Source organism: Pristiophorus japonicus, chromosome 5 (genome assembly GCF_044704955.1).
Source record: "Pristiophorus japonicus isolate sPriJap1 chromosome 5, sPriJap1.hap1, whole genome shotgun sequence".
In the NCBI taxonomy this organism is placed as follows: Eukaryota; Metazoa; Chordata; class Chondrichthyes; family Pristiophoridae; genus Pristiophorus; species Pristiophorus japonicus.
Genome location: NC_091981.1, coordinates 58,212,819 through 58,281,437, shown reverse-complemented (window position 1 = coordinate 58,281,437; position 68,619 = coordinate 58,212,819). Strand labels below are relative to the sequence as shown.

At 45.1% G+C, this 68,619-nt stretch overlaps 1 protein-coding gene across 1 annotated transcript; it reads right to left on the bottom strand.

The window, feature by feature from the left end:
* Window positions 1-13,479: 13,479 nt before the first annotated feature.
* LOC139263810 (nuclear transport factor 2-like) lies at window positions 13,480-57,421 on the bottom strand. The gene is made up of 5 exons (XM_070879864.1): window positions 57,235-57,421; window positions 53,569-53,697; window positions 28,148-28,219; window positions 22,319-22,417; window positions 13,480-14,060 (listed from the first exon to the last, which is right to left on the bottom strand). Exons 2-5 carry the CDS (start codon window positions 53,665-53,667, stop codon window positions 13,947-13,949), a joined length of 384 nt encoding a protein of 127 aa, XP_070735965.1. The 5' UTR covers window positions 53,668-53,697; window positions 57,235-57,421; the 3' UTR covers window positions 13,480-13,946.
* Between the last annotated feature and the right edge of the window lie 11,198 nt (window positions 57,422-68,619).

The window sequence follows — 68,619 nt, the reverse complement described above, 5'->3', positions numbered from 1 at the left end:
ACATCATTCTGTAGTCTTCTGTGAGATTGGCGGTGTTAATCAAAGATTGCATTATGGTGGTGCAAAAGCTGAATCTATATGGTTAGAGTTGAGGAATATGAAGGGAACTGTTACTTTGTTGAGAGTATATTATAGACTGTTAGAAGGTGGAAAAGAAATAGAGTAAGAGATCTGTAGACAAATTAGAGAAATGTGCAGAAACAACAAGTTCATAATGGGCGGCTTTAATTATGCAAAGATAGACAAGGGTATGAGTAATGTAAATTGCAAATAAGGAGAGGGGATTATACATTGGGGGTAAAAGTCAACTTCGACGAGGACACAAAACGCGCAATAGCAGATCGGCTGCCTTTTTATAAAATGTGTCCAATTTTCCCTTCCATTGAAGTCAAAATCGGACAAGATATATAACAGGCAGCCAGTACTCAACTGCTGGTTTTGTGCCCCTGCTGAAGTTGACTTTTGCCCCCAATGTGTCCAAGGATGCCTCCTAGATCAGTATGCTTTTAGCCCAACAGGAAGAGGTAGTGCTGGATTTAGTTCTAGGAAATTAAGTGAACAAGTAGGTATTATAAGGATTACAGAACATCTAGGAAACAGTGATTATAACCTAATTAGGTTTGATATAAAAACTGAGAAGGAGTGGGAACTGTTATGTCACAAATAAAGCAATATGACTGAGTACTGTAGACTAGAGTAAGTGTGACCTTAGTCTCTTTCTTCTGGCTCCAGAGTGCTGGCACAGCATGGGAGGCCTGCTTATATGCAGTGCTCCCAAGGGATGCTGGGATCCCTTGGGACTCCAACAGATGTGCACTCTGGTGGCGGTCTGCTGGGGATGATGAGTTCAGCTTCATGGTCGGTTGCCATTTGTTTGTGTGTATCGGAGGGTCGAAGTCTGTGGTGTCCCCTTCAGGTTGCTGAGTGTGAATCGCAGTTTGGTTTGGTCCAAATGCTTTCTGCAAGTTAGTCCATTTGTAAGTTTGACCTCAAACACCCTACTCCCTTCTTTGGCTACGACATTGCCAGCAAGCCGTTTGGGACCACGTCCATAGTTGAGTACAAATACAGGGTTATTGACTTCAATATCGCGTGACAAATTTGCGCGATCATGGCACATGCTTTGTTAATGCCGCCTGCCCTCGACATGATCATCGAGATCGGGGTGGACTAGAGAGAGCCTTGTTTTGAGTGCCCTTTTCATGAGTAGTTCAGCAGGGGGAACCACGGTGAGCGAGTGAGGTCTTGTGCAGTAGCTGAGCAGGACTCGGGACAGGCGAGTCTGCCGGGAGCCTTCCGATATGCATTTCAAGCTTTGCTTGATGGTTTGGACTGCCCGTTCTGCCTGGCCATTAGATGCGGGCTTGAACGGGGCAGATGTGACGTGCTTGATCCCATTGCGGGTCATGAATTCCTTGAATTCAGCGCTGGTGAAGCACCGCCCATTGTCGCTGACAAGGACATCAGGCAGGCCGTGCGTGGCAAACATGGCTCATATGCTTTCGATGGTGGCAGTGGACGTGCTTACAGATATTATCACACACTAAATCTATTTTGAATAAGTATCCACAACAACCAAAAACATTTTGCCTAGAAACAGGCCAACAAGTCAACGTGGATCCTAGACCACGGTTTGGAGGCCCATCACCATAAACTGAGTGGTGCCTCTATGGGTGCATTGCTCAGTCGAGAGCAAGTGTTGCATTGGCGCATGCAAGACTCCAGATCTGAGTCGATGCCGGGTCACCACACATGGAATCTGGCGATAGCTTTCATCGTTACTATGCCTGGGTGGGTACTGTATAGGTCGCATATGAACATTTCCCTGCCTTTCTTAGGCAAAACCACACCTTTACCCCACAAAAGACAGTCCGCCTTTATGGACATTTTGTCTTTGCGCTGCTGGAATGGCTTGATCTCTTCTTGCATCGCCGCTGGGACATTGGACTAGCTCCCATGGAGGACACAGTTTTTTACAAGGGACAGTAAAGGATCCTGGCTGGTCCAGGTCCTGATCTGGCGGGCCGTAACAGGTGACACTTCGTTTTCAAATGTATCCATCACCAAGAGCAAGTCTGCAGGCGGTGCCATTTCCACCTCGGTGGTGGCAATGATAGCCGACTGAGAGCATCATCGCAGTTCTCTGTGCCTGGCCTGTGGCGAATTATAGTTATATACTGACAGCGTGAGCGCCCATCTTTGGATGCGAGCAGAGGATATTAATACCTTTGCTCTCTGAGAATAGCTATATGCACGGGTTATGGTCAGTTTCTAACTCGAACTTAAGCTCCAACAGATACTGGTGCATTTTTTTTCACCTTGTAAATGCATGCCAGAGCTGCTTTTTCAATCGTGCTGCAGGCCCTTTCGGCCTTGGACAAACTCCTGGACGCATAAGCGACTGGTTGCAATGTTCCCAATTCGTTTGCTTGTTGTAACACACACCCAACCCCGTACGAAGACGCATCGCAAGCTAGCACTAAACGTTTACATGGGTCATACAGAACAAGCAGTTTGTTGGAACACAACAGATTTCTGGCTTTCTCAAAAGCAGTCTCGTGATTTCCCCCATACCTAGTCATCTCCCTTGCATAGCAACACTGTAGAGGTTCTTGCAAGGTGCTTAACCCGAGTAGGAAATTACCAAAGTAATTGAGGAGTCCCAGGAACGACCGCAGCTCCGTCACATAGAAGCATAGAAAATAGGTGCAGGAGTAGGCCATTCGGCCCTTCGAGCATTCACCATCATTCAATAAGATCATGGCTGATCGTTCATCTCAGTACCCCTTTCCTGTTTTTTCTCCATACCCCTTGATCCCTTTTGCCGTAAGGGCCATATCCAACTCTCTCTCTCTCGAATATATCCAATGAACTGGCATCAACAACTCTCTGCAGTTGGGAATTCCACAGGTTAACAACTCTCTGAGTGAAGAAGTTTCTCCTCATCTCAGCCATAAATGGCTAACCCCTTATTCTTAGATTGTGACCCCTGGTTCTGGAACTCCCCAGCAACGGGAACATTCTTCCCGTCCAATCCTGTCAGAATTTTATATGTTTCTATGAGATCCACTCTCATTCTTCTAAACTCCAGTGGATACAAGTCCAGTTGATCCAGTCTCCCCTCATATGTCAGTCCTGCCATCCCAGAAATCAATCTGGTGAACCTTCGCTGCACTCCCTCAATAGCAAGAACGTCCTTCCTCAGATTAGGGGACCAAAACTGAACACACTATTCCAGGTATGGCCTCACCAAGGCTCTGTACAACTGCAGTAAGATCTCCCTGCTCCTATACTCAAATCCCCTAGCTATGAAGGCCAACATGCCATTTGCTTGCTGTACCTGCATGCCAACTTTCAATGACTGATGTACCATGACACACAGGTCTCATTGCACCTCCCCTTTTCCTAATCTGCCGCCATTCAGATAATATTCTGTCTTCCATTTTTTCCCCACTAAAGTGGATAAACTAATATTTATCCACATTATACTGCATCTGCCATGCATTTGCCCACTCACCTAGCCTGTCCAAGTCACCCTGCAGTCTCTTAGCATCCTCCTCACAGCTCACACCCAGCTTAGTGTCACCTGCAAACTTGCCGATATTACACTCAATTCCTTCATATAAATCATTGATGTATATTGTAAATAGCTGGGGTCCCAACACAGAACTCTGCGGCACCCCACTGGTCACTACCTGCCATTCTGAAAAGGACCTTTTTATTCCGACTCGCTGCTTCCTGTCTGCCAACAGTTCTCTATCCACGTCAATACATTACCGCCAATACCATGTGCTTTAATTTTGCACACCAATCTCTTGTGTGGGACCTAGTCAAAAGCCTTTTGAAAGTCCAAATACACATCCACTGGTTCTCCCTTGTCCACTCTACTAGTTACATCCGCAAATAAATTCTAGAAGATTTGTCAAGCATGATTTCCCTTTCATAAATCTATGCTGATTTGGACCGATCCTGATGCGCTGCTTTCCAAATGCGCTGCTATTTCAACTTTAATAATTGATTCCAACATTTTCCCCACCACCGATGTCAGGCTAACCGGTCTATAATTCCCCGTTTTCTCCCTCCTTTTTAAAAAAGTGGTGTTACATTAGCTACCCTCCAGTCCATAGGAACTGATCCAGAGTCAATAGAATGTTGGAAAATGATCACCAATGCATTCACTATTTCTAGGGCCACTTGCATAGGCTGCATCCCAGAGTACTTATCAGGCCCTGGGGATTTATCGGCCTTCAATCCCATCAATTTCCCTAACACAATTTCCTGACTAATAAGGATCACGTTCTGTGGTCTCGGTGCATTCTTGATGGCCTCCGTCTTGGTGTCGGTGGATCTGATGCTGTCTGCCGCGATTCTTCTCCCTAAGAACTCGACCTCTGGCACCAGGAAAACACATTTCGAGCATTTCAACCTGAGTCACACATGATCTAGCCGACTTAGAACCTCTTCCAGGTTCTGCAAGTGTTCGATGGTGTCCCAACCTGTGATCAATATGTCGCCCTGGAAAACCACGGTGCGCGGAACCGACTTTAGCAGGCTCTCCCATGTTCCTTTGAAAAATAGCCGTGGCCAACCTAATCCCAAACGGGCATCTATTGTAGATGAACAGACCTTTGTGCATGTTGATGCAGGTGAGGCCTTTCGAAGATTCCGCCAGCTGCTGCATCATGTAGGCCGTGGTCAGGTCCAACTTGGTGAATGTCGTCCCTCCTGCCAGCGTCGCAAATAGGTCGTCTGCCTTGGGTAGCGGGTACCGATCCTGCAGTGAAAAACGGTTAATCGTTACCTTATAGTCCCCACAAATTCTGACCGTGCCATCGCCCTTGAGAACTGGAACTCAACCGGCGCGATGATGTCCTCTCGTTGCAGCCTGTCCAGTTCAATCTCCACTTTCTCTCGTAGTATGTATGGCACCGCACGTGCCTTGTGGTGGATGGGTCATGTACCGGGAACCAAGTGGATCTGCCCCAGAGAAATTTCCGATGCCTGGCTCAAACAACGACGGGAACTTGCTCAAAACCCGTGCACATGAGGCGTCATCGACGGACGAAAGCGCTCGGCTGTCGTCCCAGTTCCAGTGTATTTTTCCCAGCCAGCTTCTGGTACAATCCATAGTGGTAGTTCATGCACCACTCCATCATAGGAGACTTTTACTGCTGCACTGCCAATTACAGAGATCAGCTCTTTAGTGTAAGTTCTCAGCTTGGTATGACTAGGGCTCAGCTTGGGCCTTTGTTGCACCACAGCCACTTGAAGGCCATTTTGCTCATGATAGACTGACTCGCACCCGTGTCCAATTCCATGGATACTGGAATTCCGTTCAGTTCAACTTTTAACATGATCGGTGGACATTTCGTGGTGAAGGTGGACATCTTCCTCCTCGGTTCGAGTCTCTAATTCAGTTTGATCCACCATGGATCTGTCTTCCTCTGCAATGTGATAGTTTGCAGGGTTTGCAGCTCGTCTGCACATTCGCTGGAGGTGTTCCATTGTTCCACAGCCTTTGCACGCATAGTGTTTGAAGCGGCATTGATGGGCTCGATGATCACCTCCGCAGCGCAAACAAGGTGTTAATTGCCTCGCATTCACACTTGATGGCGGACTCTGAGTTATCTGAGGTCGTGCAGCTGCAGGTGTGTACGTTCTGCCATATGCATTCCTGCCTGAAAACAAAGTTACTTTGTACAGTACTTGCCGATGCATCTTTATGCTGCAAAATTTGTTTGGTGTTATCACTGGTGGACATAAATGCCTGGGCTGTCGTTATGGCTTTGCTCAGGTTCGGTGTTTCAACCATTAATAGTTTGCAAAGGATAACCTCGTGGCCAATGCCAAGCACAAAAACGTTTCTTGGCATTTGCTCCAGGAATCCATCGAATTCGCAATGTCCTACAAGGCGCCTTAGTTCGGCGACGTAGCTCGCCACTTCCTGGCCCTCAGACCGTTGACATGTATAAAATCGATACCTTGCCATCAGAATTCTCTCCTTCGGATTTAAGTGCTCCCGGACCAATGTACACAGTTCTTCATACGATTTGGTTGTTGGTTTCACTGGAGGAAGAAGATTCTTCATGAGGCCATAGATTGTTGCCCCGCAGACGGTGAGGAGGATCGCCCTTCGTTTGGCAGAGTTCTCATTCCCTTCCAGCTTGTTGGCCACGAAGTATTAGTCGAGTCGCTCCACGAAGGCGTCCCAATCGTCACCTTCTGAGAATTTCTCCAGGATACCAACAGTTCTCTGCATTTTCATGTGACGGTTCGTTAACTATTACTCATTGCCAGTTGTTATGTCTCAAATAAAGTGATCTGACTGAGTACGGTAGACTTGAGTAAGTGTGACATTAGTCTCTGTATTCTGACTCCAGAGTGCTGGCAAAGCATGGGAGGCCTGCTTATATGCAGTGCTCCCACGGGATGCTGGGATCCCTTGGGACTCCAACAGATGCGCCCTCTGGTGGCATTAGAATGTTGGTTACAAGGTGTTGCATACATAACCAGAATAGTCAAAGATAAATGTACTTGACTGGGGAAAAAGTCAATTTCAATGAGATAAGAATGGAACTGGCCCAGACAAACTGGGGAAAGAAACTGGCAAGTAAGATGGTGCTCAAACAATGGGAAATGTTCAAACAGATGATTATTCTCTCAAATTAAAATGAGAATTTTAAAAAAAGAGGCACATGACAGAGCTAATAATACAAAAGAAAATCAAGCCAAATATAGAAAATAGAACGGAAGCACAAAGATACTTTAATTATAAAGGCTAAGAGGAGGTTTGAAGAAAAACTGGCTATCTGGTCTCAATCCAACCTGCTCCTGATACTACTTTATGCAGAATGATGAGAATATGAAACTTGCTACCTACCACATGGAGCAGTTGAGGTGAATAACAGACGCATTTAAGGGGATGCTAGAGGGAGAAAGGAATAAAAGGATATGTTGATTGGGTGAAATGAAGTAAGGTGGGAGGAGACTCGCATAGAGAATAAAGACCGGCATAAACCTGTTGGATCGAATGGACTATTTCTGTGCTGCAAATTTTACAAACACTAAGTAAAATGATAGTTAACGGAAGGGTCGTGCCAATTAGAGATCAACATGAGAATCTACCTAAAGTGGATGAAGGATTATTGGAGATACTAAATGAGTACTTTGCTGCCTCAGTATGTGATAGTGGGAATGAAAGGATTCAAGAAGAGGAGGTGAGGCAATTATAATAAGGAAGAAGTTCTGAAAATTATGATGAAACTCAATGTAGAAAAGGCACTGGGTCATAAGCTGCATCCTGGAATGTTGAAGGAAGTCATAAAGGAAATAGCAGAGCCTCTGACTACAATCTTACATTCCTTAAATATGGAAATTGTGCCAGAGGACTGGAGGGTTATCAAAATAAAGCCTCTGCTCAAAATGGGAGAAAAATATGATACAAAGTTTGTACATTGATAAAGGAAATGCAGTGGATGTTGTATTGATTTACCAAAATGGTTGATTTTCTACACCCAAACTGTTATTGAATCATCATTGTACAGGAGGTCCATCACACCTGTGACAGCTCTCTGAAAGAGCTATTCACTTAATCGCAATCCCCTACACATTATTAATAACATTCTGTGTGAAATATTTATCCACTTGTATTCAAGTACTTTTTAAATGCGTTGAGGATTTCTGCCTTTATCCTCCTTTCAGGCAGAGGTCCAGACCCTCACCCCCTCTGGGTGAAGAATGTTCTGCTCAGTTCCCATCTAATTCTTCTACCAATTACTTTAAATCCATGCCCCCTAGTTATTGACTTCTCTGCTAAGGGAAATAGGTACTTTCTATCCAGGCCCCTCATAATTTTATACACTTCATTAAGTCTGCCCTCAGCCTCCTCTGTTCCAAACAATCCCAGCCTATCCAATCTTTTCTCATAGCTAAAATCCTCCAGTCCTGGCAACATCCTCATAAATTTTCTCTGTACCCTTTCTAGTGCAATCACTTCTTTCCTGTAATGTTGTGACTAGAATTGTATGCAGTACTCCAGCTCTGGCCTAATTAGTGTTTTATACAGTTCAAACATAACCTCCCTGCTCTTATATTCCAAGCCTTGGTTAATAAAGGAAAGTATCTCACATGCCTTCTTAACCACCTTACCTACCTGTCATGCTACCTTAAGGGATCTGTGGAAATGCACTCCAAGGTCTCTCTCTTCCTCTACACTTTTCTCAGTATCCTACCATTTATTGTGTATTGCCTTGTTAGCCCTCCCCAAATGCATTACATCAAACTTCTCCAGATTGAATTCCATTTGCCACATTTTTGCCCACCTAACCAGTCCATTGATATCTTTCCCAGAACTCCATGTTTGAATCCTTTAAATTGGTTTCTGCTTTGCCACAGTACCAAAACTGCTCTCATCAAAGTCACAAATGACATAATTTGTCAGTCACAAAAGGTAAACTATCCCTCCTCGTCCTTCTCAAACTGTCTGCAGACTTTGACACGGTTGACCACTCCATCCTCCCCCAACACCTCTCCTCCACCGTCCAGCTGGGTGGAACTGCACTTGCCTGGTTTCATTCTTATCTATCTAATCTTAGTCAGAAAATCACCTGTAATGGCTTCTCTTCCCACTCCCACATCGTTAGCTCTGGTGTTCTCCAAGGATTTATCCTTGGCCCCCTCCTATTTCTCATCTATATGCTGCTCCTTGGTGACATCATCCAAAAACACAGCGTTAGTTTCCACATGTATGCTGAAGTCACCTAGCTATACCTTACTACCACATCTCAACCCCTCCATGGTCTCTAAATTGCCAGACTGCTTGTCTGACATCCAGTACTGGATGAGCAGAAATTTTCTCCAATTAAATATTGTCTTTGGCTCCCGCCACTCATTCCCTACCCACCAACTCCATCTCTCTACCTAGCATCTGTCTGAGGCTGTACCAGACTGTTCGCAACCTAGGTGTCATATTTGACCCTGAAATGAGCTTCCGGCCACATATCTGCAGCGTAACTAAAACCACCTATTTCCATCTCCAACATTGCCCGTCTCCGCCTCAGCTCATTTGCTGCTGAAACCCTCATCCATGCCTTTGTTACCTCTAGACTTGACTACTCCAACGCACTCCTGACTGGCCTCCCACATTCTATCCTACATAAACTTGAGGTCATCCAAAACTCGGCAGCCCGCAACCTAACTCGCACCAAGTCCCGCTCACCCATCACCCCTATACTCACTGACCTACATTGGCTCCTGGTTAAGCAACGCCTCGATTTCAAAATTCCTATCCTTGTTTACAAATTCCTCCATGGTCTAGCCCCTCCCCATCTCTGTAATCTCCTTCAGCCTCACAATCCCCCCCACCCAACCCAACCCACGATGTCTGCGCTCCTCAAATTCTACCCTCTTGAGCATTCCTGATTATAACTGCTCAACTATTGGTGACCGTGTCTAGGCCTCAAGCTCTGGAACTCCTTCCCTAAACCTCTCCGCATCTCTTTCCGCCTTTAAGACGCTCCTTTAAAACCTGTTTGACAAAGCCTTTGGTCTTTTGCCGTAATTTCTTATGTGGCTCGGTTTTGTCTTGTTACACTCCTGTATAGCACCTTGGGATGTTTTACTACATTAAAGGCGCTATATAAATACAAGTTGTTGTTCCCTACAGTCTACAGCTTTCATCCTCATCATCAACCTCATGGCCAACTTTTGTATCATTTGCAAACTTCTTAATCATGCCTCCTACATTGATGTGTAAATCATTGATATATACCAGAAAAAGCAAGGGATCTAGTACTGAGCCCTGCAGAACCCCACTGGAAACAGCCTTCCATATTGTATGCAATATGACAGAGTTTGATTTATACATTTGGTTTGGAATGTTTATTTTGTGGAGGCTTTTATTTTTGCATTGTGGCCAAGCAGAAGCTGTGATTGTCAGTGACAGAGGGAAGGTAAGGTGTGGGACTGTTGCTGAATGGGGAATTGAGGTTGCGATTATCGATAACGCACTCGGATGAGTTCTTCACGGACAGCCCAGCCTGTGCCCTCGTGGTGAGAGTGTGCAGCATGCCACCACCATGAATCTTGACACCTGCTCTACCGAGTACTGCCGAGCTCCTTTTAGAGCAGTCCAGCAGAAGTGTTTTTTCAGCATGCTAATAGTCTGCTCTATCATTTTTCATATGGCAGCATAGCTTTCATTGTATGCATGCTGCCCACGTGTGTGAGGGTTGCGTACCGGAGTCATCAGCCATGTCAATGGATAGTCCTCGTTATGCAATAGTCAGCCTTTGGTTTGCCATGGTAGCTCAAATGCAGATGGCAAAGCAGACTGAAGGAATCATGATTGCTGCTGGGATACTGGGCATCGACCTGCATGATTTTCTGCCTACTGTTGCACTGCAGCTGGACATTCAGGGAATGGAATCCCTTACAGTTCTGGTAGATTGCAGTTGACACGTGGTGACTACAAAGCGATGCATGTGCAGTCAATGGCATCCTATACCATAGGGAAGCCTGTAATCTTAGTGAAGTCCTGTGTTCGCTCACCCGCTGCTCCATGGCAAGAGAGAATTAAATATAGTCAGCTCTCTTTGAATAGAGAGCTTCAGTGACCTCCCTTACAAAACCATGGACAGCAAATTGCAAGATGTTGCAAATATCTCCAGCTACAGCCTGGAAGGAGCCAGAGACATAAAAGTTAATTGCTATGGTCATCCTCTCAGCCACTGGCAATTCGGTCCTTGCCCTGCCGCGAGGATAATTGTGGCTGCAACAGGTAGATTTCAGTGAGGACGTAGTTACTGGAGCAGATGTCTCTCATGTCATTCCTCGCTGAGGTTCAAGTAGGAGAATAGCTCCCTGAACGGATACGGCCTCCTGCTGAGCCTTTCTTCCCCTCCTCCCTCTGCGTGGCTACTGCTTATTCTCCAAGTCATGCTGTATTCCAAGGGGAATTGCTACTAGAGCATCCATGTCTGGCAGCAAGTGGTTTGTGCAGAAGTGCTGAAGTCAGGAAGAAGTCTTTCAGCACTTGCCACACCATTCCTTGTAGACTTCTGCAACTTGAAGCAACTATAGAAAGCACTAAGCACTTGTAGAATCGTAACAAGAGCCAGAAGAAATCCACTAACCTGCTCATTGATGATCCCTTTAAATAGCGCGGGCAGGGGGCTGCTGAATGTGTGTTCAGCTGAACGAGGTTAAGAGGGCAGTAGTTGAGCATAGAGCTCCAAAATGGCAGCAATGGTGTCAAATTAACATGTCAACCATCTGCCTGCTCTGTATACTTCTGCCAGATGTTTACTGCACATGCACCAACGCCCTCAGCAATATGGTGCCTGGTGTGATACACCCCACAAATGTGCGCTTGTACCACAGACACCATTTTGGAGCTTGACAGGCACTAAAATGGGTGCAATGTATCCAAATTATGCACCAATTATCCCTACAGTTCATCTCCAGACAGCATTGTCCTTGAATTAGCAGATAAACATTGTTTGACAGCAGGGCTCTGTGTTTAAGATGTTAATGGATGCTGTTTTCTGGTTGTAGACACCAGTGAAAACAGTCTTTTGGAAAATAGTGACAGCACAACTTTTGCAGACTATTGTCTACCAATATGTGTTCCATAATTAGTGCTTATATTCTACAGACTGTCTTTCCAAGAGTTTCCCGATAAGAACTAGAAGAGCGATAGCTCTGTGTAAATTTCCAATTATGGCATATAGTATCTGTTTTCTATGTGCACTCATGTAAATCATTTATTTGTAAATAAATTGGAATAATTTAGCCTCAAGACTGAATTTTTCTATTGACTGAATTGACAGCAGATGCAGTGGACATTAGATATATTCTCCAGTAAGCAGGTTACTAGGATCAAGCTAAATTATTAGGAGAGCACTCACTAACTTTATCAGAGACAGTAAAAGACGTAGGCTTCAATTCATAAGGCAGACAGAAACTGTCTGCAAGCTATTCTCAATCGGAAAAGGTTGTGAAAAAAAGCTGAAACAGGCCTCCAAAATGTAGCTTCAATTTTGTGCTGCTCAAGATGTTGGACAGGGGTAGGGTGGCCACCCATTCAGGTTATAGGGTCAGCCAGGATGTTTTGCAATCAAAAACTGGACAGCACAGTATTTAATCTTACATCAACCAAACACAGCATAAGCATGAGCACGACTGCCACATGTTGTTTTGGACCAGTCTAAAAGGTGGCAGCACTAATACAACTAGTTGTATTCAGCTGGCAGTTTGATTATGATGCTCTCATACATGAGGAGCAAAGCAACCAATGAAAACACATGAACCCCATAAATCTTCATCCCCAAATATGGTTTTGGACTGGGCAAGATGGGACAATTCTAATCATAGAGTGAACCAATGTGCTGAATGAAAGGGATTACATGTATACATTAAGCTGGTGAATTTCTGATCCCTAACTTTTTTCTCCAGTTATTAAATTATAGGTAATGCTTCAGCAGAGTTAGAATAGTTTAAGTGGTAGACATACACAAGGTCATATTGAAGCAATAAGCTTTGCTTCCCTCAAGTCTTTGACAGTCTAGCCCAATAATTTAATTGATCTTGACCAACTGCACCCAGTTTAAATAGTGTATTTGTTTTTCATTAAACCCCAATTTCCAAGCTGCAGAAAGTAACCTTTCCTTAAAATTTTTGTGAAGTTCTTTCAGTAAAAAGAAAGCCAGTTTTAAAATTGTGCTCTTTGGCACAGACCTGCAGATAGTAATTTACCCATCTCCTCCCCACCCCCCAAAATGAAGCACTCCAGAATGGGCTGCCTAACAAGGAGAACTCTGAGAAAGCTGCTTTTAAAAAACACTTCTCCCTAGTTTCGTTCTGTTCAACTATTATGAGCAACATTAAGCAACCATCATGAGCAACATCAAGTTTTATACCCAACAGACATTTGTTCTCTGGACTCTAGAGCTCTGCTCCTGTTGGTATCACTGTCATTGCCCTCAAAATCTGTGCTATCCAACTTACCAGTTCTATGCCATCTCTTCAACCTCTTTTTTTAAATCTCGGCAGTTTACTCCATACCCAAGAAAGGTGATCCTTTTTGTTGTGCAATTTGTCTTCACATTGGTACTTAAAATCGTAGTTGATGGCTCATGTTCTCTTCCATTAATTCAAGGATTTCCCAAGCCCAATCTACTCTTACATCATACCAATGAGCATCTGATAACCCTCATCTTTAGCCTGCAACCTCTATCCATCAGTCCCTGCTGGTCAGTGCTCTCCTGAAGTCACTAATTCCTGATTTACCTAGACTTTTCCTGTTATTTCCTGCTTTTATGGTGTCCTTAATAGGCTTGACCTTTCATAGTTAAGTTACTGTAGTCAAATGATAATTATAACCAAACACAGGGCCTTCCAAAGCTACACTGGTTTATAACTTCTGAGGTGTCCTCATCACTTCCAACACTGGCTTGTTTAAACATTTATGGATCCCAGCAGAAGCACTTAATGTTTTTATTTCAAATCACATTCTGAAAAAAAGTACACCTTCTGTAAACATTTTACAATATCAATCAGAAAAAAAAAGTTCAGAGCTTGGCAAGTATGTATGATGAAGCTTCAAAATTGATCAGTAACCTTTTTGTAAAATGCCCTTCATGAATAAAGGTCCTGTCAAAAGTTTTCAACTGATGCTCAAATATTTCAAGGACAATAAAAAGGACACACTTAATGAAACCATTTACAAATAACTTCAAAAAGTTGTCGTTTTTAGCCACTGGTTGAGTTAAAAACTATGATCTTGCATGAATTGATTGAAAATCTAAGTCAAAATACTGCAATCATTTTCATTAAGCAATCCAGTTCATGATGTTGGTCCTGTACCACAACATTGCCCTTATGAATACACTGCTTCACTACAATTTCAGACTAAAAACAAGTGGCTAATTAAAGTACAACTAGTAGGCCTAGCAAAAGTTATGGAGAGCCAATCTGAACATGTCATTTGTGCAGATCCACTTGTCATTATCATTTTTCAGAAGGAATAACTGATGAAAACCCATCACTGGATCATCGTCCACCTATGGGAGAGACAAAAGATTTAAATCACTGTCAAGGTTACAAACTGGAACAAATAAAATTTTACTTATTAGCTATGTACAGTACTTACTATTTAAAAACATTCACTTAAAACTCGAATGATGCATAGGATTAGGTGAGCCATGGCTCAGTGATAGCACTCTCGCCTCCAAGCCAGAAGATTGTCGGTTCAAGTCCCACTCCAGAGACTCGAGCACAAAATCTAAGCTGATCCTCAGTACTGCACTGGAGTGAATACTGCTTTGTTGTGGAATGCCATCTTTTGGATGAAAGGTTAAACATCTTCCCCCTCAGGTGAGCGCAAAAGATCCCACAGCACTATTGGAAGAGCAGGAGTGTTCTCCCCAGTATCCTGACAATAGCTCCCCTTCAACTATCACTTAAAGGTTGTAAAGCATTTTGGGACACCCTGAGGTTGTGAAAAGCATTATTTATAAATACAAGTTTTTTTCTTTTATAGCAACTGTACAGAATAGACACACTGCAGTGAGCGATGCAGCAATGTATAAAAGTTTGAATAGTATGGAAATGAAATTTCCATTTTAAGAAGACAGTTGTCAGCTTGTCAATCTACATTTTCATTTTAAGAACATAAGAAAACATAAAAAGGAGTAGGCCATTTGGCCCCTCGAGCCTGCTCTGCCATTCAATGAGATCATGGCGGATCTTCTACCTCAACTACACTTGCCTGCACTATCCCCATATCCCTCGATTCCCTATTTATCCAAAAATCTAACGATCTCTGTCTTGAATATATTTAATGACTGAACTTTCATAGCCCTCTGGGGTAGAGAATTCCAAAGATTCACAACCTTCTGAGTGAAGAGATTTTTCCTTATCTCAGTTCTAAATGGCCAACCACTTATTCGGAGACTGATTCCTGGTTCTCGACTCCCCAGCCAGGGGAAACATCCTCCCTCATCTACCCTGTCGAGCCCTGTAAACATTTTGTATTTTTCAATGAGATCACCTCTCGTTCTTCTACGTTCTAGAGAATATAGGCCTAGTCTATTCAATCAATCCCTGTAGGACAATCCCCCTATCCCAGGAATCAGTCTGGTGGAACTTTTGTTGCAGTCCCTCAATGGTAAGTATATCCTTCCTTAGGTAAGAGCATCAAAACTGTACACAATGCTCCAGGTGCTGTCTCACCAAGGCCCTATATAATTGCAGTAATTTACTCTTATACTCAAATCCTCTTGTAATAAAGGCCAACATACCATTTGCTTTCTTAATTGCTTGCTGTACCTGCATGTTATTTTTCAGTGATGTGTACATGGACAACCCAGGTCCCTCTGAACACCAACATTTCCCAATCTATCATTTAAAAAAAAACTCTGCTTTTCTATTTTTCCTACCAAAATGGATAGATAACTTCACATTTCTCCACATTAGATTCCATTTGCCATATCCTTGCCCACACACTTAGCCTGTATATTCCTTTGAAGGCTCTTTGCATCCTCCTCAACTTACCTTTCCACCTAGCTTTGCATCATCAGCAAACTTGGATATATTACATTTGGTCCCCTCATCCAAATCATTGATACAGATTGTGAACAGCTGAGGCCCCTGCACCGATCTTTGCGGCACCCTACTAGTTACAGTCTGCCAACCCGAAAATGACCTGTTTATTCCTACTCTGTTTTCTGTCCGTTAACCAATCCTCAATCCATGCTCGCATCCCCAATCCCATGAACCCTAATTTATTGGAAATAACCTCTTGTGTGGCACCTTATCGAATGCCTGCTGAAAATCCAAAACCACCACATCCACCGGTCCCCCATATCTATTCTGTTAGTTACAACCTCAAAAAAACTTAACAAATTTGTCAAACATGATTTCCCTTTCATAAATCAGTGTTGAATCTGCCCAATCCTATTATTCTTTTCTAAGTGCCCCATTAATAATAGATTCTAGCATTTTCCCGACTACTGATGTCAGGCTAACTAGTCTGTAATTCCCAGTTTTCTCTCTCCCTCCTTTCTTAAATAGCGGGATTACATTAGCTACCTTCCAATCCACAGGAACCGTTCTAGAATCTAAGGAATTTTGGAAGATGACAACCAATGCATTCACTATTTCTATAGCCACCTCTTTCAAAACCCTAGGATGTAGGCCATCAGGTCCAGGTGATTTATCAGCTTTCAGTCCCATTTTATTAGTAGGCAAACGACAACAAGACCAACCAACTGACCCGGACAGGACACCATCAAAGGCAACATGTGCAAGTTATTGTCACTATAAACTGAGGCTACACAAAAACAATCAGTACAAATCAGGTATTCTCGATGCACTCTCCACCGAGACTCCAGGATGGTATGTTGCCTCCCTGGTGCAAGGGTCAAGGATGTCTCCGAGCGAGTGCAGGACATTCTAAAAAGGGAGGGAGAACAGCCAGTTGTCGTGGTGCACATTGGTACCAACGACATAGGTTAAAAAAGGGATGAGGTCCTACGAGACGAATTTAAGGAGCTAGGAGCTAAATTAAAAAGTAGGACCTCAAAAGTAGTAATCTCGGGATTGCTACCAGTGCCACGTGCTAGTCAGAGTAGGAATCGCAGGATAGCACAGATGAATACGTGGCTTGAGCAGTGGTGCAGCAGGGAGGGATTCAAATTCATGGGGCATTGGAACAGGTTCTGGGGGAGGTGGGACCAGTACAAATTGGACGGTCTGCACTTGGGCAAGACCGGAACCAATGTCCTCGGGGGAGTGTTTGCTAGTGCTGTTGGGGAGGAGTTAAACTAATATGGCAGGGGGATGGGAACCAATACAGGGAGGCAGAGGGAAACAAAAAGGAGACAAAAACAAAAGACAGAAAAGCGATGAGTAAAAGTGGAGGGCAGAGAAACCAAAGACAAGAAACAAAAAGGGCCACTGAATATAAAAGGGCTGCAGGAGAGGTCAAAACTAAAAATCATGGTTTAAAAACTAGGATGAAAACAATCTACCTAAATGCACGCAGCATTCGAAATAAAGTAAATGAGTTGACGGCACAAATCATTACAAATGGGTATGATTTGGTGGCCATTACAGAAACATGGTTGCAGGGTGGCCAAGACTGGGAATTAAACATACAGGGGTATCTGACGATTCAGAAAGATAGGCAAGAAGGGAAAGGAGGTGGGGTAGCTCTGTTAATAAAAGATGATATCAGGGCAGTTGTGAGGGATGATATTGGCTCCAATGAACAAAATGTTGAATCATTGTGGGTGGAGATTAGAGATAGTAAGGGGAAAAAGTCACTGGTCGGAGAAGTTTTTAGGCCCCTAAATAATAACTTCACGATGGGGCGGGCAATAATCAAGGGAATAATGGAGGCATGTGAAAAAGGAACGGCAGTAGTCATGGGGGATTTTAACGTACATATCGATTGGTCAAATCAAATCGCACGGGGTAGCCTGGAGGAGGAATTCATAGAATGTATACGGGATTGTTTCAACAGTATGTAACAGAACCTACAAGGGAGCAAGCCATCTTAGATTTGGTCCTGTGTAATGAGACAGGAAAAATAAACGATCTCCTAGTAAAAGATCCTCTCGGAATGAGTGATCACAATATGGTTGAATTTGTAATACAGATTGAGGATGAGGAAGTTGTGTCAGAAACGAGAGTACTATACTTAAACAAAGGGGACTACAGTGGGATGAGGGCAGAGTTGGCTAAAGTAGACTGGAAACAAGGACTAAACGGTGGCACAATTGAGGAACAGTGGAGGACTTTTAAGGAGCTCTTTCATAGTGCGCAACAAAAATATATTCCAGTGAAAAAGAAGGGCGGCAAGAGAAGGGATAACCAGCAGTGGATAACCAAGGTAATAAAGGAAAATATCAAATCAAAGACCAATGCATATAAGGTGGCCAAGGTTAGTGGGAAACTAGAGGATTGGGAAAATTTTAAGCAACAGCAAAGAATGACTAAAAAAGCAATAAAGAAAGGGAAGATGGATTACGAAGGTAAACTTGCGCAAAACATAAAAACAGATAGTAAAAGCTTTTACAGATATATAAAACGGAAAAGAGTGACTAAAGTAAATGTTGGTCCCTTAGAAGATGAAAAGGGGGATTTAATAATGGGAAATGTGGAAATGACTGAGACCTTAAACAATTATTTTGCTTCCGTCTTCACAGTGGAAGACACAAAAACCATGCCAAAATTTGCAGGACACAGGAATGTGGGAAGGGAGGACCTTGAGACAATCACTATCACTAGGGGGGTAGTGCTGGACAGGCTAATGGGACTGAAGGTAGACAAGTCCCCTGGTCCTGATGAAATGCATCCCAGGGTATTAAAAGAGATGGCAGAAGTTATAGCAGATGCATTCGTTATAATCTACCAAAATTCTCTGGACTCTGGGGAGGTACCAGTGGATTGGAAAGCAGCTAATGTAACGCCTCTGTTTAAAAAAGGGGGCAGGCAAAAGGCAGGTAACTATAGGCCGGTTAGTTTAACATCTGTAGTGGGGAAAATGCTTGAAACTATTAAGGAAGAAATAGCGGGACATCTAGATAGGAATAGTGCAAACATGCAGACGCAGCATGGATTCATGAAAGGGAAATCATGTTTAACTAACTTACTGGAATTCTTTGATATAACGAGCATGGTGGATAGAAGTGTACCGATGGATGTGGTGTATTTAGATTTCCAAAAGGCATTCGATAAGGTGCCACTCAAAAGGTTACTGCAGAAGATAAAGGTACGCCGAGTCAGAGGAAATGTATTAGCATGGATCAAGAATTGGCTGGCTAACAGAAAGCAGAGAGTCGGGATAAATGGGTCCTTTTCCGGTTGGAAATCAGTGGTTAGTGGTGTGCCACAGGGATCAGTGCTGGGACCACAACTCTTTACAATATACATAGATGACCTAGAAGAGGGGACAGAGTGTAGTGCAACAAAATTTGCAGATGGCACTAAGATTAGTGGGAAAGCGGGTTGTGTAGAGGACTGAGAGGCTGCAAGGAGATTTGGATAGGTTAAGTGAATGGGCTAAGGTTTGGCAGATGGAATACAATGTCGGAAAGTGTGAGGTCATCCACCTTGGGGGGGAAAAAAAAAAACAGTAAAAGGGAATATTATTTGAATGGGGAGAAATTACAACATGCTGTGGTGCAGAGGGACCTGGGGGTCCTTGTGCATGAATCCCAAAAGGTTAGTTTACAGGTGCAGCAGGTAATCAGGAAGGCGAATGGAATGTTGGCCTTCATTGTGAGAGGGATGGAATACAAAAGCAGGGAGGTCTTGCTGCAACTGTATAAGGTATTGGTAAGGCCGCACCTGGAGTACTGCGTGCAGTTTTGATCACCTTACTTAAGGAAGGATATACTAGCTTTGGAAGGGGTACAGAGACGATTCACTAGGCTGATTCCAGAAATGAGGGGGTTACCTTATGATGATAGATTGAGTAGACTGGGTCTTTACTCGTTGGAGTTCAGAAGGATGAGGGGCGATCTTATAGAAACATTTAAAATCATGAAAGGGATAGACAAGATAGAGGCAGAGAGGTTGTTTCCACTAGTAGGGGAGACTAGAACTAGGGGGCACAGCCTCAAAATACGGAGGAGCCAATTTAAAACCGAGTTAAGAATTTCTTCTCCCAGAGGGTTGTGAATCTGTGGAATTCTCTGCCCAGGGAAGCAGTTGAGGCTAGCTCATTGAATGTTTTCAAGTCAAAGATAGATAGATTTTTTAACCAATAAGGGAATTAAGGGTTACGGGGAGAGGGCGGGTAAGTGGAGCTGAGTCCACGACCAGATCAGCCATGATCTTATTGAATCGCGGAGCAGGCTGGAGGAGCTAGATGCCACTCTCCACTCTCCACTCTCCACTCTCCACTCTCCACTCTCCACTCTCCACTCTCCACTCTCCACTCTCCACTCTCCACTCTCCACTCTCCACTCTCCACTCTCCACTCTCCACTCTCCACTCTCCACTCTCCACTCTCCACTCTCCACTCTCCACTCTCCACTCTCCACTCTCCACTCTCCACTCTCCACTCTCATTTAATAATAAGTGTTCTGGAAATAAGTTAAAATATTTGGACTTTTAGCAGAAACTTGGATATCGAGAGGAATTCTTTAAACAAACTATTTTGGGAAAATTACATGTTTCATACATCCATTACAAGAATCAGATTAAAATGCCTATAACTAGTTTAAGTGTGTGCTTTGCTCATTATGAGCGAGGGAGGGAGGATACATCTCCAAAACTTTGTTAATTCTGTCAAATTAAGAGTAAAATCAAAGCAGCGGGACTTAAGAACCTACCCAGGATAATACACGTTGAATTATTAAAACACATTCTTTATAACCAGATTACTATCTACTCGTCTTAATTCAAAGTTGCTAATTCAATTGCTGTAATTCAATTAAAAAAATCAAATTTATCAGGATCAAATTGTATTAGGTGCAATAAATTGGATTGATGGGAAAATAGTTTACATTTGGAAGATTTTTTCGTCTTTTAAAAACGGGAGCATAACTCTCACCACTGACTGCAGCCAATAAAGACTAGCATTTATATAGCGCCTTTCACAACCTCAAATCCCAAAGTGTGTTAGTCAATTAAGAACTTTTTAACGTGTAGTCACTGTTGTAATGTAGGAAACACAGCAGCCAATTTGCACCCAGCAAGCTCCCATAAACAGCAATGTGATAATGACCAGATAATATTTTTTGGTGGTGGTGGTTGAGGGATAAATATTGGCCAGGACACCGGGGATAACTGCCCTGCTCTTCGAAATAGTGCCATGGGATCTTTTACATCCACCTGAGGACAGACTAGGTTTCAGTTTAATAACTCATCCCTCAGCACTGGATTGTCAGCCTGAATTTTGTGCTCAAGTCTCTGGAGTGGGACTTGATTACTTCACTTTTATGCTGGGCAAGTTTGCTCTTTAGGTTGTATTTAGCCTTACTGGTAGAAGACAGACCAATCAAGATACATATACAATATTTCACGTCGCTTGTGATTTAACATGCATTTATCGAATCAAAAAAGCAGCTACGGAGATTAATCCAGCTCCAGTGGGAAATTATAGGAAATTAATGTACAGTCTGATGCAATGACACGAGACTCATGGAATTAGAAATGGTATGTACTTTTGTTTGTAATCAACCTGAGTTTTGAATTCAGAAACAAAGGATAAATTACAATTCAAGTTTAAAAAATTGTGTTCATCTTCTGGTTAAATTAATTGTTAAGAGAAATGTCTGTCATTTCTGGCCAGCTTTCTATTTGTAACTAAGCTTTGACATTTTGCATTTCCCATAAGAGATATATAGTTGAGCAGTGCATCAGGGCTTTTCAACATTTTACCATTTCATTTGACTGCTGCTTAGCTGATAAAAGTGCCAGTAAGAGCAATGCAATAAACAACTTATAAGCTCAATGGTAGTTAGTGGGATGTTATTTAAACTCCGGTGTGAGTGCGCTCCTGATCTGCTCTCTCGCACCAAAGGCAGCACTGAATCAGTTAATTTAAGAATTTCTGCAGAAGCCACAATGAACAGATACTCAGCCATAGAGTTCAGCCATTTAGTCATTGAATTAACCCCAACCCAGCTAGTGAAACAATTTCTACCATGTCATTTAAATTTCCCGCGGTGGGAATCTGCCACATCGTTTTTTTGCAAACTTGTTAAACAATGCCTTAAAAGCAACAAGGAGTTATTGGCCTTGGAGGCAGTGCAGATTCACCAGAATGATACCGGGGCTAAATTATGAGGACAGGTTGCATAGACTAGGCTTGCCCGCAGGACATGCTGGGAAGGCAGGAGCATGCGCGCAGCCTTCACTGCGCATGCACGCAGGTGCCGGCACGGTTTTCGGCGCTGGCCTGTTGCTCCGCCCCCCCCCCCCACTTCAGACTTTCAGACTGCACACCACGCCAGGACTCCGGGGTCTCCGAAGAGCAGCCAGGATGGGGCCCCTTTTTTCTTAAGGCACGTAAGGTAAGTGCGCCGAAAAGAGTTGGACAAAGTTGGACCCTATGTCCCTTAACAGTTTAAAAAAGAAACTACTAATTTCATTCATTTTTGATGACAATAAATGGACTTGCACATTAAAGGACAATACAAAAGTGTGGAGTTTTAATTGATTAAATTGGAAGAATGAGCAAACACCCATTTTTGCTGTTAAACACAAGATTGTGACCACACTTCTGTCAAGTAACCTACACCACTGTAAAGAGGTAATTCCCCACAAATAAACCCACATTTCCTGAGCAATTTCCCCCACTCACCTTTAGCTGTCCTACCACCATACTAAGAACACAGCTGTCCGGTGCTGGTTGATGGTCCTCAGCAGTTATACTATGCTGAATCTTCTGGAATGGAAGGCCCTAGAGTTTAAGAGAAGTGGCAAATAAATGTTTACTTTATGCTTCAGATTCAGTCCAAATTATCAATGACCAAACCCCTTACCAATAAAGGAGCCAAAACAAAAATTGATGCAGCAAGTTTCCAAACCTTGAAAAAAAAGTAGCCAGTTCGAAACTCTCAAAATATATATTCCCACTACTCGGGACAGAACTATCTTGCAATCGACTTGAATTGAATGGGGTGCTTGCCAGTGAAAATTAGTTGACGTATTCCAGTCACGTTGTTAGGCTTATCTAGGTTATTGGCATCAACAAGTGCACTTTAGCCAATATGCTTTAATGTGTACAACATGGGGTCATCCTACAATCCGCACCCCCAGTGAGGAGTGGCATTGCAGGAAGTGCCCATTCAGGAAATCACAGGCATACAGCCCCTGGGAGCACCAACTCATGGAATCACCCACAATTAAGCATTGCTCAACATGGCGAATGGCACACAATAGATCGCAGGTTGAGTCCAACACCACACAAGGTTTAGCTAGAAGAAATACCCCAATTCTTTCAGAAATGTCTGAACCATACATTGAGACCGTTGCTCATCAGTATCACCCAACCATCATCATCATCATAGGCCGTCCCTCTGAATTGAGGAAGACTTGCTTCCAATCTTGAACAGTCCACGAGAGCCACAGACTGTCTGTCCCACCTGTGGCAGACATTGAGGGAAGGGGTGGGTGGGACTGGTTTGCCGCACGCTCTGTCCGCTGCCTGCGCTTGATTTATGCACGCTATCGGCGTCGAGACTCAAGGTGCTCAGCGCCCTCTCGGATGCACTTTCTCCACTTAGGGCGGTCTTTGGCCAGGCACTCCCAGGTGTCGGTGGGGATGTCGCACTTTATCAGGGAGACTTTGAGGGTGTCCTTGTCATGTTTCCGCTGCCCACCTTTGGCTCATTTGCCATGAAGGAGCTCCACGTGGAGCACTAACTTTGGGAGTCTCGTGTCTGGCATGCGAACTATGTGGCCTTCCCAGCGGAGCTGATAGAGTGTGGTCAGTGCTTCAATGCAGGGGATGTTAGCCTGGACGAGGACGCTGATGTTGGTGCGCCTATCCTCCCAGGGGATTTTTAGGATCTTGCGGAGACATCATTGGTGATATTTCTCCAGCAACTTGAGGTGTCTGCTGTACATGGTCCATGTCTCTGAGCCATATAGGAGGGCAGGTATTACTACAGGCCTGTACACCAGGAGTTTGATGGTAGTTTTGAGGGCCTGGTCTTCAAACACTCTCTTCCTCAGGCGGTTGAAGGCTGCACTGGCGCACCAGAGGGGGTGTTGGATCTTGTCGTCGATGCCTGCTCTTGTTGATAGGAGGCTCCCGAGATATGGGAAGTGGTCCACGGTGTCCATGGCCATGCCGTGGATCTTGATGACTGAGGTGGGGGGGCAGGCTGGTGGAGGACCTTTGTTTAGCGTAAGGCCTATGCTTTCGTACACCTCAGTAAATACGTCGACTATATCCTGGAGTTCAGCCTCTATGTGTGCAGATGCAGGCCACCCAACACATCATTGATAAAAGACTTTGAATAGGTAGGTGGGTGACAAGACAGACTAGCAGGATAGATAAGTCTTCGGTCGCCTGAGGAAGAGTGTTCGATGACCAGACCCTCAAATCTGCCACCAAGCTCATGCTCTGCAGGCCCTCCTGTATGGCTCAGAGACATGGACCATGTACAGTAGACACCTCAAGTCGCTGGAGAAATACCACCAATGATGTCTCCGCAAGATCCTGCAAATCCCCTGGGAGGACAGTCACACCAACGTGAGTGTCCTCGACCAGACCACCATCCGCAGCATTGAAGCACTGACCACACTTGATCAGCTCCGCTGGGCAGGCCACATAGTTCGCATGCCAGACAAGAGACTCCCAAAGCAAACGCTCTACTCGGAACTCCTTCACGGCAAACGAGCCAAAGGTCGGCAGAGGAAATGTTACAAGGACACCCTCAAAGCCTCCTTGATAAAGTGCAATATCCCCACTGACACTTGGGAGACCCTGGCCAAAGACCGCCCTAAGTGGAGGAAGTGCATGGGGAGGGCGCTGAGCACTGAGTCTCATCGCTGAGAGCATGCAGAAATCAAACGCAGGCAGCGGAACGAGCGTGTGGCAAACCAGTCCCACCCACCCTTTCCCTCAACGACTATCTGTCCCACCTGTGACAGGGACTGGGGTTCTCGTATTGGACTGTTCAGTCACCTAAAGACTAATTTTTGGAGTGGAAGCAAGTCTTCCTTGACTCCGAGGGACTGCCTATGATGATGACATATGCCTTCGAGCTGGAATACACATTCCTGATAAAAACCAAGACGCAGTCATGTATTCCCATTGCTACCATCTCCTTCATGAGGATGATATAATGCACTCGGCCAAAACCTTTATAGAAAACAACCACCATGCATGTTTAATTTCCCAGCTTTATGTCATTCCACAAAATCATATAAAGCAAAATCTGCCCCATATATCCAGGAACAAATTCCAGTCCATTCCTTTTTTTATTACAACTTCAGACCCCAATGCACCCAATCTACATGTTGCAAATACCTGCGCTACTTTGAGTTTGAGTTCAATAGGATACCTTTTATTTGTGGGCTGAAATCACAAACTGTACATGTGCCACAAACAGAATTCTAATACCTCCTCTCAGAAGGGCAGCTCCAGAGACAAGTTGCTGGTTCTCCAAGGTCGTAACCCTAAACCACACCCCATCCCCAGAGAATGCTTTTAGGAATTCAGCACTGCATCCATCCATGCCTGCCTTGACTCAGCGGCAGCACTCTCACTTCTGTCAAAGGGTTCAAACCCCATTCCAGCGACTCAAGTACATAATCTAGGCTGACATTTCAGTGCAGTATCGAGGGAGTGCTGCACTGTTGGATGTGCTGTCTTTCAGTGAGAAGTTAAACAGATGTTCCCATCTGCTCTCAGGTGGGCATAAAAGATCCCATGGCACCGTTCAAAGAGAAGCAGGAGAGTTCTCTTGGTGTCCTGGCAAATGTTCAATCCTCAACCAAAGCAGATAATCTGGTAATTTGTCCCAGTGCTGTTTTGTGGGACAAACTGGCTGCCTCATTTCACTACATCACAATAAAAAGTTCCTCATGGGCTGTGAACCACTTTGGAATATCTTTTGGTCATGAAAGTGTTGTATAAATGCAAGTTTTTTTTCTTCTATCTTAACATTTTCCAGGTAACAAAGTGGAGTTCACTCCCTCCCAGCAAACTAGCACACACCATCGCCATGTCCAATTTCAATGCGGGTGGGCGGGGCCCTACCACGGCCCTTCGAGTGGACATCAAACTAGTATAATACCTTTTCTGTGTTGTAATGTTGTAGATGCCCTGCAAGCTTAGGGTGTTAGTATGATTATATATTATGTTCTTTTAAAAAAAAAAGACAAAATCCCTTTTAATCATGATTGATAAAGGAAGTGAGCCAACAGAATCTATTGAGAATAATTTGTCTAATTGCACACCCGTGTGAATGAACACAACCCCCTGATCCCACATTATCTCCCTCATGATCTACTGGACTGCCCTGAAGAAGCTTCAAGTAGACCTTAATCTTGCAAGGCATTGGCAGGATAGACTCACCAACGTCAGCGTATTCAATCAGCTCCGATGGACGGGCCACATTGTCCGCATGCCCGATACTAGATTCCCGAAAAAAGCACTCTACTCCGAGCTATGGCATGACCAGCGAGCCCCAGGAGGGCAGAGAAAACGCTACAAGGACACCCTCAAAACCTCCTTGAAAAAATATAACATCCCCACCGACTCTTGGGAATCCCTGGCCCAAGACCGCTTGAAGTGGAGGAGAAGCATCCGAGAAGGCGCTGAACACCTCAAGTCTCGTCGCTGGGAGCACACGGAAGCAAAGCACAAGCAACAGAAGGGGCGTACGACAAATCAAGCACCCACCCACCATCATCTGCCCAACCTGTGATAGAGACTGTAGATCCTGCATTGGTCTCACCAGTCACCTTAGAACTCATTTTAATGTGGAAGCAAGTCAGCCTAGAATCCGAGGGACTGCTCAAGAAGAATAATCAACACATTGGCTTGTAATGGTTGAATGACTAGGTCTCCAGCTTTAACCCATTTAGGGCTTTGGACAGAGGCAAGAAAATCTTTGGTGACCACTGATGAGATGAACACTATGGTATGGCTACAGAGACAAAGTCTGAGACTTAAGCCACAAGAAGGATATTGCTGACCAACAAAAGTTTTAGCATGACCATGCAGCAGACAGCACAGCCACTCTGATTTAGCAGTCATCAATTATGGTGGGGCTAACGAAGAAAGCCACTCTTGGCTGGCCAGTAGTCCAAAGTTTCTCCCAAGGATATAGCAAGCTACTTATAATTGCTGTACCATTTTTAAATTCATACTCGGGCAGTGAAATTGGTTAACCTTGGAAAAACAGTAATTACCAACGTTGAGGGGGTTGCATAATCTTTTAAGCTCCAGGCTAGAAATATTCCAATCATTCAAAAAGACCGTTGGGAAATCTTTCTGCATGGCCATTCAGTGATGTACCTACAGTCAAAGATCCTCCAGAATTCAGCAACTCGCAGCTACCGAGTAACATGGCTTGTCAGATTTATCCAAGGTCTAGATCCATTCAGTATCCAAGGTCTCGATCCATTAAAGTATCCAAGGTCTCGATCCATTAAAGTATCCAAGGTCTCGATCCATTAAGTATCCAAGGTCTCGATCCATTAAGTATCCAAGGTCTCGATCCATTAAGTATCCAAGGTCTCGATCCATTAAGAAGTATTTTTGATCCAATAAGGTTAGCTGATTACATAGATTTCAACTACCAGACAATAGACACTGCAACCACAAAACCATAGGAAGTGATCTTTCCATTGATTTCCTGAACAGCAATGACATGAATCCATTCCCGGGAAACAAAAATCACATTTTAAATTCCAGGTGGCAAACAGGCCAGACTTTTCAGAGGAATCCTTACGTTTCTATTATGCGTCATAGCAAAGCAACATCTGAGCAGGCATGACCAGATTAAAATTTTTTTTTTATAAAAGTGATGTTGCTTGAGTGATAAAAATTGGCCCAGACATTGCCGTGGGATATTTTACATCCACTTGAAAGGGCAGACGTCTCATCCAAAATATGGCACCTTCAACAGAGCAGCACTCCCCCAGTACTACACTGATGTGTCAACTTTGATTATGCGCTCATGTCTCTGGAACGGGACTTCTGTTAAGATGGACTAATAGTTCTGATGATCTGAAGTACAAATAGGAATTTACTATAATAGATCTAGATGAAAGCAAGCTTATTTGGGATTTGGCTTGAAGGCTGTTCCATCCCATGTATTTATAAAGTTACACGCAACAGCTCAAAAGCAACCAACTGCTAGTGGAAAGTATGGATACAGGAATCAAATACTCTCAGCAAACATATTTCAAAAGTCATAATATTTGATCATACTAATACCCTAAGCTAGCAGGGCATCTACAACATTACAATAAAGCAGGAAAATGCATCTGCAGAACCCAGAGGTGAATTACAACAGAAATTAAAATGATGGAAAACATGAGCAGTGTTTAAACCAAGACATTTTCCAGCATGTGCCTAAAAAACCACAGTTCCACCCACATCACTGGTAATCATAATGTGTGTTAATATATAATGTTAATGCACACAACGCAACTATGAATTACATACAGCTATTTTCGCCATTATTGCAGCTTTTCCCTGGAAAGGTTGTCCTTCCCATGTTAAGCAGGAACAGTCACTCTGGAAGTGAAAGAGAGAGAGAGAGATTTAAAATTAGTTACACTTTATGAAGAACAAATGTTTACAACCTTCTGACAGGAAATCTTCATGCACCTCAAGTTTTTGTAATGGTACTAGTTTTGTCTCCCCTCCGGTATACAGCTCTACCGTAAAAAGCTGCGCAAGAGAGAAACAGAACAAACACATGTCTTACTCCAAATGTATGTTCAAAAAGGGAAAAGGGCTAAACCAGGTCATTATTAGAATCTCTGGCAGTTTTTCTATAGAGACACATTAGTGAGCACTGAAAGAAAGGTACAGATAATCAGGGACAGTTAACATAGATTTATATGGGTTACATCATACTGAATTAATTTAATCAAATCCGTTGAGCAAATTACCAAGTGCATAGACAAAAGGATAGTATTTGATAGTGACACACAAGAGGCTTAAGAAGATTAATGTTCATGGTATTGTGTAAAATTTTACAATACAGAAGCAGGCCATTTGTCCCAACATGCTTCACACAGACCACCTCCCATCCCTCTTCATCTAACCCTATCAACATATCCAGTTATTCCTTTCTTGTGCTTATCTAGCTTCCCCTAAAATGCAGCTATGGTATTTGCCTCAACGTTCTTACCACTGTTTAGGTAAAGAGGTTTCTCCTGAATTCTCTATTGGATTTATTACTGACTATCTTATCACCTCTGGAGTCCTCCAAGGATCTATCCTTGGCCCTGTGGAAATGTATTTTTATCTAAGCTGATACCACATGGTATTTTTGTGCCCTTTTTAATATATAACAAAATGGAGTCCTGGTCCTTCCAGAAATTTCTGCATAAAGCAGTCGGCTTGCATAAACAGCTAAACCTGGCTTGAAAGGGCTGATAGCCACTAGACAGCTAGGAGGCAAGTCCTGCTGAGACAAGTACCCCCCCTCCCCCCTCCATGGTGCTCTCCTATTGTCTATACGACATCAGTTCCACGCCACCCCACCCTTTTCGAAGTATTCAAACCACCAGCTATTATCTCTTGTAGAGACCTCATCCATTTGATGCAAAAAGATAACTGACCAATCCTGACACAATGCAAGGCAGGTAATAGCGCATTACCACACTCTCATTGAATAATGGCCGACTGGCCAACTAATAACCCTGACAAAAGGAAATATCTGGAAACCATGTCAGGACAAGGATGTAGTAATTAACGCTTTATCTGTATTCACTGACTGCGAGACAGAGCCAATACACAGGGAGAGGCTATAACTTGGGTTTTACTGTATAAATATCTCGTGAAACTGTACCATTTCAGAGGTGTTCACTTAGCCATTGACTGAGTGTGACCTTTCCCTTGCTAGCAAGTAAATTAAAGAAACTTCTGCCGGAGCTGAAGGTGTCTGAGTCATTTATCGGAGGTCGAGATTTCGACAGCCCCCTGCTATTTCTCATCTACATGAACACAAGAATTAGGAGCAGGCGTAGGCCATACAGTCCCTCGAGCCTGCTCCACCATTCAATAAGACCATGGCTCATTTTCAACCTCAACTCCACTTTCCTGCTCAATCCCCATATCTCTTGATTCTCCTAGAATCCAAAATTCTATACTCAACAATTCAGCATCCACAGCCCTTTGGGGTAGAGAATTCCAAAGATTCACAACCCCAAATGAAGAAATTCCTCCACATCAGTTTTAAATGGCCGACCTCTTATACTGAGACTATGGGCCTTTCTAGACTTTCCAGTATGGGAAACAACCCAGGGTATCAGCATCTACCCTGTCAATCCCCCTCACAATCTTCTATGTTTCAGTAAGATCAACTCTCATTCTTCAAAAGTCTAGAATATAGGTCCAATCTACTCAATCTCGTCATAGGACAACCCTCTCATCCTAGGAATCAATTTAGGTGAACCTTCGTTGCATGCCTCCAAGGCAAGTATATCCTTCCTCAAATGAGACGACCAAAACTGTGCACAGTACTCCAGGTGTGGTCTCACCAAAGCCCTGTACAATTACAGCAAGACTTCCTTACTCTTGTACTCAAACCACCTTGCAATAAAGGCCAACATGCCATTTGCTTTACTAATTGCTTGCTGTACCTGCATGCTAACTTTGTGTTTCCTGTACGAGGACACATCATCATAGGCAGTCCCTCGGAATCGAAGAAGACTTGCTTCCACTCCTGAAGTGAGTTCTTTGGTGGCTGAACAGTCCAATACGAGAGCCACAGACCCGGTCACAGGTGGGACAGATAGTTGTTGAGGGAAGGGGTGGGTGGGACGGACTGGTTTGCCGCACGCTCTTTCCGCTGCCTGCGCTCGATTTCTGCATGCTCTCGGTGTTGAGACTCGAGGTGATCAGCGCCCTCCCAGATGCACTCTCTCCACTTAGGGCGGTCTTTGGCCAAGGACTCACAGGCGTCAGTGGAGATGTCGCACTTTATCAGGGAGGATTTGAGGGCGTCCTTGTAACATTTCCGCTGCCCACCTTTGGCTCATTTGCCGTGAAGGAGCTCCGCGTAGAGCACTTGCTTTGGAAGTTGCGTGTCTGGCATGCGAACTACGTGGCCTGCCCAGTGGAGCTGATAGAGTGTGGTCAGTGCTTCAATGCTGGGGATGTTAGCCTGGACGAGGACGCTGATGTTGGTGCGCCTGTTCTCCCAGGGGATATGTAGGATCTTAGAGACATCTTTGGTGACATTTCTCCAGTGATTTGAGGTGTCTACTGTACATGGGCCATGTCTCGGAGCCATACAAGAGGGCAGGTATTACTATAGCCCTGTAGACCATGAGCTTGGTGGCAGTTTTGAGGGCCTGATCTTCAAACACTCCTCAAGCGGCCGAAGGCTGCACTGGCGCACTGAAGGCGGTGTTGGATCTCATCATCAATGCCTGCTTTTGTTGATAGAAGGCTCCCAAGATATGGGAAGTGGTCCACAGTATCTAGGGCCACGCCATGGATCTTGATGACTGGGGGGCAATGTTGTGCGACGAGGACAGGCTGGTGGAGGATCTTTGTCTTACGGATGTTTAGCATAAGGCCCATGCTTTCATACGCCTCAGTAACTACGTCGACTATGTGCTGGTGTTCATCCTTTGGACTTGCGCAGACGCAGGCATCGCCCGCGTACTGTAGCTCGACGACAGAGGTTGGGGTGATCTTGGACCTGGCCTGGAGTCGGCGAAGGTTGAACAGGTTCCCACTGGTTCTGTAGTTTAGTTCCACTCCAGCGGGGAGCTTGTTGGCAGTGAGGTGGAGCATGGCGGCGAGAAAGATTAAGAGGGTTGGGGCGATGACACAGCCCTGATTGACCCCCGGTCTGGACCTGGATTGGGTCTCTTGGTAAGGATCACGGCCTGCATGTCGTCGTAGAGCAGGCGAAGGATGTTGATGAACTTTTGGGGGCATCCGCAACGGAGGAGGTTCACTCCATAGACCCTCGTGATTGACAGTGTCAAAGGCCTTTGTAAGGTCGAAGGCAGCCATGTAGAAGGGCTGGCGCTGTTCCCTGAACTTTTCCTATAGCTGTCGCTGAAAGGATGCAAAATTCACGAAAACCCCCCCAGTGTTTGGGCTCATTCTAAATGAAATTTAATTTTGGACTATATACCGGAAAGTTTGGATTCCTAAAGTGCTTATGGAAGAAACTACGAACTTTAATCGAATTTTGGACTTTTAAAAGACAAATTCAAGGCTGTGGGCGGGCCTAAAGAACGAACAGGAGACAACTTGATTATTGAGGCTGTCTGGGTGTTGGGACTCACGCTAACTTGTCTGGAGGAATGGACATTCGAAAACCTTTCTCCACAGGAGACATTTATATTACAACAATAATTCAGAGATGGCCAGCCATCAAACCAAACTGAGAAAAGTCATCTTCAACATGAATAAGAACAAAGGGCCCACTACAGCTTGTATACGAAAAACTAAGCACAAAAGGACATTGCGACTACCAAGCTAATATTTTTATCAGGATCAGTTTTCGAACATCAACCCACCCAAAACATATTAACTTTTAACGAGCCCGCCAAAATATTACAAAGAAGAATCAAGCCCGTCAAATTTAAACAAAGAACTTTAAACTGATTTAGCGCCAAGATTAGAACAACTCAAACCATATAACTGGTCCCCTGTTTCAACAGAGGGGATGACATACTTTGCCATACAACCGAGACCACGCTGGTGTCATCAAGAAGGGAGAGAAACCAACGCGACAGTTGTAAACTAACTTCTCCAGCCTCGAAGTCCTGAAGGAAGGAAGAACATCACCATCGTGGCAACAACCGACCACAGCCAACATGGTACTAACGAAAAACCATCGCGATCAACCAAACTCAAAACAAAACTCCAACTGGAAGAAACTGAAGAATCGAAAGTTTCCACTCTACAATCCAAGGCCGGACTATCAACAGGTGAAAACATTACCTAAAGAGATTTTGAACCCATTTCTAACGAAGAAAACCGGGTACTTACCTCATAGATCCAAAATGCGCCTTACCGCATCAGCGGACTCAACCCAACTGAAGATTGCGCAGTAAGAAGTCTTCTCGGACGTTCGGGGTATGGCAAGCAGAGTCCCTGTCTGCCCTGGAGTCTGACCTAGCTAGAATTAGGCATTGGGAGGTGAGAGGTGTAATTTTTACTGTAACCCCCTTTGTTTGATGTATTGTTCTTTATTAGAGTGATTATAAGTATGACATTAATTTTATTACAGTCAAGAAAATACAAAGTTCTTTTGTACCAAACCAGTTGACCTTTGCACTTTATCACATCCCCCAAATAAATCCAGCGTCTAGAACCCAAGGGAGTGGGAGCGATTCGAACCGCTCAAGTAGGTCAGAAGTGAACCTGACCCCCGGGACCACTCCTCTTACATTGTGCTGCAAAAAATCATGTCCATTGTGCCCCGTAGGGGACGAAATCCGCACTGTGACTCCAGGACGGGTTCCTCGGCCACGGGAAGAAGACATAAGAACATAAATAGGAACAGGAGTCTGCCATACAGCCCCCCAAGCCTGCTCCGTCATTCAACAAGATCATGGCTGATCTGATCATGAACTCAGCTCCACTTCCCTGCCCGCTTTCCATAACCCCTTATCATTTAAGAAACTGTCTATTTCTGTCTTAAATTTATTCAATGACCCAGCTTCCAAGGCTCTCTGAGACAGCGAATTCCAGGTTTACAACCCTCAGAAGAAATTTCTCCTCAGCTATTTTAAATGGGCGGCCCCTTATTCTAAGATCATGCCCTCTAGTTCTTGTCTCTGCCCCCCCCCCTCCCAAATCAGAGGAAACATCCTCTCTGCACCCACCCTGTCAAGCCCCCTCATAATCTTATATATTTCGATAAGATCACCTCTCATTCTTCTGAATTCCAATGAGTAGAGCCCCAGCCTACTCAATCTTTCCTTATAAGTCAACCCCCTCATCCCCGGAATCAACCTAATGAATATAGAAACCAAAACTGCACGCAGTACTCCAGGTGTGGCCTCACCAATACCTTATATGGCTGTAGCAAGACGTCACTGCTTTTATACTCCATCCCCTTTGCAACAAAGGCCAAGACCATTGGCCTTCCTGATCACTTGCTGTACCTGCATAATATCCTTTTGTGTTTCATGCACAAGTACCCCCAGGTCCCGCTGTACTGCGGCACTTTGCAATCTTTCTCCATTTAAATAATAACTTGCTCTTCGATTTTTTTTTCTGCCAAAGTGCATGACGTCATACTTTCCAACATTATACACCATCTGCCAAATTTTTGCCCACTCACTTAGCCTGTCTATGTCCTTTTGCAGATTTTGTGTTTCCTCATCACACATTGCTTTTCCTCACATCTTTATATCATTAGCAAATTTGGCTATGTTACACTCAGTCCCTGCTTCCAAGTCGTTAATATAGATGGTAAATAGTTGGGGTCCCAGCACTGATCCCTGTGGCACTCCACTAGTTACTGGTTGCCAACCAGAGAATGAACCATTTATCCCTACTCTCTGTTTGTTAGCCAATTCTCTATCCATGCTAATATATAACCCCCAACCCAGTGAACTTTTATCTTGTGCAGTAACCTTTTATGTGGCACCTTGTCAAATGCCTTCTGACCTTGGAGATCTTCGAAGTTCTCCTTCCAACGGGTCCTGACTACCTCGGTGTCCTTGATGAGTGTTTCCCTTTCCTTGGCCAGCAGTGGAGTGGGGCCTTGGGTGTTTGGCCCATAGGTGGCCTTGACTGCGATGAAGAATTCTTGCACATCATGGCTGTCGGCCAGCTGCTGTAACAGTTGAGGAGGACACTAGCGACGACTTTCCCAGTGGCTGATAGCACGGAGATTCCTCTGTAGTTGCCGCAGTCGGACTTGTCCCCTTTTTTTTAAGATGGTCACGATTACTGCATCTCGGAAATCCCCCAGCATACTCTCCTCCCTCCAGATGAGAGAGATAAGGTTGTGTATTCGCGCCAGCAGTGCCCTCTCCGCCATACTTCAATGCCTCAGCAGGGATTCCATCCGCACCCGTAGCCTTGTTTTTAAGCTGTCTCGTACAGTGTTGGGGTCTTAGAGGTGGTGGCGGGTAGCATGCTGCGGGATGGAGTCGAGAACACTCGAATCAAAGTCTCTATTGAGGAGATCTTCTAAGTGCTCCTTCCAGCGGACCCTGACTGCCTCGGTGTCCTTGATGAGTGTTGCCCTATTCTTGCCAGCAGTGGGGTGGGACCTTGGGTGTTTGGCCCGTAGGTGGTTTTGACTGCGATGAAGAATCCTCGCGTGTCATGGCTGTCAGCCAGCTGCTGTAACTCCTGTGCTTTTTTCATCCACTGCCTGTTCTTTAGGTCCCGGCTTTTTTGTTGGACCTCAGCCTTGTAATGCTGTCTGTAATGCTGCTCCTCCGTTGGGTTGTTGTGTTAGGCTCAGAAATGCCCTGCGCTCGCAATCTATTAGCTCTTGGATCATCTAAATCTCTGAACACCAACGTTTAATAGTTTCTCACCATTTAAAATATTCTGTTTTTCTATTCTTCCTACCAAAGTGAATAACCTCACATTTCCCCACATTATACCCCCATCTGCCAACTTATTGCACACTTAACCTGTCTATATCTCGGCAACATCATTTGGAAACATGTCAGGTTTCACATGTACGCTGATGGCACACAGTTCTATCTCACTACCACCTCCCTCGACCCCTCCACTATTTCTAATTTGTCACACTGCTGGTCTGACATCCAACACTGGATGAGCAGAAATTTCCTCCAACTAAATATTAGGAAGACTGAAGCCAGTGTCTTCGGATCCTGTCACAAACTCTGTACCCTCGCCACCGACTCCATCCATCTCCCTGTCAACAATCTGAGGCTGAACCAGACTATTCGCAACCTTGGTGTCGTATTTGACTCAGAGATGAACTTCCGACCACATAGCCGTGCCATCACCAAGACTGCCTACTTCCACCTTCGTAACATCCCCCAACCCCGCCCCTCCCTCAGCTCACCTGCTGCTGAAACCTTTAGCTCCGCCTTTGTTACCTCTAGACTTGACTATTCCAATGTCCTCCTGAGTAACCAAGCTCAAAGGAGTAAAAAACCTAAAGTGATGTTAGTACAAGGAAAGGAGCTGATTGGTGAGTAGCTGGTGTGTGTTTTTTTTAAAGTTTTAAGTTTATTTCTTCTAAGTTAGTCCTAAGTCTATTAAATAGAGGCATGTGCACGGCAGCTCAGTCCCACGGAGTGCGCATACTGTGCCATGTGGGAACTTCGGGACGCTTTCCGCGTCCTGGACAACCACATGTGCAGGAAGTGTCATCAGCTGCAAGAGCTCAAGCTCCGGGTTTCAGAGCTTGAGCAGAAACTAGAGTCACTGCGGTGCACTGGGAGGAGGGAGAGAAGAAGAGTGGGAGAGCAATAATGGTAGGGGATTCGATAGGGGTGCAGACAGGCGTTTCTGTAGCTGCAGACATGACTTCAGGATGGTATGTTGCCTCCCTGGCGCCAAGGTTAAGGATGTCTCTGAGTGGCAGCAGAATATTCTGGGGTGGGGGACAGCCAGAGGTCGTGGTCCATATCAGTACCAATAACATAGGTAGAAAGAGAGATGAGGCTATGCAAGCAGATTTTAGGGAGCTAGGAAGAAGATTAAAAAGCAGGACCTCAAAAGGTAGTAATCTCTGGATTATTCCTGGTGCCACAGGCTAGTGAGTATAGAAATAGGAGGATAGAGCAGATGAATGCATGACTGAAGAGATGGTGCAGAGGGAGGGCCTCAGATTCCAGGGGTATTGGGACCGGTTCTGGGGGAGGTGGGACCGGAACAGGCCGGAAGGGTTGCACCTAAACAGGGTCGGAACCAATATGCTCACGGGGAGGTTTGCTAGTGTTGTTGAGGATTTAAACTAATTTGGCAGGGGGGTGGGCACCAGGATGCAACATTAGAAAGGGGAAATAAAGTGCTGAAAGGATTGGGGACACACAGAGTGCACCAGTAAGAAATAGTAAGGTATTAGGTGTCAAACAAACTAAGTGCACCCCATTTAGACACTTATTATCCCAGCAGTATGTGGCCTTCATATTCTTCCTAGCAAAATATACCACCTCACACCTACCTATACTGAAGTTCATTTGCCAATTACACGTCCATTCTGCAAATGTTTTAATGTCTTCCTTCATTTTGTCACATTCTTCCTTTGTATTAACTACACCTCCTAATGTGGTGTTGTCTGCAAATTTTGAAATTGTACTTCCAATTGCAGTCCAAATCATTAATGGTGGCTGGTGTGCAACGGCATCTTCTACCTTTCAGGATGTAATTCAGGACCTGGAATATTAGGAGCTTCATTGAAACATCTGTGAACTCATCCTTTTTTGGCGTGGAAGCAAGTCATCCTCATTTTGAGGGACTACCGATGATGATGATGATGAAATCATTAATGTAAATTGTGAACAACAGTGATCCCAGCACTGATCCCTGTGGAATACCATTTCCCACCTCTTGCCTGTCTGGAGCAGCCACTTTTAATCCCGACTCTGTTTTCTGTTTTGTAGCCAGTTTGCTATCCATTCTGCTGCCTGTCCTCTGACTCCACATGTTCTGATCTCAAGTCATGAGTCTGCTCTGTGGTACCTTATCAAAGGCCTTTTGAAAATCCAAATAGATTATGTCTACTGCATTACCCTTTGTCTACTCTGTCAAAAAATTCACTAAGGTTGCTCAAGCATGACTTTCCCTATAAAGATAAAGACTGTCGGAGGGACAGCCAGAATGTGAACCATGGCACTTTGGAGCAGGAGGCTGGTCAAAGCGGGGAGGAGGAGAGGAAGCATTATGTGGTAGTTGTAGGGGATTCTATAATTAGAGGGACAGATCTTTGTAAGCAAGATCGAGAGTCCCACAGGTATGTTGCCTACTTGGTCCCAAGGTAAGGGACATCTCAAACCAATTTGAAAGGATATTGGAGAGGGAGGAGGAGGAGGATCCAGTCATTGTGGTCCATATTGGGACCAACAACGTAGGGAAGAGTAGGCAAGAGGCCCTGTTTGGGGGAGTAGCAGAAACTAGGTTCTAAATTAAAGAACAGGGTTATAATCTCTGGATTATTACCTGAGCCACATGCAAATTGGCATAGGGATAAGCTGATTAGGGAAGCGAACATGTGGCGAAAGGAGTGGTGTGGGAAACAGGACTTCATTTCATGGGGCACTGGCACTAATATTGGGACAGGAAGGAACTGTACTGTTGGGACAGGCTCGACCAGGGTCCTAGCAGAAAGGATAAATAGGGCAGTCACAAGGACTTTAAACTAGTAAAGAGGGCTGGGGGGAAGAGAAAGAAGGGATCAGGTGGAAATTGTACTACAAGTAGTTCAAAAACAAACAAAAGGGAAGAGTAAAGCAAGTCAGAAAAATTGTGCTTTAGGCACTACAGGTAAAGGGAAAAACTAAAAGATGTAAAGTGATTAAACCAGCAGACAGAAATAAGAAACATGCAAGTAAAACATTAGAGCTGAAGGACAGGTTAGGGTGTGTGGCCCAACAAATAAGCGTTCTTTATACAAACACACGGAGCATAAGGAATAGATTAAAATGATCTGCAGGCGCGAATTTTAATTGCAGGGTATGATATGATAGCCATTACTGAGACATGGCTGCAAAACAGTCAGGACTGGGAACTAAATATACGAGGTTAAAAGGTCTCCAGGAAAGACAGGGGAAACAGCAGAGGGGGAGGAGTAGCCTTAGTGATTAAGGATGAAATCACTTCGATGATGAGAGGCGAGCAGGCAGTGGAAACTTTATGGGCAGAATTAAGAAATAAGAAAGGATTTAAGACTAGTGGGAGTTGTATATAGGCCCCTGGTCGCAGTCTGTGAAATGCTAGATTGTATAAATGCCAAGAGATTAGACAAGCATGTAGTGAAGGCAGAGCGGTTTTAATGGGGGATTTTAATTTGCATATAGATTGGGATAAGCAGACTAGCACCTGTCAGAAAGCTAGTGAATTTCTTAAGTGTCCAGGATAGTTTTCTACTACAGGTTGAACCTCCCTTATCCGGCACACTCGGCCCTGAACGATGGATTTTGCCGGATGAGGGGTGGTCACGTGTTTGGGTGGACTGCGCCTTTAAGTGCTGTTGCTGGGGTTAAGTATGTGTGCGCGCTGATTGGCTGGACCGACTGTCAGTCAGTCAATCAGCGTGCAGGGGGCCTCAAAGAGCTGACGGGCCCCGAAGAGTCGGCCTGACCCCCCCCCCCCCCCCCCCCAAACGAAGGGAGCGCTGTGGGAAGGAGCGGTCGGCCCGGGGACTGCAGCTGCAGGAGTTCCAGCAGGGCAATGAGGAGGAGGCAGTCAATTGAGGAGAAAGATTATATTGATGAGTAGGATTTTGACGGCCGTGTTCTGCGCATGCGCCATCCGGAAATGATCCCGGACGAGGGGTGGTGCCGGATAAGAGAGGTTCAACCTGTACAAGATATCATAGAAGCAATAAGGGGCATGCCATTAAGATTTAGTAAATGAGCCAAATTTAGTTAACAGCCTAACGGTGCATGAACATTTATCCAATAACATGATCGAGTTCAACGTAGCGTTTGAAAGGGAGAAACACAAAACAGCTATTAAGATTCTAGATTTAGGTACGGCCAACTTCAACAGGATGAGACAGACTGTCCACAGTAAACTGGGCAAATCTGTTAATGGGTAGAACGACAGGTGGTCAGTGGCAAATGTACAGAAAATAATTTAATGTGATACAGAACCAGTTTATACCCAACAGGAAAGAGCTATTTTTGTCAAAAAAAAGTGTCAGGGTTTTAAAAGTAGGTGAGCACATTGCAGATGCCCTAACTATAAGCTTCCAAAGTTCTCTCGATTCAAATACCATTCCTTTAGATTAGAAAATTGCGCAAGCCATTCCGCTATTTAAGAATGGCGAGAGGAAAACCAACGAATAATAGACCAGTTAGCCGAATATCTGTTGTCAGGAAATTACTAGAGTCTATAATTAAGGATAGAGTGACTGAACACCTGAACATTTTCAATTGATCAGAGAAAGCCAGCTTGTGTGAAAGGGAGGTCATGCCTGACAAACCCGATTGAATTTTTTGGTGGTTAAAATAATGGACAGGGGAATGTTTATAGATGTTATTTATATGGACTTCCAGAAGGCTTTTGATAAAGTCCCACACAAAAGACTGTTAACTAAGGTAGAAGCCCATGGAATTCAAAGCAAATTATTGACCTGGTTAGGAAATTGGCTGACCGGCAGGAGACAGAGTGTAGGGATAATGGATATGTACTTTAATTGGCAGGATGTGAATAGTGGTGTCCCGCAGCCTCAACTATTCATAGTATTTATTAACGACTTCGATGATGACATCTAAAACCATGTACCTAAATTGGCCAATAACAGAAAGATACGCGGCATTGTAGATGAAAGCCTAAAATTACAAATGATATCGATAAATTGTGAACGGGCAAAACTGTGGCAAATGCATTTCAATGTAGACAAATGTGAGGCTTTAGTCCAATATCCATCACAGAGACGTGGTTGCAAGATGATAAGGTTTGGAACTAAAAATATTCCAGGGTATGAGATGTTTAGAAAAGACAGGCAGAATGGAAAAGGAGCAGGGGTAGCCCTAATAATAAAGGATGGCACAAGGACATTAGTGAGACAGAAACTTGGCTTGGAAGATCAGGAAGTAGGATCAGTATGGGTGGAGATAAGAAATAACTGGGGGCAGAAAACACTGGTGGGAGTAGTTTATAGCCCCCCCCCAAACAGTAGCTATGCTGTTGGATAGAGTAATCAAACAACAAATAATAAGTTTTTAAACAAAGAAAATATAATAATCATGGGGGACTTCAATCTTCATTTTGAGTGGGCAAATCAAATTGGCAAAGGTAGTCCAGTGGATAGGACGAGTTCATGGAATGCATTCAAAACAGTTTCTTAGAATAATATATGTCATGAAACCAACCATGGAACAGGCTATTTTAGAGCTTGTATTATCTAATGAGACAGAGTGCGTTAGTAATCTCATGGTAAAGGATCCTCTGCAAAAGAGTGATCATAGTGGTAAAATTTCACATTGAATTTGAGCGTGAAATACTTTAGTCGAAAACAAGAGTCTTAAACTGATCCATCCGTGGCTAACTAAAGTTAAGCATATTCAATTAAAAAGAGGCTTATAATGTTGCAAAGAATAGCAGTAATCCTGAGGATCGGCAGAGTTTAGAAACCAGCACAGGATGACCAAAACATTGATTTTAAAAAAGGGAGAAAAAAAGAGTGAGAGTGAATTAGCAAGAAATATAAAAACAGATTGTAATAGCTCTATGGGTATGTAAAAAGGGTATGTAGAGGCTGAGAGAGGAGAAATTATAATGGGGGAATAAGGAAATGGCAGAGACTCTAAACAAATATTTTGTATCCGTCTTCACTGTAGAAGACACAAAAATCATACCAAAAATAGTGGGGAACCAAGGGGCTATTAAGAGCGAGGAACTTAGTAATTAATATCAATGGAGAAAAAGTACTTCAGAAACTAATGGGACTAAAAGCCAACAAATCCCCTGGACCTGGTGCCCTACATCTTAGGGTTCTAAAAGAGGTAGCTGCAGAGATAGTGGATACATTGGTTGTGATCTTCCAAAGTTCCCCAGATTCTAGAAAGGTTCCATTGGATTGGAAGGTAGCTAATGTAACCCCGCTTTTCAAGAAAGGAGGGAAAATGCTGGAATCCATTATTAAGGAAGTGATAACAGGGCACTTAGAAAATCATAATATGATTAGGCAGTGTCAACATGGTACTTATGAAAGGGAAATTGTATTTAACAAATTTATTAGAATTTTATGAGGATGCAACTAGCAGGGTAGATAAAATGGAACCAGTGGATGCAGTATATTTGGATTTCCAAAAGGCATTTGATGCGGTGCCACATAAAAGGTTGTTATGCAAGCTAAGGGCCTATGGGGTTGGGGTAATATATTAGCATGGATAGAGGATTGGGACAGAAAACAGAGAGTAGGGATAAACGGGTAATTTTCTGGTTGGCAGCTGTGACTAATAGGATGTCACAAGGATCAGTGCTTGGGCCTCAGCTATTTACAATCTATGTCAATGACTTAGATGAGGAGACTGAGTGTAATTTATCCAAGTTTGCTGACGATACAAAGCTAAGTGGGAAAGTGGGACAGAAAGAGCCTGCAAAGTGATATAGACAGGTTAACTGAGTGGGCAATAAGGTGGCAGATGGAGTATAATGTGAGGAAATGTGAGGTTATTCACTTTGGTAGGAAGAATAAAACAAACAAAATATCTTTTAAATGGTGAGAGGGCTGGATTTTCCGGTCCTGTCCGCCTCAGTTTTCACCGTGGCGGAAATCACGGCGGTGAGCTCTTCTGGGCGGATGGCCAGCTTCTTGCACCCCACCGAGGTTTTCGGGACAGGTCTCAGCGCGGAGCATTACCGCCCGGAAGAGGCGAGCCAGTGTGCAACGCCCCTGCTTGTGACACTGGCTCGATTTTTGAGTCCCGCCCGACCCATAGCACCACAGCGCACCCTGCTGGGACCACCTGTGAAAACAGGCGGTGCGACCTATACCGGCTGCAGTGAGGCAAATAATAGCCACCTCAGGTAAGTGATTTATTTTTGCGATTTATATTGTGGTGTGGTGGGCTATGTAGTAGAAATGTTTTGGTGTTTTTTTCTCTCTCCAGGCCTTTCTCCAAGCGCTCCCAGGTCGCCTGTTTAGCTCAGGATTTTTGCATGCTCAGCTGGTCTAGCATCCTAAGAGAAATGTGCAACACCTCCCTTAGCGCTCCGCCCCACGCTCAGGGCCCAGCTGCCCAAATTTGTTGACTGAGGCACAAACTATTCCCGGGCGCAAACTTTACCGCCCCGCCGCCACGAAATGAGCAAAGCCGAAAATCCAACCCAGTATTGTTGGTGCTCAAAGAGATTTAGGTGTTCTTGTACGGAAACACAAAGTTAGTATGCAAGTACAGCAAGCAATTAAGAAGGCAAATGGTACGTTGGCCTTTATTGCAAGGAGTTCGGAGTACAAAAGTAAGGAAGTTTTACTACAATTGTACAGGGCTTTGGCGAGACCACACCTGTAGCACTGTGCAGTTTTGGTCTCATAATCCGAGAAAGGACATGCATGCCTTAGAGACGGCGCTGGGATTGATCCCTGGGATGAGAGGGTTGTCCTATGAGGAGAGATTGAGCCTATATTCTCTGGAGTTTAGAAGAATGAGAAGTGATCTCATTGGAACATAAGATTCTGAGGGGGATTGACAGGGTAGATACAGAGAGGTTGTTTTCTTTGATCTACAATTAGGAAGCATAGTCTCAGGATAAGGGGTCGTTAATCTTTGGAATTCTCTATCCCAAAGGGCTGTGGCTGTTGAATCATTGAGTATATTCAAGGCTGAGATAGGTAGACTTTTGGACTCAAGGAGAATCAAGGGATATGGGGGAAATCGGGCAGGAAAGTGAAGTTGAGATCGAAGATCTTCCATGATCTTATTGAATGGCGGAGCAGGCTTGAAGGGCCGTATGGCCTACCCCTGCTCCTAATTCTTATGTTCTAACTTGGGAGTTTATTTTGTGCATCCCTTAGTGGATGTATCCCCATCCCAATTTTTCTTTTGTTATTGATGTAAAATACTTTACTATTTATTTTTATATTGCTCAATAATTTAATTTTGTAGTTCCTTTTCGCTTTCCCAACCTCTTTGTATTCCATTTTGTCATCCTATTTATTGTCTATGTACTTAGTGTATTAAAGTGGCATGGATAGAAGATGGTTTAAAAAAAAAAGTAGAAAGGGATTCAACAGAAGGGTTCAAAATTATCAGTGGGCTGAATTGTTAATAGTGAAAGATTGCTTCCACTGGCTTGAATGTTAGGAGACATGAACTCGGTCAGTTTGAGCGAGGCACGTACTCAAAAGTATTTCACATATATCCAGTGCTACAAACACAACAGTGGAAGAGCCAGCAGGAGGTGCAACAGCCACAGGGAGTAGTACACAAGAGGTACATTTACTGTGAAGTTCCTACTCTCACACACTCTATGTTGTGCTTGCAAGACTTCCTTATTAACTATGAACTTACAGTAAAAGTCTAAATGCATCGACTGCACAACTCCCACTGCAGATTCTTCTCTGCTCTGGAGTCTGCCATTGCCTCATAATTCCACTGTTCCTCCTCTCATAACTAATGAAGGGGGGGGGTCGGAGGATTCAGGAGAGAGTAAATTTAAAAGCAGCAAGAGAAATGTCAAGGCTCTCGAGCAGAGTAGAGTTTTGGGTAAAAATAAGCAGAGTGGGTCAGGAAGGGACAGAGGGAGTAACAAAGGCAATAGAGCATCAGTGACTAAGGTGACATCAGTGAAAAATAGAAAAAAGTTAAAGCTAAACTTAAGAACATAAGAAATAGGAACAGGAGTAGGCCATACAGCCCCTCGAGCCTGCTCCGCCATTCAATAAGATCATGGCTGATCTGATCATGAACTCAGCTCCACTTCCTCGCCCGCTCCCCATAACTCCTTATCCCCTTATTGTTTAAGAAACCGTCTATTTCTGTCTTAAATTTATTCACTGTCCCAGCTTTCACAGCTCTCTGAGGCAGCGAATTCCACAGATTTCCAACCCTCAGAAGAAATTTCTCCTCATCTGTTTTAAATGGGCAGCTCCTTATTCTAAGATCATGCCCTCTAGTTCTAATCTCCCCCATCAGTGGAAACATCCTCTTCTGCATTCACCTTGTCAAGCCTCCTCATAATCTTGTACGTTTTAATAAGATCACCTCTCATTCTTCTGAATTCCAATGAGTAGAGGCCCAACCTGCTCAGCCTTTCCTCATAAGTCAACCCCCTCATTCCCGGAATCAACCCAGTTAACCTTCTCTGAACTGCCTCTAAAGCAAGTATATCCTTTCGTAAATATGGAAACCAAAACTGCACGCAATATTCCAGGTGTGGCCTCACCAATACCCTGTTTAAATGTAGCAAGACTTCCCTGCTTTTATACTCCATCCCCTTTGCAATAAAGGCCAAGATACCATTGGCCTTCCTGATCACTTGCTGTACCTGCATACTATCCTTTTGTGTTTCATTCACAAGTACCCCCAGGTCCCGCTGTACCGCGGCACTTTGCAATCTTTCTCCATTTAGATAATAACTTGTTCTTTGATTTTTTTTCTGCTAAAATGCATGACCTCACACTTTCCGACATTATACTCCACCTGCCAAATTTTTGCTCCGTTAGCCTGTATGTCCTTTTACAGATTTTGTGTGTCCTCCGCACACATTGCTTTTCCTCCCATCTTTGTATCGTCAGCAAACTTGGCTACGTTACACTCAGTCCCTTCTTCCAAGTCATTAATATAGATTGTAAATAAAGGCACTATATCTGAATGCGCGAAGGAAACGCAACAAAATAGATTAATAGCACATAGAAATTAATAGGTTTGATTTAATAGTCATTACGGAGACGTGGTTGCAAAGGTTGACCAAGGTTGAGAACTAAATATTCCAGGATACTTAACTTTTATAAAAGAGATAGGCAAATTGGAAAAGGAGGAGGATAAAGGATGGGATAAAGACAGTAGAGACAGAGGATCTTAGCACCGAATATCAAGAAGTAGAATCAGTTTGGGTGGAGCTAAGAAACAGCATGGGGCAGAAAATATTGGTGGGAGTAGTTTATAGACCCCCAACCAGAGTATAAAATCAGGAAATTAGAGGTGCATGTACCAAGGGTAATACGGTAGGTAACAGGTAATCATGGGGAACTTTAATCCACATATAGACTGGGCAAACCAATTTCGCAGTAATAACATGCAGGACGAATTCATGGAATGTACACAAGATAGTTTTCTAGATCAGTATGTTGAGGAACCAACTAGGGAGCAGGCTATTTTAGATCTAGTGTTGTGCAATGAGAAACGATTCTAGTAAAGGGGTCCTTAGGGAAGAGTGACCATAACAGGATAGAATTTTATATTAAGTTTGAAAGTGATTTTGTTAAATGCGAAACTAGGGTCTTAAATTTAAACAAAGCAAACGATGTAGATATGAGGAGCAAGTTGACTAAGGTAGATTGGGAAACTACATTAAAAAGCTATGATGGTAGACGAGCAATGGCTAGCATTTAAAGAATGAATACAGAATTTACAACAAATATACATTCCTTTTAAGGCACAAAATCCCCACAGGAAAAGTGGTCCAACCGTGGCTAACAAGAGAAGTTAAAGATAATATTCGATCAAAGAGGCTTTATAATGTTGCCAAAAAGAGTATTGGAAGGATTTTAGAATTCAGCAAAGGAGGACCAAGAAATTGATAAAGGGAAAATAGAATAGGAGAATAAACTAGCGAGAGACATAAAAACAGACTGTAAAAGCTTCTATAGGTATGTAAAAAGGAAAAGATTAATGAAAGTAAATGTGGGTCCCTTGCAGGCTTAGACAGGAGAAATTATAATGAGGAATAAGGAAATGGCAGAGAAATGAAACAAATACTGTGTCTGTCTTCATGGAAGATGCAAAAAACCTCCCTGAAATAGTGGCAAACCAAGGGACTGAAAGAAATTAGTAAAAAAAATAGTACTGGAGAAATTAATGGGACTGAAAGCCGATAAATCACCTGGACCAGATGGCTAACGTCCTAGGATTTTGAAATAGGTGGCTATAGAAATAGTGGATGCATTGTTTGTCATCTTCCAAATTTCCATAGATTCGAGAAAGATTCCCATGGATTGGAAGGTAGCAAATATAACCCCGCTATTTAACAAAGGATGGACAAAGAAAACAGGGAACTACAGGCCAGTTAGCCTGACATCAGGAGTAAGGAAAATGCTAGAATCTATTATTAAGGACATAAGGTAACAGGGCACTTAGAAAATAATAAGAGTCGTCAACATGGATTTATGAAAGGGAAATCATGTTTGACAAATCTGTTGAGTTTTTTTTTTGAGCTTGTAACTAGCAGAATAGATATGGGGGAACCAGTATCTGGATTTTTAGAAGACATTCAATAAGGTGCCACACAAGAGGTTATTAAACAAAATTCGGGTTCATGGGATTGGGACTAATATATTAGCATGGATTGAGGATTGGTTAATGGACAGAAAACAGAGAGTAGGAATACGCAGGTAATTTTCGGGTTGGCAGGCTGTAACTAGTGGGCTACCACACGGATCAGCGCTTGAGCCTCAGCTATTAGAAACACAGAAAATAGGTGCAGGAGTAGGCCATTCGGCCCTTCTAGCCTGCACCGCCATTCAATGAGTTCATGGCTGAACATGCAACTTCAGTACCCCATTCCTGCTTTCTCGCCATACCCCTTGATCCCCCTAGTAGTAAGGACTACATCTAACTCCTTTTTGAATATATTTAGTGAATTGGCCTCAACAACTTTCTGTGGTAGAGAATTCCACAGGTTCACCACTCTCTGGGTGAAGACGTTTCTCCTCATCTCGGTCCTAAATGGCTTACCCCTTATCCTTAGACTGTGACCCCTGGTTCTGGACTTCCCCAACATTGGGAACATTCTTCCTGCATCTAACCTGTCTAAACCCATCAGAATTTTAAACATTTCTATGAGGTCCCCTCTAATTCTTCTGAACTCCAGTGAATACAAGCCCAGTTGATCCAGTCTTTCTTGATAGGTCAGTCCCGGGAATCAGTCTGGTGAACCTTCGCTGCACTCCCTCAATAGCAAGAATGTCCTTCCTCAGGTTAGGAGACCAAAACTGTACACAATACTCCAGGTGTGGCCTCACCAAGGCCCTGTACAACTGTAGCAACACCTCCCTGCCCCTGTACTCAAATCCCCTCGCTATGAAGGCCAACATGCCATTTGCTTTCTTAACCGCCTGCTGTACCTGCATGCCAACCTTCAATGACTGATGTACCATGACACCCAGGTCTCGTTGCACCTCCCCTTTTCCTAATCTGTCACCATTCAGATAATAGTCTGTCTCTCTGTTTTTACCACCAAAGTGGATAACCTCACATTTATCCACATTATACTTCATCTGCCATGCATTTGCCCACTCACCTAACCTATCCAAGTCGCTCTGCAGCCTCATAGCATCCTCCTCACAGCTCACACTGCCACCCAACTTAGTGTCATCCACAAATTTGGAGATACTACATTTAATCCCCTCGTCCAAATCATTAATGTACAATGTAAACAGCTGGGGCCCCAGCACAGAACCTTGCGGTACCCCACTAGTCACCGCTTGCCATTCTGAAAAGTACCCATTTACTTCTACTCTTTGCTTCCTGTCTGACAACCAGTTCTCAATCCATGTCAGCACACTACCCCCAATCCCATGTGCTTTAACTTTGCACATTAATCTCTTGTGTGGGACCTTGTCGAAAGCCTTCTGAAAGTCCAAATATACCACATCAACTGGTTCTCCCTTGTCCACTCTACTGGAAACATCCTCAAACAATTCTAGAAGATTTGTCAAGCATGATTTCCCTTTCACAAATCCATGCTGACTTGGACCTATCATGTCACCTCTTTCCAAATGCGCTGCTGTGACATCCTTAATAATTGATTCCATCATTTTACCCACTACTGAGGTCAGGCTGACCGGTCTATAATTCCCTGTTTTCTCTCTCCCTCCTTTTTTAAAAAGTGGGGTTACATTGGCTACCCTCCACTCGATAGGAACTGATCCAGAGTCAATGGAATGTTGGAAAATGACTGTCAATGCATCCGCTATTTCCAAGGCCACCTCCTTAAGTACTCTGGGATGCAGTCCATCAGGCCCTGGGAATTTATTGGCCTTCAATCCCATCAATTTCCCCAACAAAATTTCCCGACTAATAAGGATTTCCCTCAGTTCCTCCCCCTTACTAGACCCTCTGATCCCTTTTATATCCGGAAGGTTGTTAGTGTCCTCCTCAGTGAATACCGAACCAAAGTACTTGTTCAATTGGTCCGCCATTTCTTTGTTCCCCGTTATGACTTCCCCTGATTCTGACTGCAGGGGACCTACGTTTGTCTTCACCAACCTTTGTCTCTTTACATATCTATAGAAACTTTTGCAATCTGTCTTAATGTTCCCTGCAAGCTTCTTCTCGTACTCCATTTTCCCTGCCCTAATCAAACCCTTTGTCCTCCTCTGCTGAGTTCTAAATTTCTCCCAGTCTCCGGGTTCGCTGCTATTTCTGGCCAATTTGTATGCTACTTCCTTGGCTTTAATACTATCCCTGATTTCCCTTGCTAGCCATGGTTGAGCCACCTTCCCTTTTTTATTTTTGCGCCAGCCAGGAATGTACAATTGTTGTAGTTCATCCATGCGGTCTCTAAATGTCTGCCATTGCCCATCCACAGTCAACCCCTTCAGTATCATTCGCCAATCTATCCGAGCCAATTCACGCCTCATACCATCAAAGTTACCCTTCTTTAAGTTCTGGACCATGGTCTCTGAATTAACTGTTTCATTCTCCATCCTAATGCAGAATTCCACCATATTATGGTCACTCTTCCCCAAGGGGCCTCGCACAACAAGATTGCTAATTAATCCTCTCTCATTACACAACACCCAGTCTAAGATGGCCTCCCCCCTAGTTGGTTCCTCGACATACTGGTCTAGAAAACCATCCCTAATGCACTCCAGGAAATCCTCCTCCACTGTATTTCTTCCAGTTTGGTTAGCCCAATCTATGTGCATATTAAAGTCACCCATTATAACTGCTGCACCCTTATTGCATGCACCCCTAATTTCCTGTTTGATGCCCTCCCCAACATCACTACTACTGTTTGGAGGTCTGTACACAACTCCCGCTAACGTTTTTTGCCCTTTGGTGTTCTGCAGCTCTACCCATATAGATTCCACATCATGCAAGCTAATGTCCTTCCTAACTATTGCATTAAAACCCTCTTTAACCAGCAATGCTACCCCACCTCCATTTCCTTTTATTCTATCCTTCCTGAATGTTGAATACCCCTGGATGTTGAGTTCCCAGCCCTGATCATCCTGGAGCCACGTCTCCGTAATCCCAATCACATCATATTTGTTAACATCTATTTGCAGAGTTAATTCATCCACCATATTACGGATACTCCTTGCATTAAGACACAAAGTCTTCAGGCTTGTTTTTTTTTTTTAAACACCCTTTGTCCTTTTAGAATTTTGCTGTACAGTGGCCCTTTTTGTTCTTTGCCTTGGGTTTCTCTGCCCTCCACTTTTCCTCATCTCCTTTCTGTTTTTTGCCTTTGTCTCCTTTTTGTTTCCCTCTGTCTCCCTGCATTGGTTCCCATCCCCATGCCATATTAGTTTAACTCCTCCCCAACAGCACTAGCAAACATTCCCCCTAGGACATTGGTTCCGGTCCTGCCCAGGTGCAGACTGTCCGGTTTGTACTGGTCCCACCTCCCCCAGAACCGGTTCCAATGCACCAGGAATTTGAATCCCTCCCTGCTGCACCACTGCTCAAGCCACATATTCATCTGCGCTATCCTGCGATTCCTACTCTGACTAGCACGTGGCACTGGTAGCAATCCTGAGATTACTACTTTTGAGGTCCTACTTTTTAATTTAGCTCCTAGCTCCTAAAATTTGTTTCGTAGGACCTCATCCCTTTTTTTACCTATGTCGTTGGTACCAATGTGCACCACGACAATTGGCTGTTCTCCCTCCCTTTTTAGAATGTCCTGCACCCGCTCTGAGACATCCTTGACCCTTGCACCAGGGAGGCAACATACCATCCTGGAGTCTCGGTTGCAGCCGCAGAAACGCCTATCAATTCCCCTTACAATTGAATCCCCTATCACTATCGCTCTCCCACTCTTTTTCCTGCCCTCCTGTGCAACAGAGCCAGCCACGGTGCCATGAACTTGGCTGCTGCTGCCCTCCCCTGATGAGTCATCCCTCTCAACAGTACTCAAAGCAGTGTATCTATTTTGCAGGGGGATGACCACAGGGGACCCCTGCACTACCTTCCTTGCACTGCTCTTCCTGCTGGTCTTCCATTCCCTATCTGGCTGTGGACCATTCACCTGCGATAAGACCAACTCGCTACATGTGCTACTCACGTCATTCTCAGCATCGTGGATGCTCCAGAGTGAATCCACCCTCAGCTCCAACTCCGCAACGCGGTCCGTCAGGAGCTGGAGGCGGATACACTTCCCGCACACGTAGTCGTCAGGGCCACTGGAGTCGTCCCTGAGTTCCCACATGGTACAGGAGGAGCATAACACGTGACCGAGCTGTCCTGCCATGACTTAACCCTTAGATAGGCAACAACAATGTTAAAGTTTACTCAGTTATAGAAGAGAAAAAAGAAAAACTACTCATCAATCACCAGCCAATCACTTACCCCCTTGGCTGTGACGTCACCTTTCTTTTTCTTTCTACTTCTTTTTTGCCTTCTCCCTGTAGCTGCACAAGTACGCCTCACCAACGAACTCCCGACACCTCTCCACGCACCTCTCGCCGACTCTGGGCCCCGGACTCCCTGCTGTGCCTTTTATAGGCCTCACCAACGGACTCACCACGCACCTCTCACAATCTATATCAATGATTTGGATGAGGGGACTAAATATAATATATCCAAATTTACTGATGATACAAAACTAGGTGGGAATGCAAGTTGTGAGGAGGATACAAAGAGACTTCAAAAGGGATATAGACAGGGCTGAGTAGACAAGAACATGGCAAATGGGAATAGAACGTGGAGAAATGTGAAGTTATCCACTTTGGTAGGAAAAATAGAAATGCAGAGTATTTTTGGTGTTCAGAGGGACCTGGTGTCCTTGTACACGAATCACAAAATTAACATGGAGGTACAACAAGCAATTAAGCAAGCAAGTGGTATGTTGGCTTTTATTAAAAGAGGATTTGAGTACAAGAGTAAAGATGTCTTAGTGTAATTATATGGGGCCCTGGTGAGACCACACCTGGAGTATTGTGTGCAGTTTTGGTCTCTTTACCCAAGGAAAGATATACTTGCCCAACGAAGGTTCATCAGACTGATTCCTGGGATGGAGGGAGGGGAGGGGGATTGTCCCATGGGGATAGATTGAGTAGACTAGGCCTATATTCTGTCGAGCTTAGAAGAATGAGGTGTGATCTCATTGAAACATGCAAAATTGTTACAAGGCTGGACAGGGTAGATGCAGGGAGGATGTTTCCTCTGGCTGGGGAGTCTAGCACCAGGGGTCACAGTCTCAGAATAAGGGGTCGGCCATTTAGGACTGAGATGAAAAATGTCTTCACTCAGAGGGTGATGAATCATTGGAATTCTGTACTCCAGAGGGCTGTGGATGCTCAGTCATTGAGTATATTCAAGACTGAGATCGATAGATTTTTGAATATTGAGGGAATGAATGAATATGGGGATAGTGCAGGAAAGTGGAGTTGAGGTAGAAGATCAGCCATGATCTTATTGAATGGCGGAGCAGGCTCGAGGGGCGGAATGGCCTACTCCTGCTCCTATTTCTTATGTTCTTATAACCCATCTACTCTAGTTTCCCGCCCACCTCATCCCGAAGACCTACTCCTCAGGTGTTTGTGACATTTTGTTTTAAATTTCTAGGATCTTGTTTTTTACTTTTGTTTATACAAGGACACGGAATCTTTATCTTAAGTGAATATTGAAGCCAAGTCAATCATCACATTTAAAGGGAAAATTAAATAAACACGAAGAAAAATATTGAAGGGTACTGGGAAAAGGGTTGAGTGTAGATACCAGTAGTGGGCTGATGAACTGGGGCAAATGGTCTCCTTCTGTACCAAAAGTTCTATAGTTCTAGGCACTCAAAACCCAGCCAATTGCTTGGAGCTCAACTAGCCTTAGAATTTATTAGAGGTGGACAAGACAGATCTTTCTGTAAGATAATGGGGCAGAGATTCTGGCCTCCCAGGTCCCTACTGAGTGTCTACGGACCCGGGAAGGCATCGCAAAAAACGGTTTTCAGCACGCAACGCACATGTGCTGAAAACCAACTTTTCCGATCTGTCAAGCTGGAGCTTGACAGATCTTCCGTATCTCGACAGCCAGGATATTTGCATGGGCAAGATTGCAGGATTTACCCATATCTTGCCCAGCAAATGTCCTGAAAACTCTTACGCCTGATAAAAGCAGGCGCATAGCCTGCCTTTTACAGGCGTAAAAGTTTTAAAATATACAAAAACATATTAAAATAAAATTATAAACATATTTTATTGTTAAAATCCCTCCCCACTACGCTAAGTTTATTTTAAATCATAATTAAAAAACATTTTAAAAATTCAAAATATTTTTTTATAATTCATAAATAACTAATTTAATAAAAATGTGGTGTATTTTTTCTATTTTTTTTTATATAAAGTGTTTTGGGTGTTTGTTGGGGGGGGGGGGTTATCATTCATAATAATGGGAACTCCAACTTAGTTCCCATTATGAATGAGTATATACTTGACCTGATTGACTGCCCAGAGCAACGTGACTGCAGCTCCAGCCCTGCGCACGTCCCGACGTGCACGCGCTGCGACGCGAAGTCAGTGGAGGCCTCAGGACCAGAAACTCGCGTGGGCACAGCAGCTTCAGGTAAGCGCACTTTTAAAAAAAAAGTTTTTCCTTTGATCGCCCGCGGGAAGCAGCCGATCGGGATTTCTGGGCCAATGCATCTCAAGCCTTGTTTAGCAAGTAGCAGTCTCCTTTTCCCATTACATGGTTTCCATGTCAGAGGTACTTTATCATACTGCTGATAAATACCACTCCTGCTCACCAGATGGCAAACTATTCAAGTACTGTGATACTATGAGCCCATTCAAGCAGAACCCACAATGCTTGTTGTCTTAAAACACAGCAGAAACAAAAGTACAACTGCTCAACACAAGCTCCTAATGCAAAACTGCACAAACTTACATATAGAGTGCCAAGCTGTGTTCGGTCTACATCGAACTGTTGGTAATAGTGCTGCACAAAACCTCTGCCAATCTGCTCCCACAATGGGTGTTCAGCCATTCTGATTCTTAATAGTCAAATGATTCAGTCCTGTCAAAAGAGATGTTAAAAAGTGAGATGATTGCTTTCAACATCAACCAACTTTACCAGAGTGTATATTTGAGTATTTGTAGTAAAGGTTTTGGGCGTTTAAATTATTGTATCCACTTAAGTCAGACCTCAACTATCCACAGCCTATAAAACAAACAGGTTGGGTACTCTCAGACATTGCTAATTATGCTCCGAATGCAACCATTAACAATTGCAGATGAGACAAGATGGCACTGTCCAACCTCCACATTGGTAATTTCTAGTAAGACCGTTGGGTCAGGAACTCAATTGAGCATGTGATGGATCATCACAGTACAGGCATCCCACTGCATAGATCCACTAGGGCTACCAATCCTTCCAGATCGTCCGGGAGTCTCCAGGAACTGAAAATTGATCTCCCAGGCACGGCGGCTAGCAATTCGGGTGAAACGTACTTTGCACTCGCGGTTTACATCTGCGGGCGCCTGTACTTTCATGTCTTGCGTGAAATCTTTCCCGCATCCCGCCCCCACCATCACACCTACCCCCTTGACGTTGAGACTCCTTAGTTACAGCTGCCTGTCTCCTATTGACAGTTTCTTAGCCATTACCTGCCAGCCATTTCAATAAACAACCTTGAATTTACTTGTAGCGGGTCCTGTCCTGCCACCGCCACCGTAACCATTATGGTGGAGACCAGCCACGAGGAAATTCCAGGTATAATCTAATAAGAATTTCAACTCTTCAACCAAGTGCAGCCTGCAACTGGTAGGTGAAATTATTCTGAATGTAATTCAACAAGAGAAAGAGCCTGTTTTTTTTTAAATGCAACCTGATCTAACTATTGGTGTACGGACCAAAAACATTGTACTCCAAATTGGTTACTGTGTCTAGTAAACATACCCGTGATGTTGGTGCAAGGCCAATTTACAGTCATTTAAAAATGCCCACCAATACTGTGTTTTCTGTTTGCTGGTTATAAAAAAATTTAAAAGGAAAGAAATGTTGCCTCGATGGAGTTATCCTAACTGGAGAGGGCATTACAAATAGTGCAGCTCCTCTCAATCAGCCTACAGATTAATTTGCTGAACCTGCAGCTTGCTGTGCACAAATTGGCTGCCTCATTTCCCTACATTACAACAGTGAATACAACCAATGAAGTATTTTGGACTATCAAGTGCTTTGGAATGTCTTGTCATGAAAAGTGCGATATAAATGCAATTTCTTTCTTTAATCTATGCAAAGGGATAGTTCCGTCCGTGACAGCCTGGTCCACTCCCGAATAACCCCCATCACCCCCTCCCGTTCCCAAGGCACCTTCCCGTGCAAACGCACAAGATGCAATACCCACCATTTTATCTTCTCCCTTCTCAACGCTCAGGGGCCCAAACACTCCTTCCAGGTGAAACTGCAATTTACTTGTATGTAATGTCGCTGATGTATGTGGATAATTGGCCATAGATTTTTATCCTTGGCCACTCCAATCCTGGTACATACAACAAATGCCTACATAAAATTTGTCCAAATTGTGTATCCAGTTTAAAAAAGATTCTTGTGTACAATGACAATTATCTTAGGCACTCAAGTAAGTTGCATGCAATTAATATTTACAAACGGTGATGAAACATAACACAATCAAACTTCTAGGAATACATCCAGAGTTGGCAAGCCTAAGATCCACACATAGGTATGCCTATTGATATTTGGTTTAAAAATAGCTATATTTTGAGCAATATACAAGAACATGTATGTATTAGTTAAGTCATTGTTTTAGTAAGTCTACCAAATTATCAAGTGTACATATGCAAGTAATTTAGTCAGAGGTGCCGTCTTTCGGATGCAACTTTAAAACAGAGATCCAACCTCTTAGGTGGACGTAAACGATCCCATGGCACTATTTCACAGAAGAGTAGGGAAGTTATCCCCGGTGTCCTGGCTGATATTTATAAGAGCATAAGAAATAGGAACAGGAGTAGGCCTGCTCCGCCATTCAATAAGATCATGGCTGATCTGATCATGGACTCAGCTCCAATTCCCTGCCCGCTCCCCATAATCCCTTATCATTTAAGAAACTGTCTATTTCTGTCTTAAATTCATTCAACGTCCCAGCTTCCACAGCTCTCTGAGGCTGCGAGTTCCACAGATTTACAACCCTCAGAAGAAATTTCTCATCTCGGTTTTAAATGGGTGCCCCCTTATTCTAAGATCATGCCCTGTAGTTCTAGTCTCCATCAGTGGAAACATCCTCTCTGCATCCACCTTGTCAAGCACCCTCATAATCTTATGTTTCGATAAGATCACCTCTCATTTTTCTGAATTCCAATGAGCAGAGGCCCAACCTACTCAACCTTTCCTCATAAGTCAACCCCCTCATCCCCAGAATCAACCTAGTGAACCTTCTCTGAACTGCCTCCATCAACCAACATCACTAAAACAGATTATCTAGTTTGTGGGACTTTGCTGTATGCAAATCAGCTGCTTGCTTTACAACAGTGACCACACTTCATTGGCTGAAGTATTTTGGGTCTGAGAATGTGAAAGGACAGTTGAATCAGGAACCAATTGCAGGTAACCCTCCCAGATTCCATCACAAAATGATGAGGAATTGCAGGAATAGATTGCATATATCTTTAAAAGGAGAATATCAACTTCATCTTGATTAAGGGAGATCAGAAATACTGAATTGCAATTTCACAGCCCTTAATTCGAAACCAGCAGAGGGCTGGAAGAGACCAACCAGAGCGCATGACTGGCGAGATAGTCTAAATATTTTCAGCATTCATTATATCCTTAAAAGTTACATTTCAAATAAAGCTTGCTAGGAAAGGGGTATGAAATTGTTCAGGACTAAACAGTTAGCCTAGTCCAACAAAAGCGATCTGCAAACCAAACCTAAAAAGGACAAGCACCAACAATTAACCATGGGGTGTGAGTGGCAACAGTTTCCGAGCGGCATTTCTCCAGAAGCCACTGCATTTTTAACGAGTTTTAGTGCAGTAATCCTTAAGTAAATCGTAATTCATTTCACATTAAACTCGGTTGTACATATGCAAATATGCAGCACTGTCACTCAATGTAACATATGTTCATACTTTCTAAACGAGTAACAAAAAAAAAGGAACTTTGATTTTTCATACACGAAACCTTCCAATTCAAATAGCAACAGAAAAGCAAGGTAACCTCTTTGCAAAATGTCAAAAAGTGGGTGGGAAGAACTTAAACGCTGAACTTTATGAACGTGACACGTGCCTGAAACAAATGTGAAAAGTTATTTTTAAAAGTCTCCCGAACGCATGCGCCACACTCAATCTCGTTACTGAAAGCTTTTCGAGTGATGGTTTGCAGCTAAAACCCGCGCCACACACAAAGTGCAGAAAGCACAAGGCAGCTGCACTGAAAAGTAGGAAGACGCCAAATTTGCATATAAAGTATTGCATTGCAACTTCCAACAAGGCCTCGTGTTCATCCCCGAGGAAAATTACTAAAGGGGGGGGGGGGGGGGGGGGGGAGAGAGAGAGAGCACACACACACCAACCACAAAACAAAAGTTTTTTTTACCAGCAGATGCTCGCTTTTACCCAGGAACCAGAGATCTTCAACCTCGTGCGTCCCAACTTTGGAACCTCAGCCCACCGCGCGCTCCTATCCCGCCCGCGGCACCTTTCGTAAGGCGCGCGCTACACTGCGGATTTCCGCCCAGCCCACAGGTTTGCACCGCCCAACGCCGAGCGTTTCGTCCAGCCCACAGAGTAGCGCCGCCCAGCCCACAGGATTGCACCGCCCAACGCCATGTGTACCGCCCAGCCCACAGGGTTGCGCCATCCAGCCCACAGAGTAGCACCACCCAACACCGAGCCCCGCGCCCAGCCCACAGGGTAGCACCGCCCAACACCGCAGCGCTCCGCTCAGCCCACAGGGTAGCACCGCCCAACGCAGAGTGTACCACCCAGCCCACAGGGTAGCAATGCCGAGCGCTCTGCCCAGCCCACGGGGTAGCACCGCCCAACGCCGAGCGCTCTGCCCAGCCCACGGGGTAGCACCGCCCAACGCAGAGTGTACCACCCAGCCCACGGGGTAGCACCGCCCAACGCAGAGTGTACCACCCAGCCCACGGGGTAGCACCGCCCAACGCCGAGCGCTCTGCCCAGCCCACGGGGTAGCACCGCCCAACGCCAAGCACTCCGCCCAGCCCACAGGGTAACACCACCCAACGCAGAGTGTACCACCCAGCCCACAGGGTAGCACCACCGAGCCCTGCGCCCAGCCCACAGGGTAGCACCGTCCAATGCCGAGCCCTGCGCCCAGCCCACAGGGTAGCACCGCCCAACGCCGAGTGTACCACCCAGCCCACAGGGTAGCACCGCCCAATGCCGAGCCCTGCGCCCAAGGAACCATTGCACTCTCATCCACCAGTGAGGGTTGACATTCAACAGTGAGTGTTCAACATCAAGGGGAGTTGTGCTTGCAGAATTATTTTTTACAACAGTGACTACACTCCAAAAGTACTTGGCTGTAAAGCGCTTTGAGACTTCTCCCAAAAGGCGCTATATAAATGCCAGTCTTTTTATTTTCAAGTTTTAAACTTTTTGAAAATCCAAAATAATTACGGCCAAGGTATTAATTCATCCATCCAGAGTGATCCTAACATAGGGTTACCAACTCTAACTGGGCGTGTTCTTGATGGTTTCATCATATGACCTCTAACCTTCCTGCCCAGTTAAACGACATTTTTTCCATCTGATCGGCAATATTTTTATATCTAATAAAGGAAAGTGTTCAAAGCAAATGAAAATAAGGACAATGGGCTAGAAATTGATCAAAGGCTGCCCCCGCCCATTTACTGCCCAAAATACTGCAAAGATTCTGCAATTAACGCCAGCGGAAAATTGATCAAAAATAGAAAAAAAACACTCGGCGGGAAAAATGGGCATTGCACGTGAATTATCGGCGATCATAGAAACATAGAATTTAGGAGTAGTAGTAGGCCATTCAGCTTGTAGTGTATGGAGAAAGAGTCAGACTGAACACTGTGAGCTCAAAGTAAAGTGTGACCTTCGACTTTTATTGCAGGTCTCCAGAGTGCCTCTCCAGCCTGTGAAGCTTCCTTAAATACCTGTGCTCCCAAGGGATTATGCGATCCCTTGCGAGTGCGAGGAGGCGGAGCGGCAGCGTGGCGAGGCCTACATAAGGCCCAACGTCGTCGGGAGCCAGTGGGAGTGCGAGGAGGTGGAGCGGCAGCATGGGGAGACCTACATAAAGCCCAACATCGTCGGGAGCCAGCAGGAGTGCGAGGAGGCGGAGCGGCAGCATGGGGAGACCTACATAAAGCCCAACATCGTCGGGAGCCAGTGGGAGTTCGAGGAGGCGAGCCAGTGCAGCTGCAGCAGGGAGAGAAAGCAAAAAAGAAGCAGAAAGAAATCGAAGGGTGACGTCACAACCAAGGGGGTAAGTGATTGGCTGGTGATTGATGAGTAGTTTTTCTTTTTCTTTTTCTATATCAGTAGGTAACCTTTAGCATTGTTGTTGCCAAATTAAGTTAATCTAGAGATTAAGTCATGGCAGGAGAGCTTGGACACGTGTTATGCTCCTCCTGTGCTATGTGGGAACTCAGGGACGCTTCCAGTGTCCCTGACGACTATATATGCAGGAAGAGTATCCGCCTGCAGCATCTGGCAGACCGCATTGCGGCACTGGAGCTGCGGGTGGATTTATTCTGGAACATCTGCAATGCTGAGGATGTTGTGAATAGCACATTTAGTGAGTTGGCCATGTCGCAAGTAAAGGGTACACAGCCGGATAGGGGATCGGTGACCAACAGGAAGAGCAGTGGAAGGAAGGTAGTGCAGGGGTCCCCTGCGTTCATCCCTCTGCAAAACAGATACACCGCTTTGGGTACTGTTGAGGGGGATGACTCATCAGGGGAGAGCAGCAGCAGCCAAGTTCATGGCACCATGGGTGGCTTTGCTGCACAGGAGGGCAGAAAAAAGAGCGGGAGAGGTAAAGTGGTAGGGAATTCTATTGTAAGGGGAATAGACAGACATTTCTGCGGCCACAATTGAGACTCCAGGATGGTATGTTGCCCCCCTGGTCCAAGGATGTCTCAAGGAAGCTGCAGGACATTTTGAAGGGGGAGGGTGAACAGCCAGTTGTTGTGGTGCATATAGGTACCAACGATATAGGTAAAAAACGGGATGAGGTCCTACAGGACGAATTTAAGGAACTAGGAGCTAAATTAAAAAGTAGGACCTCAAAAGTAGTAGCCTCAGGATTGCTACCAGTGCCACGTGCTAGTCAGAGTACGAATCGCAGGATAGCTCAGATGAATACGTGGCTTGAGGAGTGGTGCAGAAGGGAGGAATTCAAATTCCGGGGACATTGGAACCGGTTGTGGGGGAGGTGGGACCAGTACAAACCAGATGGTCTGCATCTGGGCAGGACCGGAACCGATGTCCTCGGGGGAGTGTTTGCTAGTGCTGTTGGGGAGGGGTTAAACTAACATGGCAGGGGGATGGGAACCTATGCAGGGAGACAGAGGGAAGTAGAATGGGGGCAGAAGCAAAAGATATAAAGAAGGAAAGTAAAAGTGGAGGGCAGAGAAACCCAAGGGCAAAAGCAAAAAGGGCCACATTACAGCAAAATTCTAAAGGGGCAAAGTGTGTTAAAATGACAAGCCTGAAGGCTCTATGCCTCAATGCGAGGAATATTCATAATAAGGTGGACGAATTAACTGCGCAGATAGCAGTTAACGGATATGATGTAATTGGCATCATGGAGACATGGCTGGGAACTCAACATCCAGGGGTATTCAACATTCAGGAAGGATAGACAGAAAGGAAAAGGAGGTGGGGTGGCATTGCTGTTTAAAGAGGAAATTAACGCAATAGTAAGGAATGACATCAGCTTGGATGATATGGAATCTGTATGGGGGGAGCTATGGAATTCCAATGGGCAGAAACGCTAAGGGAGTTGTGTACAGACTACCAAACAGTAGTAGTGATGTTGGGGACAGCATCAAACAAGAAATTAGAGATGTGTGCAATAAAGGTACAGCAGTTATGATAAGCGACTTTAATCTATATGATAATTGGGCTAACCAAACTGGTAGCAATGCGGTGGAGGAGGATTTCCTGGAGTGTATTAGGGATGGTTTTCTAAACCAATATGTCGAGGAACCAACCAGGGAGCTGACCATCCTAGACTGAGTGATGTGTAATGAGAAAAGACTAATTAGCAATCTTGTTGTGCGAGGCCCCTTGGGGAAGAATGACCATAATATGGTAGAATTCTTTAATAAGATGGAGAGTGACACAGTTAATTCAGAGACTGGGGTCCTGAACTTAAGGAAAGGTAACATCGATGGTATGAGATGTGAATTGGCTAGAATAGACTGGCGAGTGATACTTAAAGGGTTAACGGTGGATAGGCAATGGCAAACATTTAAAGATCACATGGATGAACTTCAACAATTGTATATCCCTGTCTGGAGTAAAAATAAAACAGGGAAGGTGGCTCAACCGTGACTAACAAGGGAAATTAAGGATAGTGTTAAATCCAAGGAAGATGCATATAAATTGGCCAAAAAAAGCAGCAAACCTGAGGACTAGGAGAATTTTATAAACAGCATAGGAGGACAAAGGGTTTAATTAAGAGTGGGAACATAGATTATGAGAGGAAGCTTGCTGGGAACATAAAAACTGACTGCAAAATCTTCTGTTGCTATGTGAAGAGAAAAAGATTAGTGAAGACAAACGTAGGTGCCTTGCAGTCAGATTCAGGTGAATTTATAATGGGGAACAATGAAATGGCGGACCAGTTAAGCAAATACTTTGGTTCACGAAGGAAGACACAAATAACCTTCCGGAAATACTAGGGTACCGAGGGTCTAGTGAGAAGGAGGAACTGAAGGAAATCCTTATTAGGCGGGAAATTGTGTTAGGGAAATTGATGGGATTGAAGGCCGATAAATCCCCGGGGCCTGATAGTCTGCATCCCAGAGTACTTAAGGAAGTAGCCCTAGAAATAGTGGATGCGTTGGTGATAATTTTCCAACAGTCTATCGACTCTGGATCAGTTCCTATGGACTGGAGGGTAGCTAATATAACACCACTTTTTAAGAAAGGAGGGGGAGAGAAAATAGGTAATTATAGACCGGTTAGCCTGACATCAGTAATGGGGAAAATGTTGGAATCAATTATTAAAGGTGAAATTGCAGCGCATTTGGAAAGCAGTAATGGGATCGGTCCAAGTCAGTATGGATTTATGAAAGGGAAATCATGCTTGACAAATCTTCTAGAATTTTTTGAGTGGACAAGGGAGAACCAGTGGATGTAGTGTATTTGGACTTTCAAAAGGCTTTTGACAAGGTCCCACGCAAGAGATTGATGTCCAAAATTAAAGCACATGGTATTGGGAGTAATGTACTGAAGTGGATATAGAACTGGTTGGCAGACAGGAAGCAGAGAGTCGGGATAAACGGGCCCTTTTCAGAATGGTAGGGTCAGTGTCAGTGTCTCTCTGTCTGTCAGTGTCTATGTGTTTCTGACAGCGAGGGGAGGAGGAGGGGATGGAGGGGTGGGGAGGGGGAGAGAGGAGGAGGGGGGAGGTGAAGGGTGGGGAGAAGGAGCTGGGGAGGAGATGGGGGGGAGGAGGAGGGGGGAGGGGGGAGGGCTGGGGAGATGGAGGGCTGGGAAGAGGGAGGGAGATGGAGGGGGAGAGAGGGAGGGAGGGAGCGAGAGGGAGGGAGGGGGACAGGAAAGGGAGGAGGCTGAACGGGCCCAAGACTTCGGGCGGGGACCGCCCCCAGCAAGAGGGAGCGGCCGGGGGAGGTGGCCGGGGGAAGCCAGAGCGGGGGGGGGTCGTCGGAACGAGAGCTGGGGGGGGGGGGGGCGGGCTCGTCGCTGCAGGAGCTCGGGGGTGGGGGGGTCGTCGGTGCGGGAGCTTGGGGGGGGGATGTCGTCAGGGCGGGAGTTGGGGGGGGTCGTCGGAGCGGGAGTTGGGGGGAGAGCAGAGCGGGAGCTGGGATTGGTCGGAGTGGGAGTTGCGGGGGGGACGGTCGGAGCGGGAGCTGGGGAGCGAGCGAAGCGGGAGCTGGGGGGGCGGGGGGATAGGAGCGGGCGCTGGTGGGGGGTCGGAGCGGGAGCTGCAAGGGGGGAGCGGAGCGGGAGTTGTGGGGGGGGGTAGGAGCGGGAGCTGGTGGGGGGTCGGAGTGGGAGCTGGGGCGGGGGGGTGGTGGGGGGTTGAGAGAGCAAGCTGAACAGGGGAGGAAGCTGGAGCCAGAGCGAGCAGGAGCTGGATGAGGGAAGTGCAGCCTGACCTTCGCCACTCCAGTGAGACCATTCAGCCAGGGTTAGGGGCTGCGTGCTTCGGGCCCCTCCCACACAGTTTCGAGTGCCTGGAGCTACTGCACATGCGCGCCCACTGTAGCGCGCCCACTGTAGATGTCCCGGCACTGATTTCAGCGCAGGGAACTGGCTCCGCCCCCCCACAGCTCATGCTGCGCCGTGCTAAGCTCCAAAGGACCTTCAGGGAGCCGGATAATCTGGAGGTATTTTTTAGGCGCACTTTCGGGCGCGAAAAACGGGCGTCCAGGTCGGGGCTGCACCGTTGTAGGTGCGGCCCGAAACTGGGGCCCTATGACTCCAGCGGATGAGCCCTCTGGTGGCTGTACAGAGTAAATACAAGTTTACATGTATAACAACACTCCCCCGCCCCCCCAAAGTCAATAGTCTAACTATTTACAATGTGAGTCGATCTGGGGTCCCCCTTTCCCTGGTTGATCGTCTCGGTGTGAAAGCTGGTGTTGTTGAATCATTTGTTGGGCCCTCGCTGGGCTGCTGTGCAGCTGGCCTTGCTGGGCTGCCTGGTGTGTTGGGCCCTGCAGGACTGCTGTGGATGATGGGTTCTGCCTCGTGGTCAACCGTGGTGCCGGTTGCCACTGGTGTGTGTGTTGGGGGATCAAAAAAGGTAGGGTCCAAGGTGAGTTGCTCAGGGTAGTCCGTGAATCTGGGTTTGATTTGGTCCAAGTGTTTCCGGTGAATGAGTTCATTTGAAAGTTTGATCCAAAACACCCTGCTCCCCTCTTTGGCCACGACAGTGCCAGGAAGCCACTTGGGACCTGGTCCATAATTTAATACAAATACAGGATAATTGATTTCAATCTTGCGTGATACACTTGCGCTAACATGGTATGCACTTTGTTGAAGCCGCCTGCTCTCTACCTGTTCATGTAGATCAGAATGAACTAATGAGAGCCTTGTCTTAAGTGCTCTTTTCATAAGCAGTTCAGCAGGTGGGATCCCAGTGAGTGAGTGGGGTCTCGTGCGGTAGCTCAACAGGACTCGGGATAGGCGAGTCTGCAGTGAGCCTTCAGTTACCCTCTTCAGGCCTTGCTTGATGGTTTGCACTGCTCTTTCTGCCTGACCATTGGATGCTGGTTTAAACGGGGCAGATGTGACATGTTTGATCCCATTACTCGTCATGAATTCTTTGAACTCAGCACTGGTAAAACGTGGCCCGCTGTCGCTCACCAGGACATTGGGTAGGCCGTGTGTGGCAAACATGGCCCACAGGCTTTCAGTAATGGCAGCGGACGTGCTAGCCAACATTATCTCACATTCAATCCACTTGGAGAACGTGTCACAACCACAAGGAACATTTTACCCAAGAACGGGCCAACATAGTTGACGTGTACCCTAGACCACGGTTTGGAGGGCCAAGACCATAAACTTAGCGGCGCCTCCCTGGGTGCATTGCTTAACTGCGAGCATGTATTACATCTGTGAATGCAGGATTCTAAGTCCGCATCGATACCGGGCCACCACCCGCGGGATCTGGCTATCGCTTTTATCATTACGATGCCTGGGTGGGTACTGTAGAGGTCATTGATAAAGGTGTCTCTGCCCTTCTTGGAGACCACTACTCGATCGCCCCACAGAAGGCAGTTTGCCTGTATAGACATTTCATCTTTGCGCCGCTGGAACGGCTTTATCTCCTCCTGCATTTCCACTGGGAAATTGGACCAGCTTCCGTGAAGCACACAGCTTTTGATTAGAGATAATAACGGGTCCTGGCTTGTCCAGGTTTTGATTTGCCGGGCAGTGACGGGTGACTGCTCACTCTCAAATGCTTCCATAACCATGGCTAGATCTGCGGGCTGCACCATTTCCACCCCCGTGGTGGGCAATGGCAGCCTACTGAGAGCATCGGCGCTATTTTCTGTGCCTGGCCTGTGGCGGATGGCGCAGTTGTATGCGGACAACGTGAGCGCCCATCTGTGGATGCGGGCCAATGCATTGGTATTTATCCCTTTACTCTCGGAGAACAGGGATATGAGTGTCTTATGGTCAGTTTCCAATTCGAATTTTAGCCCAGGTATTAATGCATTTTCTTTACCCCATAGATACACGATAACGCTTTTTTCTCAATCATGCTGTACGTTCTCTCAGCCTTAGACAGACTCCTTGATGCATGAGCAACCGTTTGCAGTTTCCTGAAATCATTAGCTTGTTGCAATGCACACCCGACGCCATATGGCAACGCATCACATGCTACATGGTTCATGCAACACAAACAATTTTTTTGAGCATATCAATTTTCTCGCTTTTACAAATACATTTTCTTGGCTTTTGCCCCAAACCCATTTGTCCCCTTTTCGTAGTAAGACAATCAGTGGTTCTAACAGTGTGCTGAGTCCTGGTAAGAAGTTACCAAAGTTATTCAGGAGTCCCAGAAACGACCGCAGCTCCGTCACGTTCTGTGGCCTCAGTGCGTTCTTGATTGCCTCCGTCTTCATGTTGGTGGGCCTGATGCCGTCTGCCATAATCCTCCTTCCCAGGAACTCCACTTCAGGCGTCAGGAAAACACACTTCGAGCATTTTAACCTGAGCCCCATGCGGTTGAGTCAACTAAGAACCTCCTCCAGGTTCTGCAGATGCTCAACTGTGTTCCGACCTGTGACCAAGATGTCGTCGTGGAAGACCACAGTGTGCGGGACTGGCTTCAGTAAGCTTTCCATGTTTCTCTGGAATATCGCCGCCACCGATCAGATTCCAAACGAGCATCTGTTATAAACAAAAGACCTTTGATGCAGGGGAGGGCCTTTGATGATTGCTCCAGTTTCTGCGTCATGTAGGCTGAAGTCAGATCCAGCGTCCTGAATGTCTTTCCTCCTGCCAGCGTTGCAAAGAGGTCATCAGCCTTTGGTAGTGGGTATTGGTCTTGCAGGGCGAAACAATTGATAGTTGCTTTGTAATCGCCACAGATTCTGACGGGGGCCGTCTCCCTTGAGTACGTGGATGATAGGACTGGCCCACTCGTTGAACTTGATCGGGGAAATGATGCCCTCTCTTTGCAGCCGGTCTAGCTCGATCTCTACTCTTTCTCTCATCATGTACGATACTGCTCTCGCCTTGCGATGGATGGGTCGCGCCCCCGGAATTAGGTGGATTTGCACTTTTGCTCCTTGGAATTTCCTGATTCCTGGTTCGAACAGTGAAGGAAATTTGTTTAAGACCTGGGCACACGAAGTGTCGGTCAGTGGGCGATAGCGCTCGGACGTCGTCCATGTTCCAGCTTTTCTTTCCCAGCCAGCTCCTGCCGAGCAGCGTGGGACATCGCCCAGTACCACCCAGAGTGGTAGCTTGTGCACCGCTCCATCGTAGGAGACCTTTACAGTAGCACTGCCGATTACAGGAATCAGTTCTTTCATGTAAGTTCTTAGTTTCGTGCGAACTGGAGTTAAGTCTGGCCTTGAGGTCTTTTTGCACCACAACCTTTTTGCCCATGATGGACTGGCTCGCGCCCGTGTCCAGCTCCATTGATACCGGGAGTCCATTTAGTTCAACATTGAGCATTATTGGGGGACAATTCGTGGTGAATGTGTGCCCCTCATGTACTCTGCCTCCTCGATCTGAGGCTCTGATTCATCGTGATCCTCCGTGGATCTGTCCTCCTCTGCAACATGGTGGTTTGCAGCTTTAACAGGCTTTGCAGCTTGCCTGCACACTCGTTGGAGGTGTCCCATTGTTCCACAGCCCTTGCAAACGTACTCTTTGAATCGGCATGAATCGAAACGACGATCACCCCCGCAGCGCCAGCCAGGTGTTAATGGCCTTGCATTCATCACTCTTGATGGTGGACTCTGAGACATCTGCAAACGCGTAGCTGCAGGTATGTGTGACCTGCTCTGTACGTTACGATTCGAAAACAACATCACTTTGTTAACAGTACTTGGAGTAGCACTTGTGTGCTGAGAGATTTGCTTCGTATTGTCACTGGTGGCAATGAACGCCTGGGCTATCGCTATGGCCTTACTCAAGGTTGGAGTCTCTACAGTCAAACGTTTGCGAAGTATGGTTTTCTGGCCAATGCCAAGTACAAAAAAGTCTCTGAGCATGTGCTCCAAATGTCCTTCAAATTCGCAATGGCCTGCAAGGCGTCTTAACTAGGCGACATAACTTGCCACTTCCTAGCCTTCAGACCTTTTGTAGGTGTAGAAAAGGTACCTCGCCATCAGCACGCTTTCCTTCAGGTTCAAATGATCTCGGACCAGTGTGCACAAATCGTCGTATGATTTTGCCGTGGGTTTCGCTGGAGTGGGCAGATTCTTCATGAGGCCATACGTTGGTGCCCCACAGATGGTGAGGAGGATCGCCCTTCATTTGGCAGTGCTCTCTTCCCCACCTAGCTCGTTGGCCACGAAGTATTGGTCGAGTCGCTCCACAAAAGTTTCCCAATCACCTCCCTCCGAGAATTTCTCCAGGATGCCCACTATTCTCTGCATCTTTGGGTTCGCTATCTGTATCTCGTCGCCAGTTGTAGTGTATGGAGAAAGAGTCAGACTGAACACTGTGAGATCAAATTAAAGTGTGACCTTAGTCTTTTATTGCAGGTCTCCAGAGTGCCTCTCCAACCTGTGAAGCCTCCTTAAATACCTGTGCTCCCAAGGTATTATGGGATCCCTTGGCACTCCAGGGGATGAGCCCTCTGGTGGCTGTACAGAGTAAATACAAATTTACATATATAACACGGCCCTTCGAGCTTGCACCGCCATTCAATATGATCATGGCTGATCCTCTGGTCAAGTTAAGTCTGAGGCTATAGTCGGCCTAGGGAGGGGGGGAAGCACGAAAAATATTTTTTCAAATAATAAAAAATAAAACATAGAAAAACATTCAGAGGAACCTTTTCCACTGAATCGCTGCAAAATAATTTTTTTTAAATGTTCACTAATTATTTTTTGCAGGGTTTCATAACTACCGTCCATCGAAAGGCTGGTCCGACTGGATGTTTTTTTTGAAAAAGAAGTATGGATCACCCTTCCCACCAAACCTGGGTGGGAACGTTTTCCCCAGCATTGCACGCTGACGGTCTGCTCCCCAGCGGTATTTTGAAACCGCCGGTGGAAGACTGCAATGAATTTCGCAACGAATGAAAGACTGCCCAAAACAAGGAAATACCGCCAAAAAACCTGGCGGTACCCGGCCGAAGGCTGATCAATTTCTAGCCCCATGTTTTTAAAGCCCTTGTGATTTTTCACCCAGGTTACTTGCAGCAGTATCTTTCATTCCTGGAGGATTCGCAGTCCTACCCGCATTTAGGAGTTAGGAGACAAAGAGTAGGGATAATCCATGTGTACTCAAAATGGCAGTATGTGAATAGTGTCAGCTGTGGCTCAGTGGGTAGCACTCTCACCTCGGAGTCAGAAAGTTGTGGGTTCACGTTACACTCCAGGGACTTGAGCACAAACAAATCTCAGCTAACACTCCAGTGCATTGCTGAGGGAGTACTGCACTGTCGGAGGTGCCGTCTTTCAGATGAGACGTTAAACCGAGGCCCCGTCTGCTCTCTTAAATGGATGTAAAAGATCCCATAGCACTTGTAATGTATTTGCTTCATGGGTTTTTTGCTTAAGCGTTCATAGCAACACATTGCTATTAAGAACTA

Coding starts and splice junctions, on each gene's coding strand:
- LOC139263810 (XM_070879864.1), bottom strand. CDS start 53,667: ATGGCTGAACACCCATTGTGGGAGCAGATTGGCAGAGGTTTTGTGCAG. Junction 22,418..28,147: donor CAATAATGGCGAAAATAGCT/GTATGTAATTCA, acceptor CTTAAACTCTAG/GGCCTTCCATTCCAGAAGAT. Junction 14,061..22,318: donor TGGTGGTAGGACAGCTAAAG/GTGAGTGGGGGA, acceptor TCTCTCCCATAG/GTGGACGATGATCCAGTGAT.